This window comes from Neomonachus schauinslandi, chromosome 13 (assembly GCF_002201575.2).
Source record: "Neomonachus schauinslandi chromosome 13, ASM220157v2, whole genome shotgun sequence".
Lineage (NCBI taxonomy): Eukaryota > Metazoa > Chordata > Mammalia > Carnivora > Phocidae > Neomonachus > Neomonachus schauinslandi.
The window spans coordinates 60,224,163-60,295,288 of NC_058415.1; the positions used below are offsets into that span (position 1 = coordinate 60,224,163).

General features: G+C 47.5%; 2 protein-coding genes across 2 annotated transcripts in view; both read left to right on the forward strand.

Annotated features, from left to right (window-relative positions):
• The first annotated feature begins 8,742 nt into the window (after positions 1 to 8,742).
• On the forward strand, positions 8,743 to 58,185 carry LOC110581608 (stimulated by retinoic acid gene 6 protein-like). The gene is made up of 18 exons (XM_021691528.2): positions 8,743 to 8,877; positions 22,510 to 22,585; positions 24,371 to 24,471; positions 27,148 to 27,278; positions 32,816 to 32,936; positions 34,708 to 34,753; positions 37,168 to 37,296; positions 37,614 to 37,684; positions 39,040 to 39,151; positions 44,336 to 44,489; positions 49,249 to 49,324; positions 52,665 to 52,746; positions 53,066 to 53,114; positions 53,571 to 53,688; positions 54,757 to 54,876; positions 56,104 to 56,267; positions 57,024 to 57,170; positions 57,870 to 58,185. Exons 1-18 carry the CDS (start codon positions 8,837 to 8,839, stop codon positions 58,016 to 58,018), a joined length of 1,887 nt encoding a protein of 628 aa, XP_021547203.2. The 5' UTR covers positions 8,743 to 8,836; the 3' UTR covers positions 58,019 to 58,185.
• Positions 58,186 to 69,270: 11,085 nt separating this feature from the next.
• The window catches only part of CCDC180 (coiled-coil domain containing 180), a 61,274-nt gene continuing 59,418 nt past the window's right edge, over positions 69,271 to 71,126 (forward strand). Inside the window, 2 exon segments of the mRNA XM_044920601.1 lie at positions 69,271 to 69,279; positions 69,525 to 69,620. Coding sequence (XP_044776536.1) covers positions 69,552 to 69,620 — 69 coding nt within the window. The 5' untranslated portion in view covers positions 69,271 to 69,279; positions 69,525 to 69,551.

A 71,126-nucleotide genomic window follows, 5' to 3' on the forward strand; every position in this document is an offset into this window, starting at 1 on the left:
CTGCAATCATTTAGCCAGTTGTTTTGAGTCCTTTTGTTAGTACAAGTAGCGCTGTGATGAATGTCCTGACGCACATCTGCCGTTAGTGGGGAGTGGGTGTTGGAAAGACATGGTAGCATGTAGTCAGTTACTTATGCATGTGGCCCCTGCCAGCAATCAGGCTCTGTGTATTCTATCCCTGGCCCAGCCCTGGCAGGGGACCCACACGGGAACCTCCAGGGGTTCCTGATTGCTGGAGTTGGATGTGTGGCCAAGTGAAGGCATGGGATGGGAGGGACTTGCTGACCCAGCTGTATGGATGGCTTTTCCTGCTCACCCCTTAACTCTCATTTGCCCTGGGGAGTTTTCTTCCTTTTCTGATTCCTTAGAGATGGAGAAGCTTCTTGGATTGGTGTCCATTTCCTTTAATGGAAGTAGCCCAATGAACTCTGGTTCCCAGAGTGCCAGTTAACACGTGGGCAGCATCTGTCGGCCCCTTAAGATTATAGGGGGAAAAAAAAGATGAGTTCTCCTGGCAGGGAAGGGGGATGAGGCACCTCTGTTGTCTGATAGGTAGTGAGTTCCCATGATGTTCTACCTCCTCTGCTCACTGCTGGCACACATGGGAGGCTAGCTTATACAGCACTTAGGGTGGGCGCATGCACTCAGCAGCTGTTGAAGTGGGTAAATGTCCCAGTCTGAGGAGGTAAGGTGAGGAGAGGTTTCTCCATAAACGCGCCAGAGTCTTGAATCTCAAGCTTAACAGTCAGGCCATTCATAGAAGGCCCTAATCCAGTCTGAGAGAAAACAAAATCCCTGACTCCAGGTCTCTGGTGGAACGTTCCAGAGCGGAGAGAGGGGTGGGTTTTCATGCATGAGGGGTGGTAGTTATGGAGGGACAGATTTCAATTAAATACTGCATAAGAGGGAACATTGCAAGATACGGAGCTCTGTAAAGATGGAAATTTAGATGCTGAGCAGCCAAGATATGATAGAAGGTTTTCCCTCTTGCTGTAAACAACTATAAAACCCACACAAATTAATACAACAACCGTGTGTAGGTACTGGATTTGGAATGGGGATATTTGGGCGGACTCAGGTGAAGCAGATGAAGTTGAGAATCTTGAGCCTCTGAGTTATTCTGAGCTTCTCCCACCCCCAGTGGAAGCAGTTTACAGATTATGTCTGAGAGGATCCACTTTCCCTTGTTTAAGGACCCTGCTAAGTGCTGTTCCCTTGCAAGGCATACCTTTTCTCTTCAAGACCCACCCCACCTGCCTCTTGTTGCCACTGGACTCACAACTGGCCTTAGAGTTCCATATACTTGAGCAGGGCAAGTACAAAGTCTAATCTGAGAAAATATAGCTTCTATACCACGAGAATGTCAAGATTTTGCTAAATTACATTGCAGCAACTTGGGGATTACGTGCAAGAATGGATTCTAAGGATGGAAGACCAAAGAGAACAGAATATAACTTTTTATTGAGTTGATATGAGTGTACTTACCTGAGATTCCGTGTGTTGGTTTTCAGTGTGTTGGTTTGCGTAGCTGGAAGTGCCTGCACTTTACTTAGCTGTTTAAGTGAAACTGAGGCTTAATGATTATCTGCATTTAGTTAATTTGAGATGCCAGTACTTCCCTAGTGTGTTGCAAAGGAAGAAATAAAAAAGCTTAGGAGTAGGGGCACTTGGGTGGCTCAGTTGGTTAAGTGTCTGCCTTCGGCTCAGGTCATGATCCCAAGGTCCTGGGATCGAGCCCCACATTGGGCTCCCTGCTCAACGGGGAGCCTGCTTTTCCCCCTGCTTGTGCTCTCTCTCTCTCTGCCAAATAAATAAATAAAATCTAAAAAAAGGCTTAGGGGAGATGTTGAAATAGATTTATTATGGACAGCCTGCACAACCAACCACCCACTACATTCCCCACGGGGGTCCAGAGGCCATCTCCTTCCCTGTGACATTGGGAAATTCATTAGCGAGAGGAGCACTGCTATCCCTGAAAAGCTCTGTGGGTGCTCTCCCGTGTTGGCCACATACGATGATGAGAGCTGCCCCCATTGAAAGGAGCGCCCTGAGTCCTCTGGGGATGGTGAGATTGCAGAAGACCAGAGGCCAAGTGGTAGCACTTAACTGCCAAAGATGTAGCAGGGTGTAGTTACCATGACAGACAGTAGGATGGAGTGTACCTCCTAGTTTTGACTCACAGGGGTCTTTGGCATTGTCTGGTTGTCCTAATGTCCCTAGGAATGAAATAGTGAGCATCCTACTAAAATGTTACTTGCTGTGTACAATGGAGAAAAACTCCAGGTCTGGTGTCCAAAAGTTGATTTGAATCACCAGGTTCTCTTATCCAATTTTCAGACTTAATTAGGAGAGGCCAGGTCCCCTTAAAGAAGGATGTTAAACAGATTCTATAAATCCTCCTCTAAGGCCTTCCCAGAAGGACCTCTGACCCTTTACTAGAGTGGCTCACTGTAGCCCACACTTAAAGGGGGGCTTGCAGCGCTCAGGGCCCACGATCAGATCACAGTGAACCATGGGGCCCCTGGGTGGCGCCGTCAGTTAAGCATCTGACTCTTGATTTCAGCTCAGGTCATGATCTTGGGGTTGTGAGATCGAGTCCCGTGTCAGGCTCCACATTTAGCAGGGAGTCAGCTTGGGATTCTCTCTGTCCCTCTCCCTCTGCCCTTCCTCCTGCTCGCTCTCTCTGTCAAATAAATAAATAAATAAATCTTTATCAAAAAATTCGCAGTGAATATACACATTTGGCAACTGGCAGAATCCCAACATCAGTTCGGTGACACATGGAGGAAGGGCTACTGTAAGAGGCAGGGTCACGTGGAAGCCCCTGGAACTTTCCTTTTTTACCAGGAGAGTTATCAGCTGCCATCAGTTTCCTCATAAATAATTGAAAGAGCAGTCACCTTGCCGTGGAGACGATTCATTTTCTTAGAAGGCAGCCTAGCCTAGTTTCACTTGAGGAAAGCATTTGCCTCCCTTTAACATGCCCTTGGCTCTACTCCTTTCCAAGTAACAGTGTGTCATTATTGTGCCAAGGAGTATATGGTCTCTTCCTGAGCTGGTGTCAACATAAACGTGTACAGCTGACCCTCAAACAACACAGATTTCAGCTGTGCAGATCCACCTATATGCAGATTTCTTTTTTTTAAAAAAGATTGTATTTATTTGAGAGAGAGAGAGCGTGAGAGAGAGCACAAGCAGGGGGAGAGGCAGAGGGAGAAGCAGGCTTCCCGCGGAGCAGGGAGCCCGATGCGGGGCTCGATCCCAGGACCCCGAGATCATGACCTGAGCCGAAGGCAGATGCTTAACCGACTGAGCAACCCAGGCGCCCCAGAGGATAAGTCTTTGAGGAAAGTCCCTGGTTCTGTTTTTCTCTTCAGCATCTTTCCCAGCGCTTCCACCAAATGCAAGGTTTGTGTGGCGGCCACCTGTGCACACTGCCACCTTGTGGACAATGTAGGGATTACAGATCTAGAAATGACCTTGTTCCTCATTCATTAGTTCAATCATTCCTGATAATTCGAACGAACCAACGTGCTGGCACAAAGCACTCTCGGTTAGGAGACGAGAACAGAAATGGGTACAGATAATCACTGTGTGCTCAGAGGTATGAGTCTGTCTGAAGCCATGGGGTTCTTGAAGGAAATCAGGGAAGGCTTCACAGAGGTGACATCCAAGTGGGGTCAGGTAAGGAGAAAGGGTCTTTAGGGACCACCTCCAACATCCTCACTTTACAGAGGGTGAGAATGGGAAGAATGGGAAGAAACTTGCTCAAAGTTGCAGAGCCCTGCAGGGCAGAACTGAGGGAAGGACCCAGGCCTCTGGGTGTCCCAGCACGGAACTCCTTTTCCAGTATGTGGTTGGCCTTCGGCTTAAATGGGTCCCCCTCCTGGTGCTCCAGAAATGGCCTTTGCAGGGTCAGATCTGCTGCTCCGGTCTGTCCCTGCGCAACCCCAACCCAGCAATTTGTCCCAGTCTGCCTTCTGGTGTGGTAATCTCATTCTGTGCATTCCATCTGTGAGCAATTGCAAAGCACCAAAACCCTCCCCAGGGAGGACACTGTGCCTAAGCCAGGATCTTGGCCCAACATGGGATGAGGGCCCAAGGTGTGTCCCTAGAATACCTATCCTCAGGGACTGGCATACTTCTTGGCATACAGGTACTTTGTAAATATTTGTGACAAGAACGAATGCGTGAGGGCAGGGGAAGTGGATGGCGCCTGAGAGGTGAGTCCAGATCTCCTGCTGACTTACCCAGAGTTGTGTCTAGTCTGGGAAGATAAACGGGGACGGGGCCCCATTGAGTTTGTCTTCATTCTGCCAGCAGGGGGAGCCAGGCTTGTTTGTGATAGAGAGGGGGCAGGATTGGAATATAGGTTCGTTTCATTCTTTTTTGAAGTGAGAAAAATTGTCTCTAGTTAAGGGGCATACCTGCTCCAGAAAGCTGTCATTGCTACCTAGTAAAGAAATTGCACTAGATCATCTGGATATCTGGGTTCTTTTGTTTCTAAATTTAATAATTAAGCCAGCCATATGTCTTTGGAATAAACAGAGGCTGTCCTGTGATAAGCTCCCAATGCTCAAGAAAGAAGCAGGGTCTTTGTGATGCACTGCTGAATTCCCTTCTGGCCTGTCACCAAACTCTGAACCCTGCTAAATACCCACCTGCAAGACAGTAAGCCTGCCTAGCCTGGGTTCTGGTGTAGTTATTCATCTCTTTCCTCACTCTCTCATTGCACAGCTCCTGGAAAGAGGTCTCTAGCGGAGTGCTGTAGGGCTCTATTCAGTGCTTTTATTGGTTATGTGGGTGGACTCAGCACAAGTATTCAAATGTCTCACAAATTCAGAAAGGATTAATGTGCATTGGATAGAAGAAGCAAATTTCAGAACGGTTTGCATAAGTTAGAATGGTAGAGAGAAATCAAATGTTGAAATGTTCTACAAATGCACATCAAGTTCTTTGTTTAGATTCAACACTAAAGTGAGAAAGCTTGAAAGAGAGAAAATGAAGTCTATCACATAGGGCCGCCTCCAGGTTCAGAGGGGCCATGTCTGGAGCATCGTAGCCACTCAGGAATGGGTCCTTATTACTGTGGATGAAATTTTGCTGAACTCGAGCATTTTAGGTCAGGCAATTTAGCTTTCTTCCCACTTTAAGGTGGCTGCCTTCCCAGCCTCCCCAGGGCAGTCGGTGGCAATTCAACAATTACCTTTCCTTAATGGTGTGAAGAGAGGAATTGTAGAATTGAGGGAAACCACCATTATAATCCAAGAATTTAAAATAGCCGTTTGAAGCCTGGGCAATGGAGTCAGGAAGCACCTGGCAGATGGAACCTCCCGGAAGAGATAGCATCTCCACGTGTCTGGAGGGAGAAGAGCTTTGCAGTTATTTTCTCTGAACTGTGTAGCCTGGATACACCAAGAACTGCTTCTTCCAGGGAAGGAGAGGGCCTGGTTTTGGAGGAAACACATTTACAGTGTTTCTTTGTTTCCAGACAGCCAGTAACAGAGTCACATTGGACCTGATCCTCCTATGTCTTTTTCTCATTTTCCTTTCATCATTTTCAGTTTTGAGAATAAGCATTTACAAGGCCTCCCCTGTATTCCAGACATTGAGTTGAACCGGATCTGGTCATGGCTTCCAAGTCACCGTGATCTACGAGGGGAACTGGGACTTAGACATGACGAACTGGGATGTGACTGTCTACTCCATCAGTACCTGGCAGAGAGTGGGCGCCCCCCAAATGGCTAATGTTCATCGAGTGCTTCCTGTGTGTCGGGCACCCTCCTAAAACACTTCGTGCGTATTGGCTCATTTCAACCTCAGGTGACCATGTAGCACGTACACCTTATCTCAGATTAAACCGAAGATCAGAGAGGGTAGCAGTGATTTGGTCAAAACTAGACAGCTAGTTCACGGTGGAGTAGGCCCCAAAGTCCACACACTGAACCACTGCCCCAGACTGCTTCTCCATACATATGTGTCACGGAGCACATAAAGAAGGCCTAATACATGCCATGAGAGATTCAGGCCATGCCAGGAGAAGCAAGATTACACCGTAGTGGCCCGGAGACACTTCCTGCCAGATATTATGCTTGAGGTAGGACTTGCTGAACAAGAACAGGGGTGATAAGCAGAAGGGGGAGAAGGTGTTCTTTGTAGGAGTAAAGGGATCAAACACAAATGGCCTGAATCTGTCAGTTATGGTTCTGTTAGCTGCCCGTGGGGCCCTCTCCTGCTCCACCAGAGCTGATTGGACCAGGGGTGTTACGGACTGAATTATGTCCCCCAGCAAACACATACCTTGAAGCCCTAACCGCGGGTGTTTTAGGCTGTGACTGTATTTGGAGACAGGCCTTCTAAAGAAATAGTTAAGTTAAAATGAGGCCATCAGGGTGGGCTCCAATCCAATCTGATTCGTGTCCTCCTAAGAAGGGGAGATTAAGACACAGAGAGAGAGAGAGAGACACCGGGGATGCACACGCGCAGCGGGGAGGCCGCGTGGAGACATTGAGGGGGCACTGCTCTGCAAGCCCAAGGGAGGAGCCTCAGTAGAAACCAGCCCTGCTCACACCTTGATCTTGGACTTCCAGCTTCCAGAACTGCGAAAGAGTAAATTCTGTTGTTTAAGCCCCCGCCGTACGTGGTATTTGGTATTTGGTATGGCCGCCCTAGCAAAGTAAGACAAGGGCTGTATGACTGAGCCCAAGACAGAAGAACGAAGACTGACCTATGACCTATGCACCTGTAAAGATAAACCGGGCCAGAGCTTTGCTCTTAGCAGTTAGAACTGCGGGAACCCTGCAAAGGAGGGGGTGAACTGTGGGGGGAGAAGCTGAAAGGATACTCGTCAGGACAGTGCTGAGTCGAAGCCATGAGAGAGCAGAAACTATAAAAAAGCAAAGGGACTGCGCCATAGAGAGACTGAAGCAAAAGAATACCCAGAGAGAGAGAGACAAGAGAATGAGCAAGCCCTCGGCCACGGGGGTGGAGGAACCATTCCCAAGAGCAGTTTGAGTTTCCAGCGCCTTCGCAGGCTGGGCCCCAGCCCCTGCGGGGGAGTAATAGGAAACCCCGTTAACCCCAGGCACTTGGAGTGCGTGCCTGTTCCTTGCTCCCTGAAGATCCAGAGGAGCCTGGAAGCAGCTGTTTCCCGTCTGTCTCCCAGTGTTGCTGCAGGGGCCCCGGCTCCTTCCCTGTCGTGGCTGCACCACTGTGATGCAGCCTCCAGGCTGGCGGGAGGGAAAGGAGGAAGCGCGCGCCCCCCCACACAGGTGAAGGGGTGCGTGAGAAGGGCCGGTGGCAGAGCGAATGGAGTGAGAGCAGGGGAGGGGAGCCTGGTGCTGCTGTCGCCTGGCCGAGCTGCTGAGGCGGGCGGTGACCCGACAGACAGGGATGCCTGGGGTCTCGTTCCCATTCGGCCTGGAAGACCTTTTGGAATCCGTGGCCATGGTGGTGCCCGGGAAATCTTAACTGGTTCTCAGCAGCAAGAGAGGAGTGTTCGGGCCTGATCAGGACGCGACCACTCCTCAGGTCCCCGCGTCTGTCTGTGTGTTATTTGCTTCTCCGCTGACGAGCGCTCAGCTCTTGCTCTGTGTCTCGAGGCCAGACTCCCGAGATAGGTCGTCTGCGGGGCAGAGCGTCCATCACAGATAATGGGTTGACGTAGTTTAGGACCGGCTGTCTTGGGCCGGGCATTTGGTCCCATCAGTGGTCCCCTGGGGCAGAGTCCTGCGGCATCAGGTTGGCCGCTCACGTCCTTGGCACCGCTCCGCGGGCACGGCAGGCTTTCTGAGGCTTGGCCAGTCCTATTAGTAGGCGTGCTTTCCCTAAACCTTAGTTTTCTTACCCTTAGCATAAAGGACTTGGGCCGCATGATGCTTACAGGTCCTCCACATCCTGTGCCGCGTCCGCTGGGGCAACATTCTCTGTAAAAAGAGGCCCGCGCTTGACTGGCTTAGGACAGAACTTTATTTCTTGCTCACAGACTAGTGTGTGAGAGGACAGTTGGTACAGAGAACAGATTCCCCTACAGAGTGATTCAGGGACCCAGGCTCCTCCCATCCCATTTCTTTAGGGCCTTGGAGTCCTAAGCCAGCAGATGGGGAAGGGGAAGGTGGAAAAGACACACTTGCTTCTTAACTGTCTTGGCCCAGAAGTAACCACTGTCACCTCTGCTCACATTCATTGGTGAGCCTCAGCCCCAAGTCTGTTCCTAGAGGCCAGGGCCTGATCCTTCCTAGCAGCATCCTCACTTTATGGAAAGGGATCAGGAATCCTGGTGGACAGCTAGCCGGTTCTGCTGTGTGGGTGGGGTTCAGTTTTGAACTTGTCTCCAGCCTCTTCTCCTGGCAATGGGTGGCCTTCTCCAAAAAGAATCTTGAGGCCGGTGGTCTTAGTTTCCTAGTTTATTGCCTCGAGGCAGAGTCCTACTTTATTGCCTATAAAAATTTTTATAGCTAGCCCAAGAGGCCTTAGCTGCCGGGCAAAGTTCTGATAGCTCAGGGGGCCCTGTGCCCACCCCAGGGGGCTAACACAGATAGCAAGTGTCCAGGAGAGAGGAACGAGGAGGTAGTTCCTGCTTTGCAAATGAGAAAGCAGGAGAAGGGGAAGAAGAGCAGAAAAATAGCCAGTTGTCTTCTGAAACAAGGAAGACGGCCACCTGCCCGCTTTCGATTCTCTGGTAAATATTTGACTGGATGTTTGCCTTTTCTCTGGGGTTTTTGGGTGCTGTGAAGAGAACTGGGCAGAACACCAGAATATCAGAAGCAGTCAATAACCAAGAGGCTGGAGAAGCTCGAAGCACAGCCCCGAGAAGCAGATTGTTCACTGGGGCCACATGCACCGCTTCCCTGCTGAGATGCTTTCCACAACCTCGAGGTGAGTTATTGGGGTCAGACTGAAGACGAGCCTGCTGGACAACTGCATGTTCTTGGCAACTGTCTTCTTTGATGTTGGCGACTCGTGGAAACTGGCAGAAAGGCATCAGGTTAGCTGACTTGTAGGTAGGCTGGCTAGGTGGACAGGAACCACGGATGGGTTCCTGGGTCAGTGAACAGATTTCTGTTTATCTCCAGTTCGGAGCCAGAGTGGAATTGGAAGAGCCCAGGTATGGTGTTGGAGGAGCTGGGTTGGACTCCTGGCCCTTTAGTTTCTGGAAAATCTGAGTGCCTCAGTTTCCTCATTTATAAATCAGGTGTAATAACCCTGACCCACCTAACCCCCAGCTTTGGGAAGATCACATGAGGAGAGAATGTGAAGGGACTTTGAGACCTGACAGTCCGGTCCAAATGCCAGCCATTAAGAATTCTCACCCAAAATCATTGGAACTTAAATATTTCATCTTAAATGATCTAAGAACGGAAAAGACTAGCCCAAAATATGAGAGAAAGTAGAACTGTTACTTTCTGGTGTCCTAGTGTGTCTGGTTAGGTTGTCGAGGGGGTGTCGTGGAGGGTGAGAGGCAGGAGAGGAGTCGTGGACAGACAGACATGCCGGGGGTCACTTGGGAAAGCAGATACAGGCTTCCCCACTGTCCGCTATGAAACCTTTCAGAAGCCAGAATGCTGTAAAGCCATTATGTGGAAGAACTTTTGAGTGCTCCCAGACCCCAAAATAACTGTTCTCAGGCTTTTCTGTTACCCTAAGACACATCTTGCTAACAGATGCACAAACTAAATGGAGATAAAGCACCAGGGCTCACGGACGCAGTTCAAAGCGCTGGCGGCTTGGTGGACATGTGTCTCCCGGGGTGTCTCCCGGGGAAGGGGTGTGATGGGGGTCCCTCTCACTCCCAGAGTCCCTGCTGCTTCTCTCCCGGCTTGCTGTGAAACAAACGCTGGACACTTTTTGCTTTTGGCCTTTTTTCGTAAAGGGGAAACTCCCCCGTGGATTTCTTTTGGCTAGTGGAACCAGGGACTCATGTAGGGCTTCTGTAAAAGGGAAGTGGCGTAATGTGAACTTTGGAAAAGCGGGGGCGTAGCTGTCCCTGGAGCCCCGGGCACGGGGAGCGAGGGCGGGAGCCTGAGGGCAGGAGCCTGAGGACAGGGGGTGGAGAAGGACGTGGGGCAGGAAACAGACTGGAGGGTGGCCTGGAGGACAGGTGGACAGAGAGGGGAGTCAGCGGAGTGCTGGGGGATGGGAACCAGGAAGCCGGAGGGCACCCGTCTCTTTCTCCTCTGTCCTGCTGGGCTCCTTGGGCTGAGAGGGAGCAGGGTGGTGTGGTTGGAGGTGGACTTCAGGAAGGCCCCCCTGGTCACAGGGTAGAGGACGGACGGGGTGGGGGGCAGTGCAGGAGGCGTGAGATGTGACAGGAATTCTACCCTGAATCCAGGTGAGGGTGAGGGAGAGGTTAGCTTAGACTGAGGCTGGGGGTGGGGGGCAGAGACGTGTCTGGATTCAGCAGGGATTGGAGAGTCCACCTGACTGGGCTTGATCTGGGGGTATATTGGAGAGCGTGCCTCTGGGTCTCTGGCTTGGCCGAATGGGGGGACAGCGGTGCCATTCCTGACATGAGGACCCCTGAGGAGGAGCAGGTTGGCAGGAGTGTTTGGTTGGGACACGCAGGACTGGAGTGCTGTGGGATATCCAAAATGAGATGACCAGGAGGCAGGCAATTGGCTGTATGGTCTGGACTTAGAATAAAAGTCTGGACTGCACCCAGAGAACGTGACTCACCCCATGGGGCTGTTGTGCCCTCTGGGCCCCTGACATTCTTTTGAAGTCAGTCCCGTGTCCCCCACGGCCTCCAGGTGTCCCTCCCAGGACCTCCTCTTTATCATGGTCATGGCCCTGCACCCAGGCTGGCTAGTCAGGCCCTTCGCACAGGGCAGGGCTCAGGCCTGAGCGTGTTGTCCATTCCAGAAGAGTAGGCATCACTGTTTTCTCTGAGGACCCCTGACATGGAGCCATTATCAATGTCTTAGTGTAATTTTAAAGATTTTACTTATTTATTTGTCAGAGAGAGAGAGAGCACAAGCAGGGGGAGTGGCAGGCAGAGGGAGAGGGAGAAGCAGGCTCTCCACTGAGCAGGGAGCCCGATGCGGGGCTCGATCCCAGGACCCTCGGATCATGACCTGAGCTGAAGGCAGACGCTTAACCGACTGAGCCACCCAGGCATCCCGGACCTTAGTGTAATTTTAATGTGTGAGTCTGTTTCCTGTTTAGAAAATAGAAGAAGTGTTCACATTCCAGCTCTCCCACTCACTAGCTGAGTGGGTTTGGGCATTTACTTCATCTCTCTAAAGCCTCAGTTTTCCCACCCATGAAGTGGGAATAGGAATCCATGCTGCACAGGTTGTGAAAGATTCAGTAAGATAATAACTTATCTTTATTCTCCTTTGCTTTCACCTCGCCCATTCCTTTGAGGTTTCTGCACAGCTAGGAATGGCCAGCCCGGGTGGGTGTGTATGGGGGTGTTTTCACCCATGTCTGGAAAGTTCAGAGAGGGTTACCATGAAAAAAATTGGTGATTGAAGAAGACAGAAGCCCATTTTTCTACTCCCAACCATTCCTAACTGTCCAATAAAGCAATGTACATTTTCATTTCTTCTCACTTAATAAGACAACAATAATAATAGGTAGCATTTGTTGAAGGTTTATCATGTGCTAGACATCGGGCTGGCATTCAACCCATTCCACAGACAGGCAACTGAGGCTGCAGGAGGAGAAATGATTGACCCCAGGTTGCAAGGTATTTGACGCCAAATCCCAGGCTCTTCCCTCCAGACAGATCTGAGGTCCCACATGAGCATGAAAACACTCCATACACGCGCTCTAAAGGAGGTTACCGATCAGAGCTGACTATTTCTAGCTGAAAAGCAAGGGCAAAATGAATGGGAGTAGTCAAGGCAAAAGAGAAGGAAATGGATTTGGACACAGAGAAGACAGAAGCCCTGGGGCCACCTGTGTGGGTTTTATGATAGTCATGGACTTAATTTTATTTTGTTTAAACAATTTAAAGTCTTAAAATTGGAAGTATACACATTTATACAGAAGAAGAGGGAATAGTATATCGAACCTGCCTATTCCCATCACTGAATCCCACAGCCAGTCTGGTTTTGTGGGCCCCGCCACCTGCTCCCCCGCTCTAGACAGCCTATCATTTCGTCATGCATCTCAGGTGTGAAGGAAGTTTGCTTCCCCCCATGGAACTCTTAAAGCTGTGCAGGAATGACCTGGTGCACAAGGTCAAAGCTTCACAAGCCCCTGTGCGTCTCCAGTCTTCGTCCGAGAGCATTCAGACTGCCATGGCCACAGGCATGGAATATGACATCGAAGAGCCCTAAAATGTGACAGAAAGTTCTTTTTTTTTTTTAATTTTTATTATGTTATATGAGTCACCATACAATACATCATTAGATTTTGATGTAGTGGTCCACGATTCATTGTTTGCGTGTAACACCCAGAGCTCCATGCAATACGTGCCCTCCTTAATACCCATCACCATGCTAACCCATCCCCCCACCTCCCTCCCCTCTAAAACCCTCAGTTTGTTTCTCAGAGTCCATAGTCTCTCATGGTTCGTCTCCGCCTCTGATTCCCCCCCTTCATTTTTCCTTTCCTTCTCCTAATGTCCTCCATGCTATTCCTTATGTTCCACAAATAAGTGAAACCATATGATAATTGACTTTCTCTGCTTGACTTATTTCACTTAGCATGATCTCCTCCAGTTCCATCCATGTTGATGTAAAAGTTGGGTATTCATCCTTTCTGATGGCTGACTAATATTCCATTGTATATATGGACCACATCTTCTTTATCCATTCATCTGTTGATGGACATCTTGGCTCTTTCCATAGTTTGTCTATTGTGGACATCGCTGCTATAAACATTGGGGTGCACGTACCCCTTCGGATCACTACATTTGTATCTTTGGGGTAAACACCCAGTAGTGTAATTGCTGGGTCGTAGGGTAGCTCTATTTTCAACTTTTTGAGGCACCTCCATGCTGTTTTCCAGAGTGGCTGCACCAGCTTGCATTCCCACCAACAGTGCAGGAGGGTTCCCCTTTCTCCGCATCCTCGCCAACATCTGTCGTTTCCTGACTTGTTAATTTTAGCCATTCTGACTGGTGTGAGGTGGTATCTCATTGAGGTTTTGATTTGGATTTCCCTGATGCCGAGCGATGTTGAGCATTTTTTCATGTGTCAGTTGGCCATTTGGATGTCTTCTTTGGAGAAATGTCTGTTCATGTCTTCTGACTGACAGAAACTTCTTAAGTGACGGTCCACATTGCCAGGGTTTGAGTCCTGCTGGCTCCACCACTTACTAGCTGGGGAGGCTTGGACAAGCTTCTGGACCTTTCAGTGCCTCTGTTTCCTCATCTGAGAAATGGGGTGAATAGTGCCTCTGTCACAGGGCTGTCATGAGGACGAAGTTCGCTAATGTACAGCCCTAAAAGCATAGCTTGGTGCACAGTGGGCCCTCGAGAAATGTCAGCCGTCCCTCCACCCACTGAGGGAACCTTAGTGAGCACCTGCTGGGGCCATATGCTGGGCCAGGAGCCGGGCTCATAGACATGAATAGACATGAAGGGTCTCAGCCCCTAGGGAGCTCCCCATCCAGTGGGGATGCGGACCCAGGAGGAGACACTTCCCAGCAGTGGGCTGGCTGCGATGACAGTGGGCTGTGCCCCAAGCAGTTCAACCTTCTCGATTCACAAGTGACCAGACTGAGACATGTGGGTCCTCTGGGCCCGAGGAGCCACGGCACTCAGCAGCAGAGCTGGGTGGCCTCGAAGCAGTCGTTCCTGGCCAGTCCTCTTTACGTGAGGGTCTCAGAAGCCAGCGGCTCTGGAGGGCAGCGGGGCTCTTCTGGGCCCAGGTGCTGTGCTTTGGGCCCCCCTGCTAGCAGCATGGAAGTGGGAGATGGGTCACGGGGCCAAGTGTGGGCGGCCGCTGTGGCTACGGGTTAACCAGCTGAAGGACTTCAGTCCACTGCATGGTCAGGGGGCCAGGGGCAGGGGCTTCCCTGCTACCCCCTGCCTAGCAGGAGGCCAGGGACGCCAGGCTGTGCCGTGCAGTGGATTGAGAAGGGCTCAAGGACAGACACTCCAAGGACAGAGGAGCAGACAGGGTCTGGGGTCTGAGGAGGTGGAAACATAGCCAGCAAGAGGACCTTTTCAGCCCAGCAGCAGGAAAATCCCTTTTCTTTGGTCAGAACTGTGCAAAAGCAGGAACAGGATGGAAAAGAACATCAGCTCTCATTGAGCATGAGGTGGGCACTTGACTCACTGTGTCTAATCGTCAGGATAGCCTGGAAGGAAGGCATTAGACCCACTTTCAGGATGAGGAGGAGTAAGGCCCAGAGAAGGCATGGCTCACCCATGGTCACAAAGCGGCTGAGTGGTGGGGCTGGGCTGGCTCTCAGGTCTGTCTGGCTTCAGTTCCCTCCAGACCCCGCTGACTCGGTGAGATGGAAGGGTGGGCTTTGTGGGGGAGAGGATGCCCCCCCACCGGAAGTGCCCAAAGGAGACATCTTGGCTGCATGGGTATGGGTGTGGCGGGGAGGGTCCTAGAAGGCGTTCAAGCATCTGAAGGGGTTGGATTCCAGAGCCTTCTGGTGACTGGGTGGGAGTCTGTGGTTCCATGACTGGGTGGATGAGAGCATTTTCCGTCGGGGGTGGACAGGACACAGCTGTGCCACATGCAAGCCCACCACACCCAGTGCTGCGTATTTCTCATTCTCCCTCTCCCCTCCTCCCCCTTCCTTCCTTCCTTTTTCCTTCATTCATTCAGCACCCACTTGGATTTGTTATGTACCTGTCCCAAGTCAGAAGCTAGATAGGAGTAGGGCTGAGATGGCAGATAGTTGGAGTTTAAAGCTGAGTGAAATGTTTCTTGCTTTGGAAAGGCCCAGGCTAAGAGTGAGAGCTCAGACCTGAAGAAGGCACCTGCAACAGGAAGTGATGAGTGCCAGGGAGCCATGTGGCTGAGGAGCTGTGGAGAGTACTTTCCCAGGGGAGCGCCGAGGGACGGACTCTGGCACCAGGGAGATGAACCAGGGCCAGGAGGCTGGTTCAATGTCCCAAAGGGCAGACTGATAAGGGCCTGAGCTAGAGTTTCCAGATGATCTCACCTGCAAGGCCTGGTGTTTGGGAACCCCTTGGTGCAAGGACAAATGCTTGTGGAGGGTGCCGTGAGTCAGAGGCCTTCAGGGATGGGGGGCCCCCTGCCCTCGTGATCATCTCCTAGTCAGGGTTTTTTTTTTTCAAGCAACTGATTGAGAAGCATTAATGGGCTGTAAAATTAATTTAGTGGTTATGACCAGCATTTTACAAAATAGAATGGGCCAGAACAAAATGAAGAGAATTAAATCAGATTAAAAATACTACTAGAGGACGTCGTGCATATGAAGGGTATTTTGTTGTGAAAATTTGTTTTACATGGGTACACACGCATACACACACCTGTGAACTGGGTCATGGCTATAGTGTGTACTTGGCCACAGCTATGACTTGTAGTCAAAAAACTTAAAAACACTGAACTGATCCGATCTCCTCATTTTCTCCTCATGGGAGAAGAGGTTAGGTTGGGGCTCTGGCCCCCTCCTGTGTTTTTTCCTCTAAACTTTTCTTTCTCCCAAAGCATAATTTATATTGACATCAGTTTCCAGACTCAAACATCCTCATTATTCTTTTTTTTTTTTTTAAAGATTTCATTTATTTATTTGACAGAGAGAGATATAGCGAGAGAGGGAACACAAGCAGGGGGAGTGGGAGAGGGAGAAGCAGGCTTCCCCTGCTGAGCAGGGAGCCTGATGTGGGATCATGACCTGAGCTGAAGGCAGACGCCCAACGACTGAGCCACCCAGGCGCCCCGAACATCCTCATTATTCTTGCCCATGCCCATGCCCAGAGCCAGGGCCACGTCTGCCCAGTGGTGGGCCAGGGAATGTGTAACAATTGGCTCTCTGGAAAAAAAAAAAATGTTTAACATAAGTTGTACTGACATAACAGATGTATCAAACAACTTATAAATAATGAAATATACAATGCTCTTTATTACAGATTCCATACAGCCAATTAATTCTCATGGAATGCTTTCATTGGTTTTTGCTGAACTCTTTTATCTGTAGCCAACCTGCAATTGATGAATAGGCATCATTTTGACATGAATGTTATTTGATCGTTTTATTTACATTAATGAGTAAGACAAATGTGAAATAATGAAGACAAGGGTTAGGTCAGAACTTCACTTGTTCATCAATTGACGGAAACTATTTCTCTAAGATGAATGGGATAAGCGTTTTCGAATTCTGAAAGAATATTTCCTCAATTTTTTTTTTTTGGCTATTCACAGTGTCATGGCTACAAACATACGTTCAAATGTAACCTGCATTATTAACATTTTCTCTGCCGCTTTATAGACACTCTACAAAACAGTAAAGCAAGCCCTGATTTGTAGGTTTGCCAGTTTCCATGGTGTAAATATTCCCAACACGATATAAATATTCCCAACTTGATGTTGGTGAACTTTGAGTGTGGGAAGAGATGCTCAGTGGCACGCTGAGTTTCCATCATGCGGATACAATAGATGTAAATAACCTCAAGAGCATAGATGACAGTAACATCATTAGAAAGTGATGGGTTTTGAGTCTTTATTACCTTTCTTTTTAATACAACTTATTTAATGATAAGTTTATATAGTTTAGTTTTTAACAGTGGTGGTGTTGAACAACTGGCTGGCAAAATTCCTGATAATGGGAGGGTCCCAAGCTGGTACAAGCCAGCCTGAGCACACTCTTACATCTGCCGCAAACTCTGGCAGAATCGCAGGGAGGCTGTGCGTGAGGGGACTGATGGGTTCACGGAGGTGGGTCAGGGCTGGCCCAGAATCAGACACCCCAACACACAGGCTACTACATTGCTGCAGGCATCACGTGGACAGGCAGGCACCTGCACACGTAGGTACCTAGATACATGCACACGAGCGTGCACACACACACCCACACACACACACCTCTTCCTCTTTCCCTAATCCTTCTCTGCACTGAGCAGCTCTGCTGCTGCCCACCCACGAGGAGGCCAGTGCCGGAACTCACTGAGTATGCCTCGGATAGTCCTGGGCATCCTGACTTTGTCTGCTCACTGGCCCGCTCTGGGCCTCAGATTCCTGAGAGAAGTTCCCGTGGATTTTTTTTTTCTCTAAAGTATTTACTTACTCTTGAAAACTTGATAGTTGGAACATGAAGAAAGCATTCTTCTGCTTAACCAGCTCAGAGGGAGTTGACGTCGACCAAACGCGTAGACCTGACATTCCCCACGACAGTTCTTTTTTTTCTTCATATTTATTTTATTTTTTTATTTAAATTCAATTAACATATAGTATATTATTGGTTTCAGAGGTAGAGATTCATCAGTCTTATACCCAGTGCTCATTACATCACATGCCCTCTTTAATGTCCATCAGCCATCCCCCCACCACCCCCCCTCCAGCAACCCTCCGTTTGTTTCCTGTGGTTAAGAGTCTCTTATGGGGGCGCCTGGGTGGCTCAGGCGTTGAGCGTCTGCCTTCGGCTCAGGTCATGGTCCCAGGGTCCTGGGATCGAGCCCCGCGTCGGGCTCCCTGCTCGGCGGGAAGCCTGCTTCTCCCTCTCCCACTCCCCCTGCTTGTGTTCCCTCTCTCGCTGTGTCTCTCTCTGTCAAATAAAAAAAAAAAAGAAAAGTCTCTTATGGTTTGTCTCCCTCTCTGATTTCATCTTGTTTTATTTTTCCCTCCCTTCCTCTGTGATCCTCTGTTTTGTTTCTTAAATTTAACAGACATTGCTGAGCCTCTCCGTGCCGGGAGCTGGGCTGACCGTGGGAATCAGGGGTGAGTCTGCCGCAGGCTGGGCGCCCAGGCACCTCTAGCAGCTCCAAGGAGGCCCGTGAGCTGGCAGCTGGGGCTGGGAGGATGGTCACGTGCAGCCTCACCTTCTTCCGGGTGGGGTGTGAAGCCTCTCCTGGCTTCAGTTCCTCATTTTTAAAAGGAGATAACACAGCCTGCCCCCCCCCAAGATTCCTGCAAAGATTAGATAATCCAAAATAGCAGAACGCCGAGGCCATAGCGACACATAATTAAGTGACACATCCATTAAGGAAAGTTGTTATCATATATCATACCTTAACTTATTTCCATAGTGATAATGTGAGGGCCAAAGGAAGCAGAAGGATTGTGGGAGCACAGAGACCCCACCTCCCACTGACATGGGATCAACGGGCGGGGTGGGGGGTTGGAGAAAGGAGCTGGGAATTGGGATGCCCCATGTTCTAGATGCACCAGCTATGTAGCACGCCTCATATTGGCCCTCATAGCATTTTATTAAGAATTGTTTAATTAAAGATTTGTAATTTGTGCCACCACAAACCTTGCATGTTTTGCCTTTATGCTGATTTCACACACATCTTCACTTCAGAATGCTGTTGTATGGCTTAGGGACAACCGTTAGTTTTTTCCCTGGTCACAGAGCAACCCATTCATTCATTCAACACGTGTTTATTGCCTCTGCTTGGTGCAGACACTGTTCTTAGCACTCGGATAGATGGACACAGCTGTCAAGCGGCATATCTCTGGGTACTGCAATTCAGAAAAAAGTCACGAGAAGGCAGTAGAATGACCTCAAATCCCACTACCCAGAGATGACCGCTCTTCACAACTTGGGATCAAGCAGGAATTTTCTTTCACTTAACAGTCCAAGGCATCCACACATTTCCAAGGCATCATCCGTGGAGAGCGGGTCTTCTACATTTGGGGCTGTTGTTTTGCTGCAGCCCTGTGGACGGTCGCCCTTCAGCACACCTGCCCACCAGCCCTGGGCCTGCCAGGAAGGGGTCTCAGTGGCTTTTGAGCTTGGGTTGTCCGCAGTAGGTGTCATATGTTCATGGCGGTGGCTGCCGGAGAGGGTGTGGAGCCCAGGGGGACCAGACGCCACAGCTGTGGACCCATTAGCTAGAGAGCTGCTCTGTCCACCCTCCCTGAGCTCACCTGTTTCCAGCTACTGCCAGACCAGTTCTCGGCTCAGCCCTTCGAGCAGGAGACAGGCCTGCTGGTGAATCTGTGTGGGCAGCCACCCATCCAGAAGAGTCTGATGGGTCCATATATATTGACACGAGAAATTTCCTTTCCTTAGTAAATGCATTTTCTTTCCTTGGTTAAATGAAGAAATCAAGTGTCGTCAGATCCCATTTTTGCTTAACGCTGTAGAGGTTATAAATTTGCATAGTTATGGAAGGAGAAAGGGTTTTTATTTATTACTTTATACATTTGTACATATTTTGAGTTTTTTGCAATGAGCATATATTACATTTCAAATGTTATATACATGCTAGAGAGAGATTGACAGAGTGAGGGATAGAGAGACAGAGAGAATCTGAGCCTATCTTTAGGCACCTTTTTGAGTATTTCCTTAGCTTGTATTTTTCAGAAGTAGAATTCCTAGAAGTGGAATTGCTGTATTTGGAAGGTTCTTGGTGTATATATTGCAAAATTAATTCACAGAATGTTTATACCAGTTAACACTCTTACTACCAGTAAATGGATACTAACTTGTCTTAACCTTCAGTAATACTGGGTAGTATTTTCAATAATTCCCAATTTAATAGATAAGATAGCATTTTATCTTAATTTCTCTTCTAATCTTGATCTTATTTTTTTCTCTTCCTGTAGTTTGTTGGAGTGATTGAATTTTCTTTCTTCCATAGATATTTTTTAATATACAGGTTTACACTGTATTTGTATTCTTCTGGCAATTACCTATGAATTTTTAACATACATACTTAGAACTGCATTTTTCTTATAATGCCCAGCAAGAGAAAACAGTTTTCTCCATCATCCTGCTAAGCAAGAGAATGTGATGGTGCTGTTCTCCCCTCTGTGTCCACACTTGTTCCCACCCCTCCCCTCCCCGCTATGGGATATCACCTGGTATTTTACCTCCAATTTGTCATTTCACATATTATGTGTCACAATAACTACTCACCGAGGTATTTATTTATTTAGAGAAAGCATGAGCAGGGGGTGGGGGGGGTTAGGCAGCAGAGGGAGAGGGAGACAATCCCCAGCAGACTGTGCTGAGCTCAGAGCTGGACGTGGGGCTCAATCCCACAACCCTGAGATCATGGCCTGAGCCAAAATCAAGAGTTGGATGCTTAACCGACTGAGCCACCCAGGTGCCCTGATATTTAACAATATATTTTACTCATTTCTCTGTTAGGTGTTGCTTCTTCCTAGAATCCTCTTTCTTATTTCTTGAGAATTTCTTCCACTTTTTTTTTCCAGACGGTCTTTTGCAACCTTGTGTTTCTAAGAATGTTATCTATATGTAAAGATATATCTATAGATAGATCTAGATAGATATATCTTTATAAATGTCTTATATATATTTACATATGTATGTATTTATTTAAATGTATATTTTCTTAAAATCCTGTGCTGGGGGTTAACAGTAAATTCTGCCAATTTTTTTTGCCTGCTGTTCCTCTTTGCGCCCCTCTGTTTCCTCCTAGATTTATGCTTCTTATAAAGGATTTCCTGTAGTAATGAGCTCAGAGAGGTTCCGACTTAACTTTGTCTCCTTAAGAGCAAGTTGCCCCTTCTAAAGTTTTTGGCTCCCTTTTGTGGTGTAATCTTCCCTCAAATGTTCGATGGCTCTTGATTGTGTGCTCATCTTTGTGACTGAGTGGCCACTGGGGTGCCTGCTTTCTGGAAGATGGCTCGTCCTAAGGCTGCCGTCAGGGCAGTGGGTTGGGGGAGGGGAGGCACCACTAGGTGGAGTACCTCCGGGGCTGGTCATCTGGTCCCTGTGATCCAGAGCACTGCCTCTCTTTCTCTCTGTGACCCATATACGCTAATCCTGGGGACAACCCCTATTGCCCCTGGCTGTCAGCAGAGAGGGGAGGGCAGCTAGGTCTCTGTGAGACCCCAGTTCATCGTTTGGTGGGCTGTTGGCAACCCTGTCCTGCTTCCCCTCTTGCATGATGGGTGTAGAGCCCTTTGTGTGGCCCCACAGCGTGTAGCCTTGTTGGCTTATGCTTTTTCTCTTTGCTGTTACTGATTTGACAGAGACAGAGCGCGCACGTGCACAAGCAGGGGGAGGGACAGAGGGAGAGGGAGAAGTAGACTCCCTGCAGAGCAGGGAGCCTGACATGGGGCTCGACCCCAGGACCCCGGGATCATGACCTGAGCCGAAGGCAGACGCTTAACTGACTGAGCCACCCAGGCGCCCTTCTTTGCTGTAATCCTAATTGCTCTCCATCATTCAGGGTCTTCTAGTAGTTTCTGTCCCTGATAGATCTCCTTCTTGCTTTCAAATATCTGTTTTCTTTCTTTCTTTTTTTTTAAAAAAATAACATCTTTGTCATTTTGAGGGTTTCGTGTGGGATGGGCAGACTGATGTACATGCTCTGTGTGCTTCCTGAGAGCAGAAGTGTGATCTTTATGGTTCTATCACATTTCTGGGTTCCCTCACCTTCCCCACCACTTCTAGGATCTTTCAGACCCGTGGCTACACATACCTGGGGAATATCGGGGTTTTAAAGAACTGCAGGGGAAGGTGCCCTGCTCACGGGTTTCCCCGAGGAGTGCTCTCCCCTGAGACCTCTGAGGGAAGGGCAGGAGTTGTGGGGGAAGGAAGCCTGGAGTCGAGATGGAGGGAGACAGAGTCCGTGCAGATCTGCGAGTGGCCATGAGGGCGCAGAGGGCATGGAGTGGAGTCCGAGCAGTAAGAGCAAAATATGGGGGAGCCCAGAAAGGAGAGGATCCCTGTCAAGAGAAGTCATAGAACTGCCATGTTGTCAAAAGGTTTCTAGTAAGAGGGGAGAGACAAAGGGCATGTTGTGTTTTAGACCCGAGGCCCCAGCATCCCACTCCTGCAGCCTGGGGAGAGGACACAGTCCACCGCCGGTGGTCCAGATGCCTGCGGCATTCCTGTGAAGTTAGTGAAGCTCCAACCTCCCTGCACGGGGAGGCCCTTCCAAGGCTCGGCGGGGAGGGGTGGGCACCTTAGTTAAGTGTTCACATGGCGGTATGTTTTCCGGAAAATACGAAAAGTAAGAGGATTTCATAGTTTTATTTGAAAAGGATGTCCAAATTAGATAAGCGTTGGGCCTCACAGAGCCTGAGTCTGTCCCCAACTGTGTCATCAAGAAAGGAAGGAGCTAGGGGACCTGGCTGGCTCAGTGGAGCGTACGACTCTTCGTCTTGGGGTCGTGAGTTTAAGTCCCATGCTGGGTGTAGAGATTACTTAAAAAATAAGTTAATTAATTTGAAAAAAAGAATGAAAGGAGTTAGATCTGGTTAGCAGGACAGTTGGATAGATAGTCAGGCTGGAGAAAGAAATATGGATGAAGATGAATCCACGTAGGGAAGACACATTGCAGGTAGGCAGTTGCTGGCCCTGAGGAAGCAAAGTTAAAAAAGATCAGATGATCTGAGTGGGGTACAAGCCAAGCTCCTGCCGGCGATGCTCAAGGCTGATGGGTCAGTGATTATAGCAGTGACTGATGGTGTGAATGTGGTTTTGGCTGTTTTTCAGAACCAGGCAGCTGAATGGCACCTGTGTCAGCTCGGTGGACCTGGAGCTCTTCCTCCATTACTCCCTCATCCCATCAGTAAGTAAAGGCAGGGGAAAGCATGGAGTGGAGGGGAGGGGAATTGGGTCTCTCCCATATAGAGACTCCCGAAGAGGCCTGAAAAGGTCAGCAGAGACATCAGCTGAATTTCCTCGACTTTCTCTCTTGCATTATGCGCCAAAAAAGCAGGCAGAAGAAGGCTTTTAAGGGCCAGTGAGTCAAGGACACTGGTTTTTAGGGGAGTTAAAAAAGGCTCTTCCTGAGAACACCCAGGAAGCAATGACAGCCAAGGTCTGTTGGGAGATGTGGTAAAGAGCCTCTCAAGCGGGGGGGGGGGGGGACACGTGCAAAGGCCCTGTGGAGGAGGGGAATGGAGAGCGTGAGGACCTGAGAGGGCTGGTATGACTGGAGTGGGGAGCTGAGGTGGAGGTGTCTGGGCCTGGGTCAGGTGGAGCCCTGTGGGGCTCTGTGTGAAGGAGTGGTGTCCGCATTCTAAGTGCAGTGGGAAGTAACTGGAGTGTTTACAGTGTGAAGCTGGTGTGATCAGATTTCTGTTTTGAAATGAACTTTCTGGTCACATTGAGGGGATCAGGTTGGAGGTGGACCGGAGAGGAGATGGTTGCAGATTTTAGCTCATCCTGGATGGTGGTGGTCAGCTCAAGATGTTTGGGAGGTAAGGCGATAGGACTGGGTAATGTGTAGGATAGAGAAGTTAGGGAGAGGAAGAGTTGAGGATGACGTGGTTTTCGTAGCTTGCACAGCCAGAAGAATGGTGGTATCTGCCATTCACTAGTTAAGGAGAGTCAGAAGAGATCAGGGTTTGGGGTGGTTGAAGGAACAGGGCAGGAAGGCAAATCATGAATTCCATTTAAGACATACTGAATTTAAGAAGCTTTCAATACGTCAAAAAGAAATGCCAACTCTGTAGTTCAGTGAACAGTTACGGAGCTCATGGATAAGGTCCGGGCTGAAGAGTCAAGTGTGTGAGTCTTCTGGGCATTGGTGGCCATTGTCAGCATGGATGTGGGTGAGAGGATCCAGTAATAAGAGGAGGGGTCCTTGGACTGAACTAGGAGGAGCTCCCGACTTTAGTGGTTGAGGAAAGAATAATCCAGCAGAGGAGGCTGAGAGGTAATGGAGAACACCCAGAAAAGCACAGCTGATGGAAGCCTAGGGAAGAGGGTGTTTCTAAGAGGAGGAAGTGGTCAACACTGTGGAACACAGCGGAGAGATCAAGCCAGATTTGGGCCTCAAGTTTCCACTGGATTTGGTAATTTGGTAATTTGCGATTTGGGCCAGAGCTCTTTCCATGGATAGGGGTGAAGCCAGGTTAGGGGGTTGAAGAGCAAGTGAGAGGTGTGGAAATGAAGACTGCGAGAGTAGACAGTTGTCAAAAGGTTTCTAGTAAGAGGGGAGAGACAAAGGGCATCAAGGATTGAGAATATGATTGAATCCACAGTGGCGGGGGTGGGGGGTGGGGGTGGGGAGCGAGCAAAGAAGGATTTGCAACCTGACAGGTATTATCCCCTTTTTACAGATGAGGACACGGAGATTCAGGGAAGTTAGGTCTCTCTTCCAGTCAGTCTATGGGGGAGATGAGATTTGAACCTGTTCAGGGCAACACAGAGGAAAGCTCAGTACAAAACTGAGCTTTCTGGAAGCTCAAGGGTGCATGCAGCCAGCTCTCGGACTCGGGGGGGGGGGGAGGGCGGTCACAGACACTCTGCGCTCTCTGCTCACCCTCACCTTCTCTTCCAGGGAAGTCTCCATGGCCGCACTGAGGATGAATGTTCCCACTGACACTCTCATCTTCTCTTCCCATAGCTTTTCATCATTTTGGTCTTGTCCTTTCTCCAAAGGCGAGAGCACCGTAAACAGAGAGATGACACTTCTCACCTCCTGGGGAACCGCTTTGAAATCATCATGTGAGTGGAGCTAGGGCTGATCGCTACAGCTTGGGGAAGCCTGTGTTTGGGATCAATACCTGTTGTAAGGCCAGGACAACTCCCTGTTAGCTCTCCAGCCTTGCCTCCTCCCCAGCCCCCTTCCCCTCCCTGCCCCACCCCAGCCTGGCTCCGGAGTTCAGAATTGGCCTCCAAGCCAGGTCGGCCTCAGCACCCAGGGCTGCCCAGGTGTGATGAAAACATCTCAAGGAGACTCCGCTCACTATGCGAAAGGCCTTCCCACACCCAGCACTATGGCGGCCTCGGGAAGCAGGAGGAAGAGAGCTCTCAGTTGGCCACAGGCAGCAGCAGGCATCCATGCTGGGAGGCGCCAGGAGTCACGCACCAGGAGAGCCCTTGCTCGCTCTGCCATCCTGAGTGTCTGCACCCCTTATCACATTTTTCCTTAAGCTCTAATCGTTCGTATCTCTGCCGCATCACCCTTTAATAGTTCATAATAATAATGATAATGAAGCAGGTAACAGTTACTGCACAGTGACCGTGACCCAGGCACTGAACCTTTTGCTTTGCCTAGCATTACTTGGACGAACCCTCTTGCCGACCTAGCAGGCTGGAGGTTCTTATCCTCATGTAATGGATGAGTAAACTCAGGCTCAGAGAGGTTAAGTGACTTGCCCAAGTCCACACAGCTAACAAGTGACAAGAGCTTTCACTGAGGTCTGGTTGATATTTGCTCTGATTCCCCCCGACATCGTAGCCTAAGCAGGCTCAAGCATGTAAACATGCTAAGGTCTCCACCTTGGATTCTGGAGAAGGGAGAGGAAGCCCGGGTGTTGAGACCAAGGCTAGCGGTGACCTAGGAATTCAGGGTGACAAAGGGAGCCCCTGTACCAGCTCTGAGGAGCAGAATCATTCTGGATAGCCCCCACTGGAGGGGTCAGCCCTTCCCAAACTGCCAGGCCTGAGCCACCCTGGTTGGGATGCAGAGACAGACTCTGCCCAGGGCATCTGACATGCGGGGCCTGGTGCAGGACTTCTTAAGAAGTAGGAGCTCTGTATGGGTCATGTGGAACTGCTTTGAATTCGATTGATAATGGCACACCTTGCTTACTCCCTGGCCACTTTCCCATCAAAACCCCCACTTTTCTGAGGAGTTCTGGCCCACCGTCTTCACGCATCAGAAGCCCCTCACATGTGCGTGGCACACCACAGTTTGTCAAGCAGTTCTTCGTTTGCCGCCCACAGTGTCTCTGACATGAGCAGAGTGGGGGCTGCCATCTGTCTGAAAGATGTGGAAACAGTCTCACATATCTCAGGTACCACAGGTGGGACAGACTGAATTCGGTTCACGTCCACAAAATACGTGTTGGTGAATGTGCAGTGAGCACCTACTCTTTTCAAGATCCTGTGTTAGGTACTCACTGCTTGGAGCGTATCGTTTCCTAGACAAACAATAATGCAGAGAGGTGTGCTGCAACATGGACATGCCCTTAGGGCTGAGGGGACCCAGACAAGGCAGCAACTGGGTGGGCCTGCTGGGAGTGGTCGGGGTGATGGTGGTGGGGGCTTCCCAGAAGAGGTGCTCCTTGAGCTGAGACTTGAAGGGGAGTCTGAGAAAGACTAAGGGGGCAGGAGGTGAGATCCAGATCCTGGCCCCAGGTCCCTGCCTCCATGCATTGCTCCCATTGCCCCCCAGAGTTTTCATCAAAGGTCGCTTCAGATGCCACTTCAACAAGAAAGTCTTTTTTCCAGATGCGGTTTTTTACTTTGATCTAGACAGAGCCATTTTGGTTAGAAGAAACAGATATCCTGTAAAGCTCATTTTTGTAAAAGGAAAAGAAAGGATTTTTATAAAGTTACAGAGATTTCCCAGGAACTGGCAAGGCCGGCCTCATGGCCACTGGGTCTCTTGAGATGGGCATTATTGGGTGACTAATTCTATTCCAGCCTCCCTGCATCACAGGAGCCCCTCAGCACCATTTTACTACTGTCCTCTCTGCTGTCTGACATTATCATCTGATTTAGGATCTTTGCTTCCCTAAAACCTCTACTTACCTCTAGCACCAACTCTGATCCCAACTTGGCATGACTTTCCAGAATAGAATTTTAATAGAATTTTAACAGCTGACTGGCTCATGTCCTCAGGGTCAGAAAGCCAAAATCCAAGACCAGGCATCTGATTGGCCCATCCAGAGTCAGGTGGTCACCCCCTGGTCCAATCAGCTGTGGCCGGGAAGGTATGCTGGCGTGGAACCAGCATGGCCAATGCTACCCAGACCCTCCCAGGGATGTTGGGGCTCTCCTAGTCGCTGGGCACAGGGCAGGCTCCCCCAAGCCTGTCGAGTACATACTCCTTGTTACGGTCTCCTGAGTCATACTGCCTGTGTCTCTCATAGATGAAACTCATCCTATTTTGTTTGTTGTCATGGTTTTTAGTGTCCTTGCTTGTGTCCCTCCCCTCACTCCCCTCCCCCAAGCCTTGGAGCTCCTCAGGGGCAAAGATTTTGGTCTTCCTCACTTCAGTACCCTGAATCCATGCTTACCCCCAGAATTAGCCCTGAGGGCCTCAGAAAATGTCAGTTGAAGTGAATAATTCACCACCCCATAATCCCTCCTCAGGGTAGGATTGACACTTTGGAGGTGAACTGTGGGAATGAGCCACGGTCTGGCCTCATGAGCTGTTTCTCTCGTTCACAGACCTCTGGACTTGGTGGGCACCTTTAGTAACCGATGGTCCTATGGACTCGCCTTTGGGGCCACAGCCAATAAGGTCATGTTCTTGTTCTCGGAAGGCTACCAGCCCTTGCAGATCCCGCAGTGGGCCCAAGGTAAGGACTGCCTCATACCCACTGGGAATTTTGCGATGGCAAGTCTTGCTCTCAGAGATCGCGTGGCAGGGGTTCCCTGGGATCAGGGGATAAAAAAAATAAACGTTATGAGTAGTCCGCGTTCTTCCCCGCCTGTAACTTGCCCAAGAAAAATGCCTCCCCTGCCAGGTCAAAGCTTGTTTGTGGGGCTTTCTCTCAGGGAGATTCAGAGCTCCTATAGACATAGAACAAAGGCTCAGAAAGTAGGTTCACCATCACCTACCCCAGAAATTTCAGTCCTGAGTCCTAGCCATCTCTGCCTTCTTGATATCGGCAAGCCCTGGGATTCCTCCTCACAGAGCAATGCTTACTTCTTTGGCCATTGGTCTGAGGCCTCTTCGTTCCCCATGCCTCACGTTCTCCCTGAAGGATCAACTCTAATTTACATATTCAGCCATTCCAATACAATGACTCCAAACCTCTCCGTCCAACCCAGTTCTCTCTCAGGGCCTCCAGGCCTGTAAGAGCAAATGCGGACGGGCATCTCATTAGTCTTTAGGGAAATGCAAATTAAAACTGACATGATATACCACCGCATATCTCTTTGAGGTGTACAGTCTGATAAGTTTTGACAAACGGTAACATCCATGAAATCATGACCACAATCAAGACAATGAACTCCATAAGTTTCCTTGTCGCCTTTTGTAATCTCTCCTTCCCACCTTATTCCATCACTGCCCTCATCACTGATCTTTTTCCAGAATTTTATATAAATGGAATTATACAGAATGTACTTTTTATTTTTGGTGTAGCTTCTTTCACACAGCATAGTTATTTTGAGATTCATACACATTTAACATGTGCCAGAAATTCATTCTTTCTTATTGCCAGGTGGTGTTCCATTATATGGAGAAAACAGTTTGTGTGCCCATTCACCTTTTTTTTTACAAGGTTTATTTATTCACAAGTGAGAGTGAGCATGCCCCTGGGGCGGTGGCAGGGGTGGGGATGGGAGAAGGAGAGGGAGGGAGAGTCTCAAGCTGGCTCTGCGCTAAGTGTGGAACCCAACTTGGGGCTCAATTCCATGACCCTGAGACCATGACCTGAACCAAAACCAAAAGTCAGCCTTGTAACCAGCCATACCACCCAGGTGCCCGCCCATTCACCTCTTGATGGACATTTGATTTATTTGCATCTCTAGCTATTGCAAATCAAGCTGCTATGAACATTTGTGTACAAATCTTTTTGTGTACCTCTGCTTCCATTTTTCCTAGGTAAATACCTGTGAGTGGAATGGCTGGATCATACACTTCATGTAGTAGATCATACTTTTTAAAGAAATTGTCAAACTGTTTTCCAAAGTGATTGTTCAGTTTTAGATTACCACCATCAGTACGTGAGACTTCCAGTTTCTCTATATCCTTGGCAGCACATGGTCAGTCTTTTTATTTTTTATTTATACTGTTCTTGTCAGTCTCTTTTTATTTATTTTTTCCCCTTCTTAGTTTTTATTTTATTTTATTTTTTTATTTATTATGTTCAATTAGCCAACATATAGTACATCATTAGTTTTTGATGTATTGTTCAATGATTCATTAGCTGTGTATAACACCCAGTGCTCATCACAACACAACCTCCTTAATACCCATCACCGGGTTACCTCATCCCCCCACCCCACTCCCTTCTATAACCCTCAGTTTGTTTCCTGGGGTCAGTCTCTTTTTAAAATAATTTTGGGGGCACCTAGGTGGCTCAGTCAGCTAAATGCCTGATTCTTGATTTTAGCTCAGGTCATGATCTCAGGGTACTGGGATCGAGAGTCGCATTGGGCTCCCTGCTCAGCAGGGAGCCTGCTTCTCCCTCTGCCTGCCACTCCCCGTTTGTGCTCTCCCTTGCTATCTCTGTCTCTCTTTCTCTTTGACAAATATAAAAAATTAAATCTTAAAAAAAAAAAAAAAGGTTCTCTCTCTGCCCCTCCCCACCATACCACTGCACTCTCTCTCTCAAATAAATAAATAAATCTTAAAAAAAAAGATTCTCTCTCTCCCTCCTCTGCCCCTCTCTCCCACCCCCACTCATGCATGCACTGTCTCTCTCAAAAAAGTTTTTAATTTAATTGCATTTGTTTCAGGGACGCCTGAGTGGCTCAGTTGGTTAAGCGTCTGCCTTCGGCTCAGGTCATGATCCCAGAGTCCTGGGATCGAGTCCCACATCGGGCTCCTTGCTCAGCAAGGAGCCTGCTTCTCCCTCTGCCTGCCTCTGTCTCTCTCTCTGATAAATAAATAAAATCTTAAAAAAATATATTTTAATTGCATTAGTTTCAGGTGTACAACATAATGATTCACTATCTCTGTATGTTATGCTCTGCTCACCGCAAATGTAGCTACCATCTGTCACCATACAACGCTATTATAATATCATTGACTGTATTCCCTCATCTGACTTTATTCTTGTGACTTATTCATTTCGTAACCGGCATCCTCTAAGTCCCCTTCACCCATTTTGCACCCCCTCTCTGGGAATCATCAGTTTGTTCTCAGTAAATATAGATCTGATTCTGCTTTTTGTTTGTTTGTTTATGAAATAACAAGTGTTGGTGAGGATGGAGAGAAAAAAGAACCTTCACGCACTGTTGGTGGGAATGTAAATTGGTACAGCTACTGTGGAAAACAGTATGGAGAGTCCTAGAAAATTAAAAATAGAATTACTGTATGATCCAGTAATTCCACTACTGGGTATTTACCCAAAGAAAATGACAGCACTAAGTTGAAAAGATATAAGCACCCTGTGTTTATTGCAGCATTATTTACAATAGCCAAGGTATGGAAGCAACCTAAGTGCCCATCGATAAATGGATAAAGAAGATGTGGTACACACACACACACACACACACACACACACACACAGAGGAATATTACTCAGCCATAAAAAGGATGAGATCTTGCCATTTGCAACAACATGGATGGATCTAGGGGGCATAATGCTAAGTGAAGCAAGTCAGACTGAGAAAGACAAATACCATATGATTTTACTCATATGTAGAATCTAAAAAATAAATGAATAGGTGTGCCTGGGTGGCTCAGTCGTTGGGCGTCTGCCTTCAGCTCATGTCATGATCCCAGGGTCCTGGGATCGAGCCCCGCGTCGGGCTCCCTGCTCCGCAGGAGGCCTGCTTCTCCCTCTCCCGCTCCCCCTGCTTGTGTTCCCTCTCTCACTGTGTCTCTCTCTGTCAAATAAATAAATAAAATCTTTAAAAAAATAAAAATAAAAAACAAATGAATAAACAGTCTTTTTCATTTTAGCCATTCTAAGAAGTGTGTAATGCTGTCTTAATGTGGTTTTAATTTGCATTTTCATGATGACTGATGATGTTGAGCATATTTTCATGTGCTCATTTGCTATCCCTATAGCTTCTTTAGTGAAGGGTCCAAATTGCTTTCCTATTTATAAAAGTTAGGGTTTTTGTTTTCTTCATATTGAGTTTTGATAGTTCTATATCTAGTTCTGTATATAAGTCCTTTATCAGATGTCTGAATTACATTTGCTCCTAGTCTGTGGCTTTTGTTTTCATTCTACCAACAATTTCTTCTGAAAAGCTGTCTTAAAGTTTTGATGAAATCTAATTTATTCATTTTCTTTTATGGATCATGCTTATGGTGTCAGAAAAGGAATCTTTACCTAATCTAAGGTCATTTAGATTTTCTCCTGTGTTTTTTCTGGAAGCTTTATAGTCATGATATTTTGCATTTAGGTCTATGATACATTTTGAGTAGTAGTGTGAGGTATGGATTGAAGTTCCTTTTTTTTTTTTTTTTTGCCCTTTGGTTATCCATTTTTTCCCATACTATGTATTTCAAAAACCTGTCCTTTGCCCACAAAATTGCCTTTGGACCTTTGTCAGCAACAATTGGCTGCATGTGTATGGGTCTGTTTCTGGACTCTGCTCTGTTCCATTGATCTGCAGCATATGAGGGCTCCAATCTCTTCACATCCTCCCCAACAGTATTTTCTATTTTTAAAACAATGGCAGCCATCTCGGCACATGTGAAATAGTATCTAATTGCTGCCTGGATTTGCAGGTCCCTGAAGACCAATGCTGTGGGGCACCTGGCAGGGTCAGAACATCATTTCCTGCTTCGTGGCTCGAGATTCCTCTCTTCTGTTTTCACAAAGTGATTATGGAGGTGTATCCCCCCCTAACACCCTCAGCCTTTCCCAGTCAGCCTCTTCCCCCCACTGGCATCTGGACCCACTGTTTCCCAACCCCTGACGTTCCTCTCCCTCTCACTTTGGAGTCTGACGGGTCTGCAGGCCGCCTCCATGGGGGGCTGTGTCGTGGGAGGGGCCTGAGGTAGTCAGCAGAGCGAGGTCACGGCTGCCGGCTTTTCCTCAGCCGTGAATCGCGGCCTTCAGCACCTTGCCCACTTTCAGCTGGGATTTCAGCTTCAGTGTCTTGTGTCTGCTGGCAGGTTGAGGTTCTTCTGTTCTCAGGCCTTCAGACATCCCACTGCCTTCCTCTGCTTCCTCTTACTCAGATGCCGAAACCAAATGGTCTCGAGACCTAGATTTCCGGTAGATGTTGTCTGCGGGTTTGGTTTTGCCATCTCAGTTACTCTGTCCGCTTCTCTGACAGGTAGATTGCAAAATTATGCTCTTGTGGCTTCTGTCCTCACAGAAATTCTTCCTTGTATATAGGGTCCTGTCCTGCCAGCAGCCCACCATTCACATGCATGTAAATACTGACCAGCCCCAGCCGACCACCTGCCATCTGAGTGAGGAATGCCCTTCCTTCCCTTCTCCTCTCCGTCTTACAAACCCCTGCTTGTATTTCCTGGCCTTGTTAAATGTCACCACCTCCAGGAAGCCTTCCCTGATCCAGACTCTAGGTGAAGTCAGGGGCTTCCACTTCTTGTCCCCACAGCAGATTGACTGTGCCTCTGTTAACACACCACTCACCTTCCTCCCTGTCTTCTCTATTGGACTGCAAGCATCTCAAAGCAAGAAGCTTGTTCATTCCTCCTGTAGCCTTAGTGTCTGGCTCTGGAGCCAGCTCAAAGCAGATACTTTGTGAAGGTCATGTTGCACGATTAGATTTTCCTGGATCCTGTTAGATTCTCTAAGAGCTAGTCAGTGGCAGAATGACTATGATCATTGCCTTGTGTAGAAGGGCAGGATGGTTACGAGAGGTTTTGCGCACACACATCACCACGCTTTGTGTTGCCGTGGTGCATTCGCAGTGCTGTACTCTCGGTGGTTGCTGTTTGTTCAGGTATTTGGCCTGCCTGCACCTCATAGTGTGAGCTGCCCAAAGGCAGGGGCCACGTCGTCTTCATCCCAGTACTTAGCCAGTGCCTGGCATGGAAGAGGTCCCAGGAAGGGTCCGTTGCAAGAGTGAAAGGCATTCCCGCATTCCTCCTTGCTGAGCTGGGCCTTGTCCTCTCATCTCCTTGGGTCCTGAGGCCTGCGACTGGAAGTCGGTGTAAAGCCCCATAGCTTCCTTGGGATGCCCGGAGCCTGTGGAAGAGGATTCATGGCATCTCTGGCCCTGTCTCTCCCAGCCTTTGTGCTGCTGATCGGAGGCATGGAAGTCGGCCTGTCCCACTTCCCCTTCTTTGCCTGCCTCTCGTCGGAGTTCCGGCTGCTCAGCTCCATCCTCGGCTTCAGCTACTCTCTGATCTGGTAAGACGGACACTGCCTGCCTGCCTTCCTGTGACTCCTTCGGCCGTGGCTGACCTCTGGACAAAGGGCTGGGGGTGACCTGCGAGCTCCCCATGGAGGGCTTCTTTGCCCAGACCTGAGGCTCACGATGGGCAGGTGGGGTGACTGGTCCCAGGTCCCACTGTGGCCTCTCTGTGGGACTGCACTTTAGGCTGCAGAAGGTCAGACCAGCGTGCTTTCTGCTTCACAGCCACTTGTGATTAGAATATTCCCCGAAGTCAGCGATGTAGCAAACTTCATTTCTGTAAACTGCCCAGGGTCCCAGTTGGGGAATGCAGGAGTCCCATTTGGATGCTTCTCTTCTGTGCTGGCATGTCTCCCCCAGGAGCCCAGGGGAAAGTCCATGCACCTCAGCTTGACGTTCAGGGCCACTGCGGTGTGGCCTCCCCTGTCTCTCTATCCCCCCCAGTCTCCAGCACACACCCTCCGGTCACACTAGACTCCTGCGTTCCTTCATCCACCCACTTACTCGGCAAACATGCTATTATCTCCTCGCTCTGAGCCAGGGAACACGCTAGAGAACAAGACAGCCCCTGTGGGTCATGCTTTCTGGCCTCTTTGTCTATATTTTGCTGTTCCCCCTGTGGATTATCTTCCCTGACTCGATCCGGTGGTAGCTACAGGCTCATCCTTCATGGATTGCTGACCCCACAGATGGAGAACTTCCTAACCCTCCTGTTGATTTCTAAATTTTTTTTCTTTTTTCTTTTTTTATTTGAGACAGAACGAGAGAGAGAGAGCACATGAGAGGGGGGAGGGTCAGAGGGAGAAGCAGATTCCCCGCCGAGCAGGGAGCCCGATGCGGGACTCGATCCAGGGACTCCAGGACCATGACCTGAGCCGAAGGCAGTCGCTTAACCAACTGAGCCACCCAGGCGCCCCACCTCCTGTTGATTTCTTTGCCCTCAGCACTGGCACGGGACCAGCCCCAGGAGTCCTTGCTGCCTGAATAATCCCATGAGCATTCTGCTTTCGTGCCTCTGTCCCCCTCACTGAGCCGGCTTCCCCCCTGCAGCACTTTCTGTGACGCAGGGGTCCTGAGGCCCGCGTGCAGGCCACTGCGGGGGCTCACAAGCAGCTGACGCACCAGTGACTACAATTCCTAAGTCTGTAGACGGCTCGCTTTATAAAATGAAAAGAGAGTGTATCTGGGGTTAGACGTGGAGTAATAGTACCATCTTGCTGGCCTCTGACAAACCTTCGCCCCGGGGAGGAGGCGGTAGGGGGACTCACTCCGCGGCCTGCACTCCCTGGGAGATGAATCGGGCCGGAAGGTGACCAGGACAGTGTCGGGGGCTAAAGCCTCGAGGCTCGTTCCTCAGGGCACCGTTTCCAGACGAGGCCAGGAGGGGAAAAGGAGCGTGGACCCCAGAGTTGGGAGACCTGGGCCTCAGTCCCGGTTCCAGGTGTGACTCTGGACAGATTCCTTTCCCTCTGCAGGCTTCAGTTTGTGCCCCTGGCAGGGAGAAGGAGCTCCCTCATGGACTTGTGCTCTGCTGTGTGGATCCCGGGTTTGTGTCCTATCCGAGGGCATGTGAGATGAATTTGGTGCACGTACTTTAGCATAAGCAGGGTGCCTGATCTGGGAGGGAGGTACACGGAGGCCTGGGCACCAGCCCTCCCGAGGAGGAAGGAAAGGGGAGGTAGCTCCAGGCTGATGGGATCTGGGCTTCTTTACAGGGACCATGCTGGGAGCGGTCACAGTACCCCAAACCCTGTTTTTGTCCTGCAGGTTTGCTGTCACTGTCCTTTACATCACAGAGTGTCCCCATGGGCAGGTGAGTCCCCGCTGATCTATGTGTAGAGTATTCAGTCCTGTCACCGTGACCAATTTGCTGTGTGACATTGGACAAACCCCTGCCACTTTTCTGGGCCTCAGTTCCCTCGTGTGAACAGGAGAGTTGGTGGAGCCATTCATGATGCTTCCATTTGTACAGCACCTTATGTTCATCAAGGTGCTCATTCACAGACATATGTTCTCTCAGTTGATGTTCACAGCAGTCCCTCAAGGTGGGGAACCTCTCAGCAGACCTATTTCACAGGTGAGGAAACTGAGGCCAAGTGTATTAAGTAACTCTTCAGAAGTAGCAGATTCAAGAGTTGAGACCAGGTCTGGCTGACTCCAAAGCTCATTTCTTTCCATTCCTTCATGTAGCCTTACTTTCTCTGTCTATAAAATGGGAGACTAGGACTGGATGAACCCTCCAGCTTTGCCCTGCATTGTCCTTCTTGGAACTGGGGGGAACTGGTTCATCTTTTGGCCTTGTATGCGACAAAAAGGAGCAAGATGAAAGAGCATGTCACACTGCATCTAGAAGAGTTCCTAGGCAGGTGGGGGGAGCTCCAGTGGGCCTCTGGGGTTAGGAGCCAATGGGAGCCTTCCAAAGTCTCTCCTGGGCTTCACTCACTGTGGAGACTACAGGGTGTGATGAAGAGAGTCTGGAGGAGCTGGATTGGAAAAAGAGTTTGGGGGCTGGGCTTTCCCTCTGCATCTCTGTGCTGGGATTAAGAACGTTCTAGCATACCTCTGCCCAGAAAGATGCCCTCCACTCTGCTCATGGTGCCAGAGAGTCTAGATCACAGGCATTTTCTTTGGTACCTTGGAGAGCTTCCGGTCTTCCTGAGGTTCTCCTGAAATTTGAAATATTCGTGGTTAATTAAGGGAGAGGGCAGGGTCTTACTCTATGCTCAGAATCACTAACGTTAAGAACTGCTATGTGCTAGGTGTTGTTCGAGGCTCAGCCCCCCAGATCAACTGTTGCATAGTTCAGGGTGCTTCAAGGCACTTTGAAGGCTGTATGTTAGTGCTGTCCCCAGCTCACTGACAAGAAAGTGAGGCTCAGGGGCTAATGGGACTTACAAGTTAAAAACCAAGGGACTGAAATTCAGACTAAGGTAATTATAAAGATTTCATCTCATGTTCTCAGATGTGTTCATGGAAACATGTATAAAAATGAGACATTGGAAAAGTCTAAAATGTCAAATATTAGGAGAAACTTTAAATAAAATTGGTTCATCTAAACAATGCACTGTTATGCAGCATTAAAAGTGACATATGCAAATAATTTGTAAGCATGTGGGGAGCTGACTGTGATATGTACAGGCCTATGTATTTGGTACAATATCAACTTATAATAGATATAGATGTAAGGATAGATACAGAGGAAAGACACTAGAATATTGGCAGTGGTGATGTCTGATGTCTAAGTGGTGAGCAGACACTGGAGAGGAGGATGAAGGGGAGACATGAGCCCCTGCATCTCAGCATGCTCTGTCCTGCCCCAGAACAGCACAACATCAAAACCCGACTCTCCATGGGGGCAATTGCTCTGGAAATAAAAAAAACATGAAACCGGGGCACCTGGGTGGTTCAGTCAGTTGAGTGTCTGACTCTTGATTTCGGCTCAGGTCATGATCTTGGGGTCATGGGATCGAGCCCTGCGTCTGGCTATGCACTGGGCTGCGAGTCTGCTTGGGATTCTCTCCCTCTCCCTCTCTCTCTGCCCCTCCCGCTGCTCACACACACACTCTCTCTGTTTCTGAAATAAATAAATAAATCTTAAAAAAATAAATCCCACAAAACCACACCACTAAATTATGAAAGATAAGTCACAATATTATTTGTCCTAAAACAGTGACAAAAGTTCTGTGTGTGTGTGTGTGTGTGTTTTTTCTTTCATTAAAATGGAACTAAAATCACAGAAAAACTATGAGCACCATCTCAAGAGACTTGTGCTTTTGGACACTTGTGTTGCTGCCAACCTCCCCTCCCCCCCCCTTCTTCCTTCCTTCTTTTTTTCTTCCTTCTCTTTTTGTTTCTCCTTCTCTCTCTACTCTCTCCCTCTTTCTCCTCTCTGGTGCTCCCCTCCCTGTTTCCTCTCCTTACCCCTCTTTCTCTCTCCCTCTCTGTTGTGTGTATTTTCCAAAAGTAGCAATATTTAATCCCTGATCAGATGAAGCCATGAAAGCCCTTTGTATAAAATAAAAAGGGGGTGCTAGGACTCACACCCAGGGCTGCTGGACTGTGGGCCACGGCTGGTCCCATGGTGTGGGACTGGGGGAGCTGAGATGGACCCCTGGCCGCCCAGCTCTGGGCGTGGGCTGGGGCAGGCAGATCTGCATCCACAGCTTCACCGGTGGCCCAGCCCTGGCCCAGCGACAGCCCGCACCCCATGCTCTGCTTCGGTTGCAGTTTCTGGGGAGGTACGAGACGGTCCTGTTCTACTGGCCCTCACTGCTATGCCTGGCCTTCCTGCTGGGCCGCTTCCTGCATATGTTTGTCAAGTCTCTGAGGGTCCACCTGGGCTGGGAGCTGCAGATGGTGAGTCCCGAGTGGGAGCCCCGTGCGTGTGCCTGCGGGGCTGGTCTGCGCAGCTGCCCTGGGAGGGAGGCACTACGTTTACTGCTCCCATTCTGCGTGAGGAAACATGGCCCCGGGGAGGTGGGTTGTATCGCCTAAGGTCACGTCGCTGGTCTGGAGCAGAGTGGGAACTGCAACCAGAGAGCTCAGTTGTTGAAGCTCTCTCTTAACCTCTGCTCCATCCAGAAGAGTGGCTTCCCCCAAATTCCTGGCCTCTGTGACAGAGCTTGTCACAAGGATTTGTGAGCCCCAGCATACACCTGTCTCTTTTCTCACAGGAAGAAAAGCCTTTCCTGGAAGTTCACCAGGCACAGCATGTCAAACGTCTCCTGAGGAAGCCCCCCTTGCAGTAAGCCCCGGGGTGCCTCATTTGCCCCTCTGTGTTTGTGCCCATGTGGACGAGCCCTGAGACGACTGGAAAGGCGCAGAGTAGTCAGGACTCTTGTTGGCTAATGACAGAAACTCAAATCAAACTAGATTAAAGAGAACAAGGAAATGTGCGGCCTTCCTTAACAAGAAAGCCTAGAGGTGGTCAGCTCAGAAGCAGATGGATCCAGGGGCTTCACTGATATCAGAACCAGGGCGAGTTCCCTCATTTTCTCTTAGCTCTGCTTTGATGTGTGTTAGCCTTGTAGTGAGGTGGGCTTCCTTCCCATGGTGGCCCCCAGAATCTCTAAGCTTATACCCTCCTGGTTTAAGCTCACAGGAAAAAGAAATTTTCTTTTCTAATAATTCAAACCAAACTCCCATTGTGATTCATTGGATCACACTGGACCACGTGTCTTCCCAAAACTAATTACTGTGGCTAGGCGATTAGAGTAAATGCATTATTAAGCCTGTCACATATTCATCGTTGGAACTAGGAAGTGGTTCAGCCTCACTTAACCGCTAGGACTGATGGGAGGGAGCAGGTTCCCAGAGAAAGACTGTTGTGCTGTTACCAATACAAGAAGACATAGCTCATGGCCAAGCAAAAGCACTGGTCTTCAGTGACCTATTCCTGCTACTGCCACCATGTACCAAGGGGATATGCCCCAGAGAAAGGACGTGGCTAGTCCAAGGTCCTTCAGTGGCAAAGCTCATACTTTGGTTAGAACTACATTTGCCTACGTGTAGCTGAAAAGGCAAAATAACAGTGGGACACACAAGAGGGAGATTTCTTTCTTTCTCTTGTAGAAGAATTCTGGAGGCAGGCAGTTCATACTGACCCTGGACTGCCCACCATGGAAGTTTGCTGATCATCTCTCTTTCTGCTGCCATTCTTGGTGATTGTCCACATCCAAGATAGATGCTGGGTGGGCTCCAGGTTGGACCAGCCACCGTGTCAGCGTTTTAGACAGCGGGCAGGAGAAAAGAAGGAAGGGCAGTGGGGTCCCTCCCAGCTGTGTCAATTCTATCTCAGCACCTTCCCCCAAAGTGCCATACCACACTGTGGTCACATCTGATTGGCCTGTGCTTACTCTTTCACTCTTAGCTGTAAGAAAGTCGGGAGCGATAGCCCTTTAGTTTGCTGAATTGCTGTATTGAGTAAAACTGAGTCTCTGTTCTTAAGAATGAGGGGAAAATGAAAACTGGAATCTACCAGTATTCTTTCTCTTCACTACATTCTAAGAATAAGCAGAGACAATGAGGTTATTTTCAGAAGAATCAGACATTTGTTTACCAACCACAGCCTCTCTTTTCTTATTATTTATTCATTCACAGGGAGACTAAAAAGTCCTGGTTCCAAACCAGAATCTATGAGTGGGACCCCTGCTTTCAGTTCCCAAGCAGAATGATTGGAACCACCGTGTTGGCTTTCATATGCCTGTACCTTGTAAGTAGATTGGAACAAATCCTTTTCTGTTTCATAAATGGGGTGGGGTTAAGACAGGTTATTCTTTAAAAGCTAGGTCAAAACTGAATCTCTGTAAATCAAAGAAGTACAGTTTTTTGACCCCTATCATTTTTACTCCAAGGACACTTTCACCCACATGGCGAATATTACTAATAAATATAATTGAAGTATTTATGGAGACTTTCAGTTAAATCAATTCTATGTAAACAGCTTGCAAGAAGCTACTCCATCCTAACAACAAGTAAAAATCTGAACAAACTGAAAAATCAACAGTTCCTTCTTAGATGCATAAAAAAAGAGAAGTCATGGTGCAAACTGTTGCCCCTAAAATTGGAGACACACAGGTGGATAGGAGAACCACAATAGAATGGCACAAATAAAATCTAGCAATATATGAAAGGAATTATACACCACAACCAAGTGGGATTTATCTCAGATATGCAAGCCTGGTACAATATTAAAAATTAATGTAATCAATCACATCAGTAACTGAAAGAAGAAAAATCACATGATCATATCAATAGATGTAGGAAAAACATTTAACAAAATCCAACACGAGGTCATGAGAAAATTTTTCAGCAACCTAGGCATAGAGGAGAACTTCTTCAATCTGATTAAGAATATCAACAAAAAAATCTACAACTAACATCATACTTTATGGTGAGAAATTAGAAGCTTTCCCACTAAGATCAGGAAGAAGGCAAGACTGTTCCCCCTCACCACTCAACATTTACTTAGGAGATTCTAACTAAGTAATAAGACAAGAAAAGGAAATAAAAAGTATACTGATTGGGAAGGAAGAAGTAAAAATGTCTTTGTTCACAGATGACATGATTGTGTATGTAGAAAATCCAAAAGAATCAACGAAAAAACTCCTGAAGGGGCGCCCGGTTGGCTCAGTCAGTAGAGTGTGTGACTCTTGATCTCAGGGTTGTAAGTTCGAGCCCCATGCTGGGTGCAGAGATTACTTAAAGTCTTAAAAAAAACCCGACTTCTGGAACTAATAAGCAGTTATAGCAGGGTTGCAGGGTACAAGGTTAACATACAAAAGTCAATTGCTCTTTTATATATTAACATTGAACAAGGGGAATTTGAAATTAAAAATACAATATCATTTACATTAGCATCCCCCCAAAAGGAATACTTAAGTGTAAATCTAATGAAATATGTATAAGATCGATATGAGGAAAATTACAAACCTGTGTTGAAAGGAATCAAATCAACTAAATACATGGAGAAATATCCTATATTCATGGATGGAAAGACTCAATATTGTCAAGATATCAGTACTTCCCAACTTGATTTACATATATTGGGATTGATCTATATTGGAATTCAAAGAAATCTCAATCAAAATCCCAGGGAGTTACTTTGTGGATATTGACAAACTGGTTCTAAAGTTTTCAGGGAGAGGCAAAAGACTCATAGTAGACAACACAATTTTGAAGGAGAAGAAGAAAGTTGAAGGACTGACACTACTCAATTTCAAGACTTACTGCAAAGCTGCACTAATCATGACTGTGGTGTTGGCAAAAGAATAGACAAATGAATCAATGGACAGAGTAGAGAGCTAAGAAATAGACCAACATAAATATAGTCAGCTTATCTTTGACAAAAGGGCAAAGGTAATACAATGGAGTGAAGATTTTCTTTTTAATAAATGATGCTGGAACAACTGGACATCCACATGCAAAAAAAAAATGAATCTAGACACAGACCTTCATAAATATTAACTTAAAATAGATCACAGACCTAAACATCAAATGCAAAACTATAAAACTCCTAGAAGGTAAAATAGGAGAAAATTTAGGTGACCTTGGGGGTTTGGTGATGACTTTTAATTTTTTTAATTAAATTAAATTTATTATTGTTACTATTTTTGGCATTATCAAGCATTTATTTAAGGGGCTGGTAAGTGTGAATAATTTATGTATTTATGTATGTATGTATTTATTTTTATTAATTCCAGTATAGTTAACATATTATTTCAGGTGTACAATATAGTGATTCAACTATTCTATACATCACCCAGTGCTCATCACAACAAGTGCACTCCTTATTCCCCTTCGCCTATTTCACCCATCCCTCCACCCACCTCCCCTCCGGTAACCATCAGTTTGTTCTCTACATTGAAGTGGTGATGATTTTTTAGATATGACACCAAAGACAATCCATGAAAGGCTGATAAGCTGGGCTTCATTAAAATAAAAACATTTTCTTCTGCAAAAGACCATGTCAAGAGAGCAAAAAGACAAGCCACATTGGGAGAAGATATTTGCAAAAGACAATCTGATAAAGTCTGTTATTCAAAATATACAATGAGCGCTTAAAATTCAATAAGAAGAAAATAAATAACCAGATTGAAAAATGGACCAAAGACCTTAATAGTCACCTCACAGAGAAGATAGATGGTGAATAAGCTTTTGAAAACATGCTCTACCAAAAAATGAAACAAGATGAAACCACAAAGGGAGACAGACCATAAGAAACTCTTAATCTCAGGAAACAAACTGAGGGTTGCTGGAGTGGTGGGGGCTGGGAGAGATGGGGTGGCTGGGTGATAGACATTGGGAAGGGTATGTGCTATGGTGAGCGCTGAGAATTGTGTAAGACTGATAAATCACAGACCTGTACCTCTGAAACAAATAATACATTATATGTTAAAAAAAAAAAGAAGAAGAAGAAGATAGTAGGAAGGGAAAAATGAAATCGGGGGGAAATCAGAGGGGGAGATGAACCATGAGAAACTCTGGACTCTGAGAAACAAACTGAGTGTTTTAGAGGGGAGGGGTGGGGGGATGGGTTAGCCTGGTGATGGGTATTAAAGAGGGCATGTATTGCATGGAGCACTGGGTGTTATGCACAAACAATGAATCACGGAACACTACATCAAAAACTAATGATGTAATGTATGGTGACTAACATAACATAATAAAATAAAATAAAATAAAATAAAAAACAAAAAAACCCAAAAACATGCGCTACAGCATATGTCATCAGGAAAATGCAAGTTAAAACAAAAATGAGATACTACTACACACCTATCAGAATGGCCAAAATTCAGGACACTGACAACATCAAATGCAGATAAGGATGTGGAGCAACAGGAACTCTCATTCATTGCTGGTGGAAATGAAAATGGTACGGCCACTTTGTAAGATACTTGGGTGGGTTCTGACAAAACTAAATGTACTCTTACCATGTGATCCAGCAGTCACCTTCCTTGGTATTTACCCACATGCACTAAAAACTTATGTCCACACAAAAACCTGCACATGGATATTTATAGCAGCTTTATACGTAATTGCTAAAATATGGAAGTGACCAAGAGCCCTTCAGTAGGTGAATGGATAAATAATCTTTGGTACATCCAGACAGTGGGATACAATTCAGCACTAAAATGAAATGAACTATCAGGCAATGAAAAGACATGGAAGAAACTTAGATGCATATTAGTAAGTGAAAGATGCCAATTTGAAAAGGTTACACAATGTATGATTCCAACTGTGTGGTATTTTGAAAGGCAAAATTATGGAGACAGTAAAAGATCAGTGGTTTCCAGGGGTTGGGAAGAGGGAGGGATGAATAGGCAGAACACAGAAGATTTTTGGGGCAGTGAAAATACTTTGTATGATACTATTATGGTAGATACATGTCATTAGATGTTTGTCCAAATCCACAGAATGTGCAACACCTAGAGTGTACCCTAGTGTGAACTATGGAGTTTGGGTGATAATCATGTTTCAGCATGGGTGCATTATTTAAGTTTGTTTTCTCAACAAAAAAAAATTTTTAATGTTGGCATAATTCTGACTTTAATATTTTATTAAGCATGGGATCAAAACATTTCATGTGGTCAGAATTTCTTGGGGTCAACATGGAGAGATAGAAATGGCAAGACCAAATTGTCTTCTGGATGATACCTATGTAAATTAATCCTGTGATTGAGTTTTAAACGAATGTATTAGTTAGGTAATGCTGAAGTACCACATAAACCCCTAAATTTCAGTGACTTAACACTATATATATTTTTGCCATGTAACAACGTCAAGTGGGTGTTCAGGTTTTGGGGGCAGCAGTCCTCCGTGTGTTATCCATAACCCAGATCTTTCATCATGTGCCTCATTATCCCTAAGAACCCTCACCCTCTGCATCCAGTCAGCAGAAGGGGGAGGTGCATGGAGAAATGCATGTAGAAGGTTTTCAAAGGCTTGTGTGGAATAGCACACATTCCTTCCACTCCTCTTCCATGGGCAAGAACCATGTCATGTGGGCACATCTAACTCAAGGGAGGCTGGGAAAGGTAGTCCAGCTTTGCGCTCAAAGAAGGGGAGAATGGATTTTAACAGACAACTGGAGTTCTCTGCAACGTGAATAACTGACTTGGAGTTACTGTGTTCCTTAAGTCTTGGGTGGTTATCTGAATGCCAAGCACCATGCTAAGACGTGGAAGAGAGAAGACAGCTGATTCAGCAGAGTCTTGGCTTGGGAGAGACCCATGGCCTAAGAGAAGGGGATACAATGTGGTATGAAGTACCTGCCATGTAAAGAGAGGAAAAAGGGGAAAGTGCTCTGAAAGTTTAGTGAATTATCCCAGATTGAGACACTGCCTGAAGATGGTAACATTTGGAGCTGCACATTCAAAGACAAACAAAATTTGGTTGATGAAGTAAAATGGTAGTAGGAACTCTAGAAGCTTTGGTGTGATGGTAGGCGGCATGGAGCCAAGATGACAAGATGATGGGAGTGAGCACATGTGACACGCATATAGGAAACAACACCTCCTCTAACGTGGTTACCACCAAGACGCCAGACGGACAGCGGTGGGAGGTACGGCTGGAATTGTCCCCAAGGTCACTCCTTAGTCATAGTTAGGCAGTCATTTCACTTGGATGTAATTAATGTTTGAAGAGTTCCTCGAGCCCTCATAGGACCTAGTCTCGTATGCTATTGGGTGAAGAAAAAAGTTTGAGGTGACTCCAAAAAAGTCTTCAGAGAAGTCACAATCCCACTCATCTTGGGATAGCCACTGTCCAGAGTCTATTTCAGATTTGTTTTGAACTTCAAAGAGTTTTGATCGCAAAACCAAAGAGTGATCCATATGTTATTCACCTACTAGGCTGGACTCAGGTGTGACGTTGATATGTTTGCTCTTTGTATCAGTTCATTGTCATTGAGTTCTGCATGTTCGTGTATGTGAGAGATGAGCTGGATGTGTTTGAAGGGGAGCTGGAGAGCTATATCACCTCCGTGAACCAGACGGGAACCCTGACCCCAGTCATCCTGCAGGTGAAAGAGCTGATGAGCGTCACCAAAGGTACAACCATTCCACCACCTTTGTTGGGAAAGTGTGGGAAACTGGGAGAAGGACTTATAATTAACTGGTGACAGGTACACACCTGGGATAATTATTGCTGTAGCATTGCTATTGTCTGCATGAGGTACGTGGTTTGGGAGACAAGTGGGTTACAACTGATATATGCCTCCCTGGGTGACTAGAAGGCCAATGGGGTCGGGATCTGGGCCATTTTGTTCAAACCTGTTTGGGGCTGAATTGAACATGCCCTGAGAATTCTCTCATTTTAAATAGCCTATTTTGTTTTGATGCCAGTGGAAACAACTAAAATCATCATCTCTTTTGCACTTGGGAAAAAATAAAACAGCAAGTCATGGCTTTTCTTTAGGGTTATATGGAAAAATTTTTTATGCTGTTCAAATTTAATTTCTGCTTAGTTCGGGCTGCTATAACAAATTGCCGTAGACTGGGTAGTAGAAACAACGAACACTTACTTATTTCCTAGTTCTGGAGACTGGGGAGTTCAAGGTGCTGGCAGGTCTGGTGTCTGGTGAGAGCCTGCTTCCTGATTTCCAGACGGCCATCTCTTTGTATCCTCAGTGCTAGAGAGTAGGGAGAGGAAGCAGGATGTCTGTCTCCTGTCTCTTCTTATAATGGCACTAATCCCAAAAGCCACATCTCTAAATACCATCATACTGGGGGTTAGGGTTTCGACATATGAATTTGTCCATAGCAGTCACTTTACCTTAAGATACCACCTTTCTTTGAAAACGACATTCTAATTCTGTCTGTTGCCCATGGAGTGGGGAGAGTTCTTCCCTCTTTCCTGCTGCGAAAAGCTGTGGACTAGATGTCAGGTAAACTCCGTGTCGTCAGACAAGTCAGGTCCTTCCTCTCTCTTGTTCTCAGCTTCCTCATCTTTAAATGAGGTCTTGGAATGGGGTGTGAAGTGGTTTCCAACAGCCTTTGTAGCACCAACATTTAATGGCCATAAATTCCCAAATGGTCCATAAGTCATGAAACAGGTGTTGCAAATGATATTTTTACGTAAGACTCATAATCTGGTAGAGTACTGCAACCAGAAGGAAATAGATCTCTTGTGAATTATTTGAGGGAAATTCTCTTTCATACATGTGACATGGAAAGTTACTTTTATGTGAGCACTGGGGCACCAGCTCCATACCAGCATACTTTATTGTTGCCCTTGAACATTCGTATTCATCTCTGATGTAGATTTATGCTCAGCCCGACAAGTCCCTGAGTACAACACTCAGCAAGCATAGTCTAATCTTTAAGTTCAATCATACTAATTTTAAGCCATAGTTTTGAAAGTTTACATTTCCCCCCTCTTCTAGGTAAGTTTTTAATGCCAACCTCAGTTACTTGCTCTGGGTGAACCGGAGTAAATATATCACTGTATTCACTTATGTTTTACCCCCCTCTTCCATGTATTTCTCACATGTTTAGATATTTTGGGAATCAAAACATAAAATTTTCACTCCATCTTGATCTTTTTCAGCTTTAACACGGCTGCCCTCTGGCCAAGAGAGACTTTTAAGCTGTACATGCTTCATCTTTGGGAAGATAAAGGCATTAAATTAAAAGTATGCAGTCAGTCATGCTCTTGCTACTGGCTGGTCTAAATCTGCGCTCACTCTGCTTGTGGCCAGACTCCTCCCATCCTTTCCTTCAGGCTCCCTGTGCCCCCAGGGGTGAGATTTATGTGGTTTACCTGCAGCCTTTGTGATGGTTGAGGTCTGGGATATAGTAATTGCCTAATCCTGGTGATGCTGGGACAAAGACACATAGAAAACTTGGAAGGATTGGAGATCGCTTTTCTTTTTCCTTCTTGTTAAGACAACTTTTGTGTTTTTTTTAAGATTTTATTTATTTGACAGAGACATAGTGAGAGAGGGAGCACAAGCAGGGGGAGTGGGAGAGGGAGAAGCAGGCTTCCCGCCGAGCAGGGAGCCCAATATGGGGCTCAATCCCAGGACCTTGGGACCATGACCTGAGCTGAAGGCAGACGCTTAAGGACTGAGCCACACAGGTGCCCCTAAGAAAACTTTTCAAAGATACAATTCACATACCTTAAAATTCATCCACTTAAAGAACAATTCAGTGGTTTTAGTATATTCTCAACAATCACCATCACCACAATCAAATTTGGAACATTTTCATCACTTTAAAAGAAATCATAATCATTTGCAGTCACTCCCCATTTCCCCGCAACATTCCCAGCCCTAGATTACCACTGTTTTCTGGCACTATGGATTTGGCTCTTCTGGACTTCTTATATAAATGGAATCACACAATACGTGGTCTTTTTTGATTGGCTTCTCTCACATAGCAAATGTTTACAAAGTTCATCTATGTCATAGCATGTGACTGAACTTCATTATTTTTTATTGCTGGAATTTATTCTGTTGTATGAATATACCACATTGTATTTATCCACTCATCAGTTGATGGAAATCTGGGTTGTTTCAACTTTCTGGTTATTATGAGTAATACTGCTATGAACATTCATCTCCAAGTTTTTCATATATTTTCATATATCTTGGGTGTATACCTAGGAGTGGAATTCTGGATCATATGGTAACTATATTTAACCTTTCAAGGAATTGCCAGACTGTTTTCAAAAGCAACTGCATCACTGTGTATTCCCACCAGCAGTGTATCAGGGGTCCAGTTTCTCCATATCTTCACCAACACATGTTGGTATGTTTTTTGTTTTTTAATAATAGCTATCTAGTAAGTGTGAAATGGCAGCTTATTGTGGTTTTGATTTTCATTTCCCTGATGTCTAATGATGTTGAGAATCTTTTCATGTCCTTATTGGCCATTTGTACATCTTCTGTCAATAATGTCCATGGAGATCCTTTGCCTATTTTTAAATTATTATTGAGCTGTAAGAATTCTTTATATTACACATAAATCCCTCAAGAGAGATAATTTGCAAATATTTTCTCCCATTCTGTTGGTTGCTTTTTCACTTTTCTGATGGTGTCCTTTGAAACACAGATGTTTTTAACTTTGTTGGAGTCCAGCATATTAATTTTTCTTTTATCACATGTGTGTATCTAAGAAAACATTGCCTAACTTGAGGTCACAAAGGTTTATTCTCATATTTCCTTCTGACACTTCTATAATTTTAGCTTTTACATTTAAATCTATGATCCCTTTCTGAGTTAATTTTTGTATATGCTGTGAGGTAAGGTTCTAACTTCATTGTTTTGCATGTGAATATCAGTTACCCCAGTGCTATTTGTTGAAAAGCATATTCTTTCCCCATTGAATTGTCTTTTTCATCCTTGCTGAAAATACACTGATGATGAGGATTTACTTCTGGATTCTCAATTTATTACATTGATCTATTTATCTAACCTTATGGCAGTACCACACTATCTTCATTACCGTAGCTTTGTAGTAAATTGGAAATCAAGAAATGTGAGGCCTGTAATTTTCTTCTTCCTTTTCAAGATTATATTGTCTGTTCTAGGTCCCTTCATTTTCATATGAATTTTAGGATTAGCTTGTCAATTTATGCAAAAATGGCGTTGGAATTTTGCTAGGGATTGGGTTGAATTTTTAGATCAATTGAGGGAGTCTTGCCATGTTAACAAAGAACATCCTATACATGAACACAGCATGTCTTTCCATTAATCTAAATCTTTAATTTCTTTCAACAATCTCCTGTAGTTTTCAGTGTATGAGTTGCGTACTTCTTCCGTTTATTCTTAAGTATTTTATTCTTTTTTATACTAATGCAAACACAGTTGTTTTCTTCATTTTCAGATTGTTCATTGCCAGTGTCCAGAAATACAGTTAATTTTTGTATATTTGTCTTGTATCCTGCAAGCTTGCTGAACTCATTTATTAATGAGTTTGAATCTCTTTTTTGTTTGTTTCTTTTTTGTTGTTGCTGTTCCTTAGAAATTTTTAAATATAAGAACATGTCACTGATGAACAGAGATAGTTTTATTTCTTCCTTTGCAGCCTGGCTGCATTTTCTTGCCTAATTTCCCTGGCTAGACCCTCCAGTACAGTGTTGGATAGAATTGGCAAGAGTGGACATTGATTTCCTTATTCCTGAACTTAGGGGGAAAGCAATCAGTCTTTTGCTGTTAAGCATGATGTTAGCTATGGGTTTTTTGCAGATGCTTTTTATCAGGTTGAGGAAGTTTTCTTCTGTTTCTACACTATGGAGTGTTTTTAATTATGAAGAGGTGTTGGATTTTTTTAAAATGGTTTTTGTGGACCAACTGATAAACAGCTTGTCCAGAAGCTTTTATACGTACACATCATCCCCCTTCCCTGTTTCCCCCTCCCTTTCTCAGAAGCACACAGGATCACGTGAAAGCAGATTAGATACAACATATTAAAAACTTGCCAAAAGAGGGATGAAAGAATAGTCAAGACCTCTTGATTCCAGTTATCCTTACACATGGTTGTTCTTTACTGGGGGTGGCAAATTATTCGTTTTACGAGGACGGAAGGTAACTACATGTGTATACACCCTCATTTTCTCTACCTATTACTCACTGTAAATGGAAAATCTTAATGTCCAAGGAGAGGCTTGTGCAAGAAGTAAAGTATAGCAAGGATGTGTGTGTCTGAAATGAGACAGAAATAGAAGCAAAACTTTATTTACACAAGAAATATGTTAAAGGAAGTAAAATGTATTTGCCCAGCCCTTTCTGATGTGAGCATCCGCAATTTGAAAACACTGTTCCTGGCTCATCTTCTCAGGCCTCTCCTGTGACTTCTTCTATTTCAGGAGTTTGGCTGGTGACCATCTTGTCCGCCTCCCTCACGTGTGTGAGCTATCTGTTCCACATATTGGCCTGTTACAGGTGAGAGGGCTCTGGGAATCATTTCTTTGTCTTCAGCCAGAATTTTCTAAAAATTCCTGAGTGGTGACAGCAGTGCCCAAGTTGGAACCATGAATGTATATGCCATCCAGGAAGAGCCACATCTATTGGTTGTAAAACAGAAAACCCCAAACCAAAAAACTAATTGATTTGAGCTTCTACTATAAGCTTGACACTGTGCTTAGAATCTTTTGATTTTTAGGGGAGCCTGGGGATCTCAGTTGATTAAGGAGCCACCTCTTGGTTTTGGCCCAGGTCATGATCTCAGGGTCCTGGGACTGAGCCCCGCTCAGTGGGGAGTCTGCTTCTTTCCTTCTCTCTCTCCCGCTGCCCCTCCCCTGGCACGCATGCTCTCTCTTTCTCAAATAAATAAATATTTTTTTAAAAAGAATCTTTTGATTTTCACCACAACCCTGAGAGGCACTTTCATCTCTGTTTTTACAGCTGAGAAGGCTGAGACTTAACAAAATAACTCACCCACGCCATTAGCAGTTGGCCATGTCTTCTGCCCTGAGAGGCCTTATTGCTTCTTGTACACTCGGCATCTCTGTTAGGGGTCAGACCTGCCCTGCTCTCCAGGACTAACCACACTGGGTTCCCAGCAGGTGCACCCGGCTCTAGGAGTTATCAAAGGAGATCGGGTCAAGGGCACTGGGTGCATCAGTCTCTAGAAGAGCAGAGCGGGAGGAGGGGATGGACTTCAGTATGTAGTGAGCATTTCACTGCAGATAGCAGTTGAATTTTAGGTATCTGCCCTCCCTCCTCTGTCTGTCTGTCTGTCTCTCAGTCTCTCTCTGTGTCTCTAACTCACATGCAGTCACAAGAGGCCCAGGGCCATCTCCTACCCCTCCGAAGCATCCTGCCTTTATACCCTCCCCATCTGGCTGCCCGAAGGGTGGGTCTCTTGCAGATGGCATCCAAATAAGGACTCTCCTGGTGCAAAGAGGCCCCAGCTCTCCATCACAGCCCTAGCTTGCTCCTTCTCTCTGCTTTCCTGTCCCTGGACCCTCTGGGTGGACTGGACACCACTGCTCTCCCCTGCCCCCCTTGATGTGGGGATATACCTGCTCCTTCCTTCAGTGGACTGCAAGTGCCTGGGAGATGATCAGTGAGACACTGGACCACAACCAGTAACAATCACCTTTTAGAGCTGGCTGCATTGACATGGGGGGAGGGCACAGGGAAGAGAAGGTGCCTGTGGCAGGGAGGCCTTATCCTTGTCCAGGCTGGCCCCTCCCTCCCATACCTGTCGCTGAGGACCGATGATCCCTGCCCTGTCTGCTTTACAGGACCATGGAGCAAAGGAAAAAGTGGATAAGAAACCCCTACAACTGGACGGCACTAGCACTGTGCTAGTATTTTTATTTTTCTTAGAATTATTCCTATCTATGTGCAGCCTCTTTTAAAAAAAAAGTTATAAAAATATTTAGTGTAAAGTCTTCCTCCCATTCAAACCCCAATTTGTTGCCCCAGAGCTAAACATTATTCATTTTCTGTATCCTCCCAGAAATTGTCTATGCCTCGTGCACACATATGTGTGTTGGTGTGTTTGCATTCCTGGTAGCATATGCTCTATTCCAGTGCTGCCGAGCTGAAACAGTGAAAATCACAGACGCAATTTTGAATTTCCTAATAGACACGAGTAAAAAGTTAAAAAAGGAGGTGAGAATAATTTAATAATATATTTTATTTAGCCCAACATAACCTCAAACCATCATTTCATCATATAATAAATATACAAGCTATCAATAGGATATTGACATTCTTTATTTCATACTAAGTCTTCCCCATTTAGTGGTCATAAAATTGCAAAACATCCTGAAAAATGCTGGGGATAGGATGTGGGGGAAAAAGCAAGACACGTGTGAATGTGGACCATGAACATAACCATCGCCGACCTAATCTTTTATGCAAAGGGCCAGGCCGAGACCAGCACATGGGGAAGGCATGCAGAGGTTTGTGCAGGTGCTGGGAGCATGAGGGGCTGTGGTCCCTTTTTCAGTTTCATTTATGTTGTAATAAGGTGGATCTATCATTAAAAATGGTTTTCCATTATTACCTGTTTTGAAATATTATTACATAAGTAATACATATTTGTCACGGAACAAATAAGAAAATAGAGCAAATTGAAGAAAATAAAAGCCACAAGCAGAGTCTCAACTATCACATTCAGCCACCATCAAGACTAGGTAACTACATACTACTTTTTCAAACTATATTAAGATTTTTAAATCATCAGGGAAATGTATGACCATGTTAAGACCACAATGAGGCATCACCTCACATCTGTTTGAATGACTAGTACCCAAACCACAAGAAGTAACCAGTGTGGGCGAGGATGTGGAGAAAAAGAAACCTTCATGCACTGTTGCTGGGGATGTAAATTGTGCAGCCACTGTGGAAAACAGTATGGAACTTCCTCAAAAAAGTAAAAATAGAAGTATCCTATGATCCAGCAACTTCATTTCTGGGTATTTATGAGAAGAAAACAAAAACACTATTTCGAAAAAATGTTTGCACCCCCATGTTTATTGCCATGTTATTTACAATATTCAAGATATGAAAATAACCTACGAGTCCATGATGGATGAAGGGGCAAAGAAGATGTGACACACACACACACACACACACACACACACACACAGTGAAATACTATTCAGCCATAAAAACAAATGAAATCTTGCCATTTGCAGAACATGGATGGACCTTAAAAGATGTTATGCTTAGTGAAGTAAGTCCGACAGAGAAAGACAAATACTGTATGATCTCACTTATATGTGGAATCTAAAACAAAACAAAAAAAAAACAAGCTAACGGATACAAAGAACAGATTTGAGGTTGTCGGAGGCGGGTGTGGGTGAAGGGAGTCAAAAGGCATGAGCTTCCAGTTATAAAATAAATGTCATGGGGATGTAAATACAGCATGGTGACTCTCGCAATAGTACTGAACTGCATATTTAAAAATTGGGGAGTATAGATCTTAAAAGCTCTCATTGCAAGAAAAAAAGCTTGTAACTGTGCAAGATGATGGATGTTAACCAGACTCATAGTGGTGACCGTTTTGCAATATACATATATATCAAATCATTATGTTGTATGCCTGAAACTAATATAATGTTATGTGTCAATTATATCTCAATTTAAAAGTATTTTGAAAATATTTTTAAGGCTAATGAGAACCGTCCCACGAGCTGTGGTCAATATAGGGAAGCCGAGCCAGCCACCATCTCCCTCCACAGGCTTTTCTGTCTATATCTGTTGAGCTCTAAGGACATAAGGAGCCGTGGTTATGAACATTCCTGATTTCCCACTTTTTCTCTAGAAAGCACATGAAGAGGTTGTGGGCAGGAAATAAACACTTCCTCCCTTTGAAGTTCCATAATCCTTCCTCGGCGGAGAGTGTGGTAAGTTCTCTGAGGCCTCTCTCTGTTCTGAGACTAAGTGATTGGCTGAATCCTGCTCTCCTGCAGCTGGGACGGGGTAGCAGCCTGGGGGAGGAAGAGCCCTGGATGGGGAGTCCATAGGCCTCACTTCTAGTATGCTCTGTTGCTGAGTGACGCACCTGGCCCTTGGTTTCCTCATCTGTGAAATGATGACAATCATGACACCCACCTTGGTGTGTTGGTGGGTGAACCTCAGATGAGGCGGGGATGCTGGACCCATGTGTTAGAGGTGATCGGTGTTTTCTCCCCTCTGAGACCCCGTTTTCTTTTTAAATCCCAGGTGGCCATTGCAAGGTACTCTGGCTGGCAAATAGCCTATATTCTGTGGGGTAAGTGTCCTCACGTGACCTATTCAATTCAACACCCATTCCTCGGGCGCCCGCGGAGTCCTGGCTGTGCAAAGAGAGAAGAGAGGCGAGGCAAAGCAGCCCTTGTTCTCTCTCCTTCGGGAGGGAGGGAGAATCCCACACTCACATAGCTATCGTTACCTCCTGTCCTAAGCCCGTGGGCTGGAAATGCTAAAGGCAGTGGTGACAGAGAGGAGGAAGCGACTCTCCACACCCAGGCAGGACACGAATGCTTTCTAGTGGGGTTGACGTTTGAGTCGCATCTGGCAGGGCGAGCAGAAGGCAGCAGGAGGATGGTCATGCCAGGCAGAAGAAACAGCACAAGCAAAAATGCCAGGACCTTTGGTGGGAGGAGGATAGAGGGGGGACTTCAGGGAGGGACATGTATGACCGGGTCATGAAGGGCCTCGAGTGACCCTGGGTTCCCTTGGCCCACAGGCTACCTCATCATCCACGTGGTGCAGAGCCTGTGTGGCATGCTGATCATGTACAGCCTGGTGCTGCCTGTCATCCACAACCAGGGCCTGGAGATGCTCCAAGGACTGGGCATCGGGACGTAAGTGCTGGGTGGGCTCCCTGTCATTGCCCGGGGCCTAGGAGCTGGCAGACCCTCAAAGCTGCTGCTGTTCAAAATGCCCCTTCCCTGTTGGGATCTCACTAATTCCTGGACCCACACTCTCAGTTCTGACCCAGGGATGGGCCAAAAGAGCAACTCATCACAGTGGGCACCTTACAGTTGACAAAATGTCTCCATTCTTGTTGTTCAGTGGGGTGCTCACAGTTGTGTCTGTGGGGGATACACGTGTGTCCATTTTATAGCTGGGAAGATTGAAGTTCGGGGAGGTGACATAGGAGTCAGGGCAGTATAGTAGAAGGAGAAAGGAAATCTGAGCTTAGGTTCTAGAGAAGCTGTGTGACCTTGGGTAAATTGCTTCTCTGAGCCTCAGTTTACCCATATGGAAGATAAAAGTGAAGGCCGACATTACTGAGAATTCACTATGCATCTTTTCTCTTGAGAACCCTTGGAAGGTTGGGTCTCGTATTGAGGCCCGTTTTTCAGACAAGGAAACAGAGGCACTGAGGGCTCACCAATTTGTCCAAGGAGGGGAAGAGGCAGGGTTGGGAGCCTGCAATCTGAAGCCAAGGCCCCATTTAACTGCCGCCCACACGGCCGCTTGGAGGATGCAAACCCAGCATGTGGCCCTCTCTGAGAACTCCCTGCTCTGAGCTCCTTGGTTCCATCCTCCCCTAGAGCCACGTGGGAGGCTGGGCAGAGCCTGCCTGTCCACTCTCAGGACCTTCATGAACTCTTGAAAAACTCCATGCTTTTCTTTGATTTCCATGCTGTTAAACACGCAGCTCAGCTGCCACATATAATTAAATCCTGGAGTTCTGGTCTGGAGTCAAAAAACCTGACTATGTGGCTTTGAGAAAGTCATCTGCCCTTCGTGAGCCTCCATTTTCTCATCAGACAGTGGGTGTGAGAATACTCTGGAGGCATAAAGCACAGAGCCAGAGCTACTGTTGTCCCAGCAGGCTGTCCCGTCTCTGTCCTCTCTGTCACTGGGCATTGGAGAAGGGCTTGGACAAGGCCCCCTCAGGACCGTCTCTCCCTGTGTTTCAGCCTCACCATATCCATCGTCCTGGGTCTCATGATCCTGCAGGTGTGGATCGCCGCCACCTTCTTCCTACAGCCAAAGATGAGCGCGGCTGACAGGCAGAAACCTTTGGCTCTCAACAACAGGTAAGGGTAACGAAGAGAATGGGGATTAGAGGCTTTGGCTTCAGCAGCCCCTCGTTCCTTCCTCTTCCCCCTTGGCAGGTTCCTGGGAGGACCGTACCCTCCCTGAGAGGACGAGGGGCCGTGGTCCGGGAGTGGGCTCTGGAGCCGAACTGCCTGGGTCCAGATCCTGCCTCCACCCCTTATGGGCTATGGGACCATATGTGACATTCCTGAACACCCACGAACTGCAGTTTCCTCATTTTACAAATAATTGCTCACCTCGGAGAGGTATTCGGAGCATAAAGTGTGTTAAAATATGAACTTAGAACAACAGTGCCTGGTCCGAGGTTTTCCTTTGTAGTTCACTCATTCAAAGCCTTTCACTCAGGGAGGAAACAACGCGGGCATTAAGGATACAGAGCTATCCCTACCTGACCTGCTTGCGGCAGCTCACGGTCCACAGGGGCCGGCAGACACATGGCAACAGTCAACTCCAGAGGGGGTGACAGCCTCACAAGAGCAAGGCGGGTAATGGAGAAAGAGGCAGGAATGGTTCATTCAGCTGCAGGTGGGACGTTTGAGCTGAGCTCGGTTGGCTGTCCTGCAGGTCTCGCTGAGGAGAGGGTGTGGTCGGCAGCCCTCAGGGCACAGATGGAGGCAGGCAGCCGAGAAAGGGCAAGACGTCTTGAGAGAACAGTGAGAATCCAATATGGTGGCCATGTAGTCGCCTTGGATGGTGAGGGGCAGGGAGGGGGCACAGAGTGACGGCCCCAGAAAGGCCCCTCTCAGGGATGGCCCAGAAGTCCAGGATGCCGAGTTTGGGCCTCATCCCACCCACAGGCAACAGGAAACCACACAATCCAGTGGTCATCTGGGAAGTTTCCTTTGGAGGACTTGGAGCAGTTCCAGCGGCGGGCAGGTCATTGTGACAACAGACAGTGGGAAAGCCACAGCCTCTGCTGTAACCACAAAGCCAGCTGTAGCCACATGAGATTTCTTGTCGTACAGGAAACCTCAAAACCCAGGGATCCCATGAAACATCACAGCCACCGCTGACAATCCCGCTGTGCTGGGTTCAGCACCTTCTGCACTGTATCTGAGCCAGTCCCATACCACTGCTGTGTGGCGGGGACCATCAAGGTCACAGGGCTAGGAGATGGGAGCTGCAGGATGGGGCCCGGAGCCAGCCTGCCTAGCCACCTCCTCCTCTTGAAAGAGTGCTGCCCCTCTGCCTGCTTCTGTTTGCAGGAAAGTGTTCCACAACTTCAACTACTTTCTGTTCTTCTACAACGTGCTGCTGGGCCTGGGCGCCTGTCTCTCCAGGCTGCTCATCAGCTGCATCCTGGGCACGTGGCTGATCGCACGCATCGACAGGACCATCATGCAGAATGGCTATGAGGGGGCAGACATGGGTGAGTGGCTGGTCCCTGGTGGCTGCACATTGAGTCAGGGGTGGGGGGTGGTGGGGCTGGTCTGGCAGCTTTCTGGAAGCTGCTTGCCGGTCGGATACCAGAGGCCTGGACTTCACACTCCTCCTTCTGCTCAGAGCTCAGCTTCTCATGGAAGCTATAATGCTGAGCAGAAAAAAAAACATTCAGCCTAATGGTCAGAAGACAATTCAGGCTAGTAAACGGCTGCATGTTTGACAGACCTTCGAGGTATCGTGGAAAGCAGTAAGAAGTACTAGAATTCCATCTGAACAGTTAGAAGGTAATTAATTTATGAATGCACAGCTCTGAAAATGTTGAGAAAGAACACATCTCAGAATTATTGGTGTCATTAGCTGGAAACTTAGTTAAGAAAATGGTCTGTTCAGTTAAGAAAGACTCCCAAATCAAGCCGTTTCTGTAAAGCAAAAATCGTTTGGGTTTTCTTTCTGACCTGTGTCCATTCATTCACTCACCCATTCCTTGTACGCCTGGCAGCCTCTCTGTATGAGCACAGCGCTCCTCCCACTTTCGGCTTCAAGGTCTCCACGAAAGGGATGGATTAGAATGCCATCTTGAGAACCTTCTTGCTTTTCATACCTAATTTTCTAGATTCTCAGTGATAACAGGGGCACCGTTTAGGAACAAAGTGGCACAACAGTTACATCATCCAAAGCACAGGCTCGAGCGTCCTGGGACAGAGGGCATGCTGCCTGGCCTGACTTGCCTTCTGCATTTCAGGGTTCAGTGCCTGGATTGGAATGCTCTATGTGGATCATTATCATACCAACCCTGTGCTCGTCAGCTTTTGTAACATCCTGATCACGGGGCACAGGGAGAGGAGGCTGCAGCGGGCCATCAAATACTGGTACCTAAATCAGTCAGCAGGTAAGCCTCCTGTCTGAACCTATGCTGGGCTTGGACAAAAGGCAACAAGGACCCTAAGGCTTCTCTGGGAGCCTTGAGATGTCCCAGCTTCCCCCTTCCCTGCCCCCCTTCCTCCATACTCCGTGCCCTGGGGAACCTTCTACCAAGGAGAGCAGGAGGCTTAGTCCACAGCCAACCTGGCCAGGGGACCCCTGAGGTGTGGTGTCCTTGTCCTTCTAAATGGAACATGTGGCTCCCCCCATGTTCCCAGAAATGAGCTCTAGTTCTGCTGAGTCCTCCAGTCCCTTTGTTTGAGACCCCACCCATATCCCAGGCTTCAGGCCAGATGCCCTCCAAGATGGGGCTTGGTTTTGCTTACCACAAGCTCTTCTGGCTACCATCTCCTGCCCCCTCAAGGATCTATACTGTCTACTCCATCCCTCCCACCCTTATTACTCTGTTCTGCCTTCTGCTGGGAAGCCCACCAATTAGCCATATCTTGTGAGCACCAGTCTGGACTATGTTCATCACTGTTCCCAACTGCAGACATCTGGCTCTGGGACAAACTCAGATCCCTCCAGCCACCCTCATGTCCCCAGAAGTCCCGGTCCAGCTCCTTCTCCTGCACCTCACACCTACCAGTCTGCTTCTCCTAGAGCTTCTGAGGATAGAGAGAAGCTGCCCCATCCCCCAAGTCTGTCTGCTCTGGTTCACTTCTAGGTTCCCGAATCTCAACGAGGTCCAGGACAAGGTGGTTCCTGTTACACACCCTGGTCAACAATCCCAGACTAGTCATGCTCAGAAAATCAAGATCAGGTCATGGCTCCCGGGACTTTACCCAGATCCTGTTGACATGCTCAGACAGCTGACGGTAACCTCCCAACACAGCTACAAGGCCATTCCAGGACGACTGCCCCTGTGACAAGGCCCAGGCTACCCAGCTGCTGTCCCCTGCAGTGTGAGAGGGGACGCAGTCCCCGTCTACTGCACACAGCACCGGGCGCTCATGGGATGGCACCTGAGCTGAACCATGAAGTCTCAGGTCTAATAATCCACTCCCTTGGTAAAAAGATCAAGAACTAAAAAGAATTTCTGTTGAACAATCTTTTCTCAATAACAATTTCCACTATCCATGGTTAGGAGGTAGCATTGGGGAGTTCCGTGTGGACAAGCACTTAGTTTGACCACAGGATAGAACTTCGCGTCACTGAAGAAGGTGGTAAAATGTACACCAGGAGAGCTTAACTGTTAGACATAGTTTTTGTCTGGAAGAAAGTATGGCTTTAATCCAACGGGATCCTTGTTGCTTCCCCCTTTCCAGGCCTTCTGGTGGTGGGAGAGAAGGACATCCATGTCCCCAGCTGCTAATCTGGTAGGGTGAGCAGGCACACGTTGGGCTGTCCCTGCCATTGCCGCTGGGATGAGGAGCAGATCAGAACTGATCTGGGCCTTGGTCACAAAGAAGATCTACAGATCTGACAAGGAGGGTATCCCCTGGGAAGGCTGCCTATCTGTGGAGGCAGAGATGGGAGTGGGCAGGCATTCTAGTTGGGGCCAAGAGCAAAGGTGTGGGAGCAGGAGAGCCTCAAGCATGTTTGAGGAGGAGAGGCCTCTGGTATTTGCAGGGCAGGGTATTGGGGGCTGTTTAGACCACCCACGGAGGCCCAGATGCCAGGCTGGGAAGCCTGGACATTTCTCTTTGTGCAGAGAGCCCAGTACTTACCCTGAGTCTTCACACCCACGCATAAGGTCCCTGATGGCCCGGGACTCATGCAAAGTGACCAGAGTCACTCGTGAAGCCTGTGCGGTGCCAGGAGGACCTACCAACAGGGTGAGGAAATTCCCCATCCACCTCACAAATCCCAGAGCCACTGAAATTCAGTAATCATTATTGAGCATCTACTGTAAACCTAGTCCTGTGGCTAGATGTGTTTGCCAGACTTATCTCTTTTAATTTAACCTTTGCAACCTCCAAACTTTGTCATTCTGCTTTCAGAAACTGAGACTACTGGGACTAGAGTGTTGGGGTCCCCACGCTACCACTTGTAGCTACGGGATACCAGCTAAATGACTCTGTCTTTCTGTGCTGTTTTTTCCTTACAAATAAAAAGGGTAATGCCTACCACACCCCAAATTATTTTGAGGATAAAATGAGCTAATACACAGCAGACTTAGGTCAGTTGTCCAGGGTGTGAGGTTAGGGAACCTTGGGAGAAATGGGGTGAGGGGACAATGGCCTCACTGACCTTGTCCTTGACCCTGGCAGGAGAGGATCTCCAAGTTGGCCACCTTGGAGATGACCCCCCAGGAAGCCCAGAAGCTAGTGCCTGCTACGTCCTACACTCAATAAATATCAATTATTTTTATTTGCAATGTTGATACTTTGTGGTGATCTGATTAATGTCTGTTTACCTCTCAGGATGCTCTCAGCTGGGAGAAAGGAGCCAAGGATGGTCTCCCCTCAGCTAGTTGCCTTGCAAATCATGGCTGATTTTCCTCAGGACCTACACTCACCAGCCCTATTTGCTTCTAGACCTACTAGTAGACTCTGCCCCAGAAGTCATCTTGGCCAACGAGGGAGAGTGTAGGGGTCTGCCCATGGCTAAGTATATGGACCCTAAGCCTGGCAAAGCAGAAGCCATCCGTGATCTCTCAGGCTGGGGCCTCTAGGAAATGTCTGTCTTAAAAAGAATTGTATGAGGAGGTGCAGGAAAGCTGGAGATCCTCGTGCATAGTAGTGTAAATGTTTGTGGAACAAGGCCCAGCTGTCCCCTTGAAAGGGACCTCACAAATCTTTGCCCTGCACAAGAAGCAAGTAGGAAAAGGAGCATGGGGGTCATGGGCGAGGCTCCCAGAAGGATTCTAACATAGGTCAAGAGGACACACAGAGCCCCTAGAGGGAGACTGAGGCTGGAAAGTCTTGGAACTTCGTCCATTTGCAAATTATCTTCCTCTGGTCTTGTCCTTCCCACGTGCAAGGTTTGATCGCTTGACATTTATTCCTCTACTTAGTGCTGATGCAACTACAAGTCCCAGATGCAGGACTGGTCAGTGGTGGAGCTGGAATTTCACTCCCCAGGACTATGCTTAGTCTGAAGTTTTACCTTCAGGCCGAGGGTTCAGCTACTGCCAAGCCTGGACACGCACTCAGCCCTGAGCTTCTTGATGGCCAGTTCTTTTTGGCCTTGAATGTTCTGCTGGCCAAATAGGACTGGAGCTCCCATGGCAGGACCAAGCATAGCTACAGGACGGAGTGGCACCCAGGAGCCCACCAGGAGCCACACCTCCGGTGTCCCTCCCAGTGCCTGCCCAGCAGCCAGAGTCCAGTTGTCCCAGCGGTCACCATGCAGTGAGGCTGCGGTCAGCCGGGAGAGTCATGGCCAAAGACTCTCTGGACCAGCCACCAGGGAGAGTCTCTATCCGCTCTTACTCAACTACTCCCTGGGCTCACCTCTCATCCTCCCTGAGCCACTCTGTATCCTGGAATCCGGCCTCAGCCTGCTCCTCGGGCTCAAGGTCGTGATGATTTGCAGCCACATGGAGCAGCTGGATCTCCCTCATTACTTTGTAGTCCTGGGGCCAGAGGGAAGGACAGATGCAGACAGGGCCTGAGCAGGGCATTGTGGCAGGGAGGAGAGAGCCAGGAGGCCAGTCCTGGGTCTTTGTACACATGGAAACCCTCCAATTCCCTCCAGGTCCTACCTATTCTCAGAGATGGGTGTAAATAACTCCTCCTCAGGAAGTTGGACTTATCCCACCCACCAAATTGATGGGTTTCCCACTTCTCTGTTATCAAACTCCCGGGTGTGTCCTGCCTGGGGGCGGGATGGGGGGGGCTCTGATTCCCCTACTCCCCGCAATGCTCCTCCTGCAGTGACTGCCACAGATGTTCACCCCATTCCTTTTCTGGAGGTTGATCTGGGATTCCCCTGGGAGGCAGACAGCCAGGGTCCATCAGAAAGAGGCCCCCAGCCCATAACTAGCCTCCCTTCCCCACCCCTTCTCATGTTGTACTACCACCAAGGCCCTCCAGGGGGCAGGGCACGCACAGAAAGTAGAACTGGGACCCAGGCCAGGCTCTGGGCTCCAGACAACGGGGGACTTGAGAGCTGAAGCTCAGGGACAGGCTAGCACAACCCACTCTGATGACAGACAGGGAGACTAAAGTCTCAGGCAGGTAGTGACTGCCCAGCCACTTCTGTGTTGCCTGGCTTGGAGGAACCTGACATCTCTCTCCCCTCCTTGGGCATCTCCTGAAGGAGAGGCTGAGTCCCACTCCTGCAGCTTTGAAGTCTGGCAGCTCGGGGAACCAGGACATGCAGCTTATGTGGTGCCTCCATTCAGTCATCTCTAAGAGGAGCATGACACCCCAACTCCGGAGATGCCTGCCAGCTGCTGTGACCTCAGGACTCAGTAGGGGGCTCTCTTCTCCCAAACCCTACTGCCCTGCCCCAGGTTTCTCTCACTCCAGATAATCTTGCATTGCAGGGTCCGGCATCCCCAGGGCAGTGAGGAACGTGCCAAGGAAGGTGAAGAACACACCCTGTGCCTTCGGGGTGGGAGTGGGGATGAGCTCTGGCTCTCAGGTGCCCTCAGGGACCGTCCCCTGAAAACTCCTCACCCTCGGCCTCTACCCCAGGGTTCCCATGTGCATCTCCCTCAGTTCTTCTCCTGTCGCCCTCCAAGAACACCAGACTCCTGCTAATCACCTCCCAGGGCCTGCTTCTGGCAATCCCAGGGTATGTGGCCCCAGGTCCTGGTCACTTCTAATGGGGGATTTCTGGCACTGTGGCAATGGGGGGCAGAGCTGCAGGGGGAAAGCCCCTCCCCTCTTCGTGTGGAGACCTTTGTTTAGGAGGGAAGAGCTCCCCTCTCCGCTGACCCTGGGGCCCCTTCCCCACAGGCATCCTCACCTGCCATTGCCTCTTCTGGGCTTCCTGGGGGGTCATCTCCAAGGTGGCCAACTTGGAGATCCTCTCCTGCCAGGGTCAAGGACAAGGTCAGTGAGGCCATTGTCCCCTCACCCCATTTCTCCCAAGGTTCCCTAACCTCACACCCTGGACAACTGACCTAAGTCCATTGCTACTAGTGCTACTCTGTCTTCTAGTGTGCTCTGATTCTAGAACAATCCTGGCTCCAATACTCACCCAATATGTGGCCTTGGGCCTGTGGCCTGGCCTCCCTGGGCCTGTTGCCTCATCTGAAGAGTGTGAGGAGAGCTCCACCTACCTCACAGGGTCTCCAAGGACTCAGTATCATATTACTATCATCATTGTTCTCCTCTCACACCCTAGCACATTCCTTTCCTCCCTTCAACCTTATCACAACCCTGTCCTGTGAGGCCTGCACCACAGGATCATTACTTTCCATTTTCCAGATGAGGAGACAGAGCCCCCAAAGAGAGGCAGTGATTTGCTCAGAGGTCTACAGAGGAGAGGCTGCGCCCTAGCTGCCCTTGCCCCAGCCTGGCCCCACCACTGACCAGAGTCCTGTCCTTTGGGCTCTCAATGTGAGTCCAGGACCCCAGCCCGGCCGAGCCATGGATGAAGAGGGACAGGGGTCTTGGGAGCCTGGCTGAGTGGTCCCTGCCTGCCCAAGCCCACCGGAGTTTCTGCCACCCAGGCTGGGCCTGTGGCCATGCCAAAGTCTTCACCTCTCCAAGGTACCCCTCAGGACATTGTCCTGCACAGCAGTCTTCCTTCATCCACTCAGAAGGGGGCTGCTGAGGTGCCATCTCTGACTGACAGGGGAGGGAGTGACCAGGGCACAGGGTGGGAACACCTTGCTTCCTCTTTTTGAAGCTTCTTACTTCCATTCAGGAAGAATCCACTAAGAAGCCATCAGTTCCCCCAGACTCTTAGAAGGTATCTGGGACATATATCATGGTCAACTGGACACCCAGATGAGATTCCTGACTGTGACTGATTGGCAGTGATGCTTGAGGGGCAAAGTAGGAAGTCACAGAATGCACACCTCTCTGTCCCTGGTCCGGCGATCCACACCCAAGCCTAGGCAGCCATTTGAGCACCTGGCCCATGGCATTCCCCAGCAGCTGGCACAGGTAGGGTGCCCTCCTCGTGGAGATGGAGTGAATCCTGGAGGAGCAACAGGGGCCTGCCTTCCCGAGGACAGGCTGGGCTTATTTAGGGAAGAAAGAAACCCCACCGGCCCCCAATAGCCTGGAAGAAGCTGAGTGCCAGCAGGATGGACCAGCATGGAAGCCTGACACACCTGGTAATTCTGCCAGCTCAGCAACCCCTCCTGGAACAGCTCAGCTGCCCCCATTCTGTCCCGTGACCAGGGCCTTCTGCCCTGCAGAGTGCCCCCCACCTGCTCTAGACCAAACAGCTCCTTCTTTCTGTTAATGTAGGCAAGACTGGAATTTTTCAGATACTTCAAGTGAGAAAGAAAACCACACCCTGCCTGGTCCCCCTCCCCACCTCCTTCTGTCATTCTAGACCTCCAGCCTCCACTCCACCTGCCCAGTGCATTGTCTTTGCCACAAAGCTTTTGAAATTTTCGGGAGCTCTTCCTGAGGGGAAGAGAAAGAAAAGAAGGAGGGAAAATTGGGGGAAAGATGGGAAGGGTGTGAGTGTCAATGATTTTTGAGAACCCAAAAGGTCAAAACTGTCTGGATGAGGGTTTCCACTGGTTTCCTCTGAGCTCAAAGGGCTCCATGGGTCTGGGGAGGGGAGACTTCATACTGGTCTTCATGCTGGGGCTCCATTCTCATTTCTTCCAAGCAGCATTATTTTTTTTTAAAGATTTTATTTATTTATTTGACAGAGAGAGACACAGTGAGAGAGGGAACACAAGCAGGGGGGAGTGGGAGAGGGAGAAGCAGGCTTCCCGCCGAGCAGGGAGCCTGATGCAGGGCTTGATCCCAGGACCCTGGGACCATGATCTGAGCCGAAGGCAGTTGCTTAATGACTAAACCACCCAGGCGCCCCTGAGCAGCAGCATTTTTGACTGGTTTGGGTTCCAATTGGACATAGAATTTGTTGCTATAAAGTGAACACTTGAAAATGTCCAGTTTGGCTCAGCCCAATCTCTGACGTTGAATGGAACGGATTCCTGAAGCAGAACTGGTGGCCTAAGGTTCCAGTGAGGCTTAGAGGCTCCACTCCCAGCTCAATCCCTGTCCCCAAGGTTGGCTGCCTCCCAGAAGGTCCCAGCTGAAAGAAGGGACAATGCCAGCCCTGTGGGAGATTCCTCATCCACCCTGCTCCTATGGAGAGAGGCCCCCACCTGGAAACTTCTCCCCATGTCTTCTTCAGACAGCGAATGGCATGCAGTGAGAAGTTCCTGAGGATCCAGCTCTCCTGGAAAAGGGGGGAGAATGAGCTGTGAGGGGAAGCTCTGCTTTCTATAGCTGACCCTGCCTCACCGTGCACACCTGCTCACTGGACCAACGGCTCTGCTCAGGTGAGTTCTTTGTAATCCCTCCACCTGCCACCTCTGAGCTCTCCAAGTCCTCTGGGGCCCCATGGGCGCCCCCCCCCGCCCCATGCAATCAGGTGGGTCCGCAGGGTGCTGGACCTGGTGGGCCTGGAGACCCTGGGGAGGAAAGAATTACTTTTCTATTTTCCCCCTTTAGCTTTAGAATGTATTGTCAAACTTTTAAACTTCACAATTTTACTAAGCCTGAGCCTATTTTCATATATTTAAGGCTGTTTATGTTTCTTTTTCTGTGAACTGTGGATTCAGGTCTTTTGCCAAATTTCCCATAGTGTGTCTGTTCTTTTTCTTATCGATTTCTAGGAACTCTTTAGGTGTGAGGGATGTGAGCCCCTTTGTAATATGAATTGCAAATATTTCTTCCCAGTTTATCATTTCTTTCTCTTTTATTAGGATTTTTTTGGTCAGTTTGGTGGTGTTTTTGTTTTTTTGTGTGTGTGTTTGCTTGTTTTGCTATGTATCATTAAGATGTCATTTCTCCCCAAACTGATGTATAGATTCATACAGCCACAGTAAAAGTATGTCAGCAGATATCTGGTGGACATTAACTATATGCTTTCCAATTTTCCATAGAAATACAAGTGGTCAAGAATAGTCAAGACAGTCTTAAAGAAGATCCAACTTGGAGGGCTTACACTACCAGATGGTAAGCCTTAGTATACAGCAACAGTAATCAGGGCAGTGCGCTATAATAGTGCAAGGAATAATAGACAGAGTCCAGCAAGACCCATACTTATGAACATTTTGTGTATGACAAAAGAAACACACAGAATAATGGAGAGAAGATGGTCTTCTCAGTAAATGGCCCAGGGTCATTGGTTATCCATATGGGAGCGAAATTAATCTTGACTCCTACCCTCCCCCTATCATAAACAAAATCAATGCCAGGTGGGTTTTAAATCTAAATGTGTAAGCTTAAAACAGTAACATTTGTAGTAGATAATTTAGGAGAATATTTTCATGACCTGGGGGCAGGCAAAGATTTCTTAGGACATAAACTACACTAACTATAAAGACAAAAATTAATAAATTGGACCTGATTAAGAATTTCTCTTTACCTTCCAGAGAGTTAGAAGGCTAGAACAGAATGGGAATAAGCACTTGTCATATATTTATCTGGGAAAAAACATCAGATAGGATATGTAATTGACTCCTATGAATTAATAAGACAAAATCCACCAGAAAAAATGGGCAAAAGATTTGACCAGATATTTCACAGAAATACAACCAAATGGCCAAAAAGTATATAAAAGTTTACACGACATCATTACTCACCAGGAAAATTCAAATTAAAACCACAATGAAACACTGCTACACATACACCAGAATGGCTAAAATAAAAAACACTGACAAGGCCAAATGTCAATGAGGATGTGGAGCAACTGGAACTTTATACACTGCTGAGGTGTAAACGCACACAACCACTTTCAAAAACTGTGGTAGTGTCTGCTAAAGATGGACTTACACATATTCTTTGACCCCAAAATTCCACTGTCTGGTAAATACCCAGTAGAAATGCCTACATATGTTCACCATGCTAAAGAATGGTCAGAGCATCCTGATTTGGTAATTTTCTAAACTAGAAACAAACCAAATGTGCATCAATAATAGAAAAGATAAATAAAACAGGGCATTTTTAAAATGATGGGATGCTATACAGAAGTAAAAATGAACTTACAGCCACATCCAAAAATGTTTGAAACTTTACAAACATAATGAAAGAAGTCTGACATAAAGGAGTATGTTCTGTATGATTCCATTTAAATGAAGTTCAGAAACAAGCAAAACTAATTCAGAAGTTAGAATATTTGTTATCCTTGGGGAAGAGAGGGCAGTGACTTGGGATGGGTAGATGAAGGGGCTCCTGGAGAGTTGGTAATGTTCTATTTCTTGGGGGTACTGGTTGCCAGGTGTGTTCTTTTGGGTAATTTATTAAACTGTATACCCTTATACTTTTTGGTATGTATGCTATGCTTCCACATGCAAATCCAATCAGTTTGATCCAGAATTTTTTTCTGGTTAGTACCAAGGCCAGGTGGCATAGCATTTCATTCAAGACTCTGGAATTACATGACCTCTATTCATATCCTGGGTCTAGCCACTTCCTATCTTGGAGATTTTGGCCAAGTTATTCACTCTCTGAGCTTCAGTTTCTTCATCTGTAAAATAGGCTTATTATGCTACCCTGAGTATAGTTATTAAGGGAATTAAATCCTCTCAATAAATATTTGCTCTTGTTGGTCCTTGTTGGTCTTCATTCTGTGGACTGTGGAGAAGATGGACAATGACCAGTGGAAGAGGAAAGAAAAGATGAGACTCTACTCAAGAGACATTTTTGGTGTGCATGGCTGAATCAGTCAGTAGAGCGTGTGACTCTTGATCTCAGGGTTGTGAGTTTGAGCCCCATGTTGGGTATAGAGATTGTTTAAAAGTAAAATCTTAAAAAAAAAGAAAGATATTTTCAAGGTGAAGACTGAGGAGGAAGATATGATGGTAAGGTATAGAAATAGAGTCCAAAGACTTGGCTCCACTAAGGACCATTCCCTGTCTCTCGCCTCCTGCCCACCTCTAACATGGGACAGGGACTAACCAGGTGACCTCTGGCTGGTTAATCTTCTGGATATCACATTGCAGAGTTGGAAGGGCAATGCAAATGGCATCCAAAAGCCAAACACAAATTCCCATGTTTAATCCAAACTCAAACCCAAAGGCCCAGACTCAGGAGTTAAGGGAGGTAAATTCTCAGTGGTAAGACTATGGGTTATTTTTACATTCTCCCTGGAATATTTTTCTATTTTCTACAATAAGTGTGTCAGAACAAAACACTGTACGTGATATATCCATGCCTACATATTTATATCCATATATGTAAACAAATAAAGAACCCCCAGATTATAGATGTGCCAGAAACTAGAATCTAGACAACATCTGGACAGGGAAAACACTGTTTTCCTGTTGTAGGAAGTTGTAGGAAGTTGTCCAAGGGTGCATTTACTAGCAACTGGAACAGAGATCTCTGCCGAGGGGAGGGATTTTCTGGGGAGTTGGGTACCTCACAAAGTATAGGAAACCCTCAAGTCAGGTTCAGTGATAACCTCAGTGTCAGGTCTGGCCACGCGGGACTCTGGCTGGCTGTGTGGGAAAGAGACAAACTCTAGGAGGGTCAGACCAGGACATTCTAGGTAGTCGTGCATTTACCCAGGGAGCATTCACTGTGTCTGAATCACGTGCAAGACACTGTGTGAGGGGCAAGTGAAGCTGAATCAAAATTAGTGAGACATACCTGTCCTTCAGGAAACACCTACTCTGGATGTTCTGCACTCCCGTCTTTGCCGGTAAACCAACGTACAAGCCCACCCAGAAAGAGGAGAGTGGACAGGGGGTGAGGAACGTGAGTGGCTGGGACACTTGTCCCTGGTAGTGGAAGGCTGGAAGGCTCTGGGAGGTGTGAAGAAAGAGGAGCAGGCTGAGGGGGCAGGGGGCATAGGCAGGAAGAGTGGAGAGCTTGCTGAAGCAGGGAGGGGCAAGGTGGGAACCAGACGTGGGGGCCTCTGTGGTCATCTAGGACTGTGAGTTGGGTTTGGCAGAGGCGGCAGAGTTGGCGGGGAAGTGGCTGGGGGCGGGGGGTACTTCTGAGCCGGAGAGAGGGCAGGTCTGAGTGATATTTTAGGAGGGTTATGTGGCAGTGGTGGGGAGGATGAATGGAACTCAGAGTCCTAGAAAATAGTCTTTTCATCATAATTCCATACAAGCCTGAGGCCTGAATTCGGAGCCCTTCAACCATGTAATCTGAGAAAGAGATGGTCTTTAGAGACGCGTTCAACTTCCTACTTAGAGCCAAGCACTGTGTTGATATTGCCCGCAGAGGTTGGTTTTAACCAAGCAAAGAAGAGGGGATGGATTTTCTTGACTACCATGGCTCGGAGTTATATCTGTCTCCTTCAGTTTTCAGAACAATTAGTGCGCTGCTCTGGACGCCCCTGACAGCCCTGAGGCGCCCCCTTGCACTGGCAGGGAGGGAATGGGTTCCTAACAGTTTCACGGCTGCGGGTGGGGCGCTCCGGTTGCTACGGGCTATCTCCTCCCACCTCCGAAAGGAAGTGAGGGCGGGGCTAGCGGGGCTCCCGCCCCTCTGCGTTGCCCTGGAGACCAAGCGCGTCCCGTTGCAGTGGAGCCTGGAAGGGCCCTGGCTGACTTGAGTGGTGGTGCCTTCTTGCAGGTGGGGCGCCGGGCCTACCTCCATCGCCCGGGCTTAGAGGGGAGGGCCGGGGACTGCCCCCACCACCCTCTCCTCTGTAGGCTGGCGGGGCTGGTGGCACGAGAGGAGCCTGCTGCGTCTTCTCAGCATACAGTAGGTGCCTAATTAGCATGGCCAGAGTCAGCCTGCTCCCTCCCTCCACTACCCCCTCTCTGTCCACTCGTGACGGGGAGTAGCGGAGGGGGTAGTCAGGGGTCCCTGAACCATGTTCAGCTCCAGGTTGGGGGTTCAAGGCCAGCTTGAAATCTGAACTGACACCTTGGGCACGTTGACTTTCCCAGGAGAGCTTGGGAGGGTGAAACACAAAACAATAACCATTTATTATTATTCTTTACCCCCTCAAGTCCCTTTTGGATTTGCACCCTGCTTGGCTGGAAGAGCCAGCCTTCTCTGTGAGTTCTATTCTTGCCTGAGGTTTGTTTCCTTTTTGCTTCTTTGCCCCTCTCCTCTTTTTTGTTTAAAATGAAAACCCTGATGCCTGAGATGAGCCCCATGCTTTCTCTCAGAGCAGTAGGGTGGGGGTGGGGGTGGGCGTTGCCTGGCTGGGCCTTGTCCTAGGCGGAGGACTTGGCCTGGGGGTGCAGGCATCAGTTTCTCAACCTCGGTCGGAATGGAGACCAAACCCCAGACAGGATTCCTGGACAATGAATTCCCAACAGGGTCGTTCAGCCGGCGGTCAAGCCAAGATGTCCTCAGTGGGGAAGGTGACCCAGGTTCCCAGCGGGAAACTCTACCAGCAGATCTTTGAGGCTGAGGTAGGTCTGTCCCTCTGTCACCCCCTTCCCTCTCCTCCCCAAACTTCCCTCTCTCTGAAGGCTTTTTTGCCTGGAAATCCAATGAAATAAGGCTTTGAAATTCCTTCGATTTTAAAAATAATTCTTATTGGTTCTTAAAACATAGGAATACAAAATTGGAATGTCTATTCTTAAAAATTAAAAAATTTACATTAAAATTTTAACTTAATTAAATTTAATTCAAACTTAAATTATTCAGAAATAGCCAGAATTAACCAATGGATGTCTTGGGACCTTTTTCTATGCACAAAAGGATTTCTAATTTTTTCAATTTAAAAATGGGCTTGATTCTATACCAGTGTCTTGAAACCTGCTTTTTCCCTGTTAATGGTATCACACGGACCTTCCCCATGTCAAGGGACATTCATGTACTGCCTAGTTGTTAATCTCGGACTTCCCATCATGTATTAAAGTAATACCCTCTTGACAACCATATAGGTTGCTGGAATTGCCTTGATGTCTATAAAAAACACAGACAAGAACAATATCTTACTGTACTGCTTATTTAAAAGGGATTTTCATTCCTACTTTGAGCTCTGAATAATGCTCTCTGTAGAAGGCTTGGAAATTATACAAGTATAAGGAAACCAAAGAAACAAATGACTCACATGATCCAGCTGCCTGGAAGCAACACACCATTCTTAACAGTTAGCACACTTTCTCCGGGTCATTTTTCTATGAGTTTAAAATTTTGAGATCCTATTGTATAATTTTGGTTATAATTTTTAATTTATGCTTTTTATTGATATGTTTATGGTCTATCATAAGCGTTTCCCTGTGTCATAAAAAATCCTTTGTAAGTCGGGGCGCCTGGGTGGCTCAGTCGTTAAGCATCTGCCTTCAGCTCAGGTCATGGTCCCAGGGTCGTGGGATCGAGCCCCACATCAGGCTCCCTGCTCCGCGGGAAGCCTGCTTCTCCCTCTCCCCCTGCTTGTGTTGCCTCTCTTGCTGTGTCTCTCTGTGTCAAGTAAATGGATAAAATCTTTTTTTTTTTTTTAAGATTTATTTATTTATTTGAGAGAGCGAGAATGAGAGAGAGAGAGTACACGAGAGGGGGGAGGGTTAGAAGGAGAAGCAGGCTCCTCACCGAGCAGGGAGCCCGATGCGGGACTCGATCCAGGGACTCCAGGATCATGACCTGAGCTGAAGGCAGTCGCTTAACCTACTGAGCCACTCAGGCGCCCCGTAAATGGATAAAATCTTAAAAAAAAAAAAAAATCCTTTGTAAGTCTCATTCTCAATAAATGCCTAACATTCCATTGAAGGGACATACCAAGTTTACTCAACCAGTCCTCTATAATTGGACAGGCCCATTTTTCTAATTCCTTGTGATTACAAAAGATGCTGGGATAAGCATCTTGGCCCTCATCAAAATTTCTTAAGAGGTATGTTTCTAGATGGCTGAATGTTTTGCGGGAGTGCATGGTTCATACCCTGGGGTTTAAGGCCTCCCTGCAATGTGCCTTC

Excerpts from the sequence above, each read along its gene's own strand:
- LOC110581608 (XM_021691528.2), top strand. The coding sequence starts at position 8,837 with ATGCACCGCTTCCCTGCTGAGATGCTTTCCACAACCTCGAG. Across the intron at positions 34,754-37,167 it reads CAGAGTGTCCCCATGGGCAG|TTTCTGGGGAGGTACGAGAC; the intron begins GTGAGTCCCCGC and ends CTTCGGTTGCAG. Across the intron at positions 37,297-37,613 it reads TGGGCTGGGAGCTGCAGATG|GAAGAAAAGCCTTTCCTGGA; the intron begins GTGAGTCCCGAG and ends CTTTTCTCACAG.